Source organism: Microtus oregoni, unplaced genomic scaffold, assembly GCF_018167655.1.
Source record: "Microtus oregoni isolate MIOR12 unplaced genomic scaffold, Mior012 000016F_ref0000370, whole genome shotgun sequence".
In the NCBI taxonomy this organism is placed as follows: Eukaryota; Metazoa; Chordata; class Mammalia; order Rodentia; family Cricetidae; genus Microtus; species Microtus oregoni.
Genome location: NW_024543075.1, coordinates 39,285,631 through 39,357,719, shown reverse-complemented (window position 1 = coordinate 39,357,719; position 72,089 = coordinate 39,285,631). Strand labels below are relative to the sequence as shown.

Here is a 72,089-nt window from a genome sequence, read left to right as displayed (position 1 = left end):
GGCATTGAAGAAAGAAATTGAAGAGGATACCAAAAAATGGATGGATCTCCCTTGCTCTTGGATTGGGAGGATCAACATAGTAAAAATGGCAATTCTACCTAAGGCAATTTATAGATTCAATGCAATCCCCATCAAGATCCCATCAAAATTCTTCACAGATCTGGAGAGGACAATAACCAACTTTATATGGAAAAACAAAAAAACCAGGATAGCCAAAACAATCCTATACAATAAAGGATCTTCTGGAGGCATTACCATCCCTGACATCAAACTCTATTACAGAGCTACAGTAATGAAAACAGTGTGGTACTGGCATAAAAACAGAGAAGTCGACCAATGGAATCGAATAGAAGACCCAGATTTTAACCCACAAACCTATGAACACCTCATTTTTGATAAAGGAGCTAAAAGTATACAATGGAAGAAAGAAAGCGTCTTCAACAAATGGTGCTGGCACAACTGGATGTCAACCTGTAGAAGAATGAAAATAGACCCACATCTTTCACCGTGCACAAAACTCAAGTCCAAATGGATTAAAGACCTCAATATCAGCCCGAACACACTGAACCTGATAGAAGAGAAAGTGGGAAATACCCTACAACAGATGGGCACAGGAGATCGCTTCCTATGTATAACCCCAGAAGCACAGACATTAAGAGCAACATTGAATAAATGGTACCTACTAAAACTGAGAAGCTTCTGCAAAGCAAAGGACACTGTCACTAAGACAAAAAGGCAACCTACTGACTGGGAGAAGATCTTCACCAACCCCTCAACAGACAAAGGTCTGATCTCCAAAATATATAGAGAACTCATGAAACTAGACTTGAAAATGCTAATTAACCCAATTAAAAAATGGGGCACTGATCTGAACAGAGAATTCTCAACAGAAGAAGTTCAAATGGCCAAAAGACACTTAAGGTCATGCTCAACCTCCTTAGCAATCAGGGAAATGCAAATCAACACAACTTTGAGATATCATCTTACACCTGTCAGAATGGCTAAAATAAAAAACTCCAATGATAGCCTTTGCTGGAGAGGCTGTGGAGGAAGGGGTACCCTCATCCATTGCTGGTGGGAATGCAATTTGTGCAACCACAATGGAAGTCAGTGTTTTGGTTTCTTAGGAAATTCGGGATCAACCTACCCCTGGACCCAGCAATACCACTCCTGGGAATATACCCAAGAGATGCCCTATCATATGACAAAAGCATTTGTTCAACTATGTTCATAGCAGTATTATTTGTAATAGCCAGAACCTGGAAACAACCTAGAAGCCCTTCAATGGAAGAATGGATGAAGAAAGAATGGAATATCTACACATTAGAGTACTACTCAGCGGTAAAAAACAATGACTTCTCGAATTTTGTATGCAAATGGATGGAAATAGGAAACACTATCCTGAGTTAGGTGTTGTTTGGGCCACTCTGTTGATATATGGAGCGGTGGGCTGTGTCCTGCCACCCGGCTAGCTTTACCCGAAATAATTACACGGAAACTGTATTCTTTTAAACACTGCCTGACCCATTAGTTTCAGTTTCTTATTGGCTAGCTTTTACATATTGATCTAACCCATTTCTATTAATCTGTATAGCCCACGAGCTGGCTTACCAGGAATGATCTTAACCTGCGTCTATCTGGAGTGGGAGAATCATGGCGACTCCCTGACTCAGCTTCTTTCTCCCAGCATTCCCTTCTGTTTACTCCGCCTACCTAAGGGTTGGCCTATCAAATGGGTCTAGGCAGTTTCTCTATTAATAAGAAATCACTCCCACATCAGTGAGGTATCCCAGACTCTAAAAGATGAACATGGGATGTACTCCCTCATAATTGGTTTCTAGCCATAAATAAGGGTCACGGAATCTACAATAGGTGAATCTAAAGAAGCTAAGTAAGAAGGGGAACCCACGGAAAAACATAGTTATCCTCTTGGCTAAGGGAAGTAGACAAAATTGCCGGGGAGAAAATTGGGATCTTGGGGTGGGGTGGGTTGGGGGTAAGGGGAGATGGGGAGAGAAAAGTTAGAAGGGAAGGAGGTCGGACCTTGGGAAAGCAGGAGGATTGGGATAAAGGAAGGTTGGACAGGGGAGCACGGAACCACAATTCTTAGTTAAGGGAACCACTTTAGGGTTGGCAAGAGACCTGACCCTAGAGGGGCTCCCAGGTGCCCAAGCTGAGGTCCCCAGTTAGTTCCTTGGGCAGTTGAGAATAGGGAACCTGAAATGACCCTATCCTTGAGCAATACTGACGAATATCTTGCATATCATCATAGAACCTTCATCTGGTGATGGATGGAGATAGAGACAGAGACCCACACTGGAGCACTGGACTGAGCTCCCAAAGTCCCAATGAGGAGCAGAAGGAGGGAGAACATGAGCAAAGAAGTCGGGACCACGAGGGATGCACCCACCCACTGAGACAGTGGAGCTGATCTATTGAGAGCTCACCAAGACCAGCTGGACTGTGACTGAAAAAGCATGGGATAAAACTGGACTCTCTGAACATGGCGAACTATGAGGGCTGATGAGACGCAAAGGACAATGGCACGGGGGTTTGATCCTATGTAATGTGATGGCTTTGTGGGAGCCCAGCCAGTTTGGATGTTCACCTTCCTAGATATGGACGGAGGTGGGAGGTCCTAGGTCTTACCACAGGGCAGAAAACCCTGACTGCTCTTTGGACTGGAGAGGGAGGGGGAAAGGAGTGGGGGGAGGGGGAGAAGGGTGGGAGGAGGGGGCGTAGGGTGGGAGGAGGGGGAGGGAAATGGGAGGCTGGGAGGAGGTGGAAACTTGTTTTTTTTTCTCCTTTTCTCAATAAAAAAAGAAAAAAATATTATTAAATGATAAAGACAAATCAATTCCTATTATTTGCTGTAGAGTGAAGGAACCAACAGACATAATGTTGAATTAAGCATAACACATGTTTTTCTATTGAACATAGGTTTCTTTCATGCAGAGTATTAGGATTACAGGTTTTTCTCCCCCTACTTTGTCCAGGCCATCCCCACCTCCCCTCACATCCAAATTCACACCCTTTTTCTTTCTCATTAGAACAAGTACGCATCTAAAATATTAAACTAAAATATTGAAATAAACTAAAAGAAACCAGGAAAAGGACAAAAACCCGAACAAATAGAACAAAAAGATCCAAAGACAAATCACAAGAAATACATAAAGACTGAGGAACACACATGTTTGCACACACAAAAATCTCATAAAAACACAAAACCAGAAACCGTAATGTATATACTATAATACATGATGCATATACTTTAATGGTAAAAATAAAAAGGCCCTAGCACAGCATTATGACACAAAGCAAAGCATCTCTGTAAAAGCCATTGACTTTTTTTGCATTGGCCATCTACTGTAGGGCATGGGGCCTGACTTTGTTCTTTACACTCAGTGGGACTTCAGTGTAGAAAATTAAATCTTCATTTGCAAGTGGTTTGCAACTGGAGATAGTTTCTGGGTTAGGGATAGCGTTCATCAGAAATTTAAATTGTTCATGCAGGCAAATAGCCCTAAAAAAATGTGATTAATGAGAGAACACGACATCATTGAAATTTTAAACTTCATTAATGCCAAGATTAGCATTATATTATCATTCAGGAATACACTGAGAGAAATAATTTGTATCTATATTTAAAAGATACATGATAACAAAAAAGATTTAAGAAATACATTGTAGAATGTTTAGTTACTTGTACTCCATAGTCGCTATAGTGTGAGATGGGTAGCACTTAGTGCTTCAGATATAAAATAGCACGCTTTGATTGTAAAGACACAGAGCTAAATTTGATATTTATAGAGTTTTGAGAGCCTGAGGAAGCACCAAGAAGTTGACTTTAAAATGAATCTTCTCTCTTTAGTTTAAATTGGACTATATCAGAACTTGAAAAAACCTTGATTTTGATTGTTACTATTTGCTGGTATTTAATGTCTTGAAATTCAATTCAGACCATGAAAAGGAATGTTGACACCAAGTTTATGTTATGTATGTCTTACAAACTTGTCAAATCCTTTTTAAATTCATCATTTATATATTAGGAATATTTATGAAAAATAAATCTTTAACAATTTGATGACTAAGGGTTTTTTATTTTATTTTTTTGATTTCTGAGACTGCGTTTCTCTTTGTAACAGCCCTAGTTGTCCTGGAACTCAATCTGTAGACCATCCTGGTCTTGAACTAACAGAAAACTGCCTGCCTCTGCCTCCTTAGTGCTGGGATTAAATGTGTGCACCACCAACACCTGGTGATGAATAAATATTTTAAGACATATTTCTTAAAGTTTTTTTTTTTTTTTTAGTTTTTCGAGATAGGGTTTCTCTGTAGCTTTGGAGCCTGTCCTGGCACTAGCTCTTGTAGACCAGGCTGGCCTCGAACTCACAGAGATCCGCCTGCCTCTGCCTCCTGAGTGCTGGGATTAAAGGCGTGCGCCACCACCTCCCGGCTTCTTAAAGTTTTTGATTAGTATTTTATATTGATTAGTTCTTTTCCTGCAGAATTGCTTTAATAAGCTATCTTATTAAAGTATATATATATATATATATATTTAGATAGATAAAGATAATCAGTGCATTTCATAACTAACTTAATCAAACTTTTATCTTATTCTCTTAATGTATTGTTTTGTATAAACAAATAGCATTTTAAGCTTTTATATAGCATTTTTTAGACACAAATATATGATTTTAACAAATTTTGAGAAGGTTAGATTACCCAAGTCTATATAACACAAATGTATTTATTTGGTCTTTCATACACTAACCAGACACTCACATTTATAGTCATGCATTTTAACTGATATAGCAATCTTTTTCCAGAGAGTGGTGAGGGGAAATTATTTCTCTACCCTCACAATAATTGTCAGTTGGCACTGGATACTAGAAAAAGCTTCAAAGATCATAGGACAGCTCTCACACCCTCAAAGAGACTTTATACAGCAGCCTTCAAGGTCAGGAGGACCTTGAGACTACCAGGCTCAAACAGGACCAGGAAAACCATTTAATGCTGGCAGTAGCCTTATGCTGGGGTTCAATGCTGAGTAACTTGAACAGGAAGTGATACCTTCACTACTCAGGTCTGGTCCACCGGATACCTTCTTAAATTGTGGCTAAATAGACCCCTGAGCAAAGCCTGTCCCAGTCCATGGCTGCAGACTAACTACTTGTCCCTGTGCAGGAAAGATGACATCAGGAATAATACTGTATTCAGAAATACAGCTGTTCCCATGGACTTCTTGTATCCATGTCAGATCCCAATCAATCAATCTTGCTGAACTTGCTGAGACTGAAAACTGCCAAAGACTGATGGGCTCAGGGGTCACTGCTCCCATACCTACCACCCTCACCAAACTCTGGTAATGTTGTCAATTTCTGGTAAGTGTTTCTCATGCCTGTTATATGAGAATGATTTTTACTCTCTCTATTTTGGGACTGGATGTAATTCCTACTCAGTTCAAAAAGGCTGATCTGTTACTGTGCCATCTGTTTGGACTTTTATTTTTTTCTGTTCTTTTCTAGTCATTTCTGGATGTTGACATCCCCCCACTCCTGGGATGTGACATTTTAGAAAATTCCATGACTTTATTATTTGTCAATCATAAAGCTCCCATGGCTCAAATTCCTTCTTCCAGATTCACAGATTTCCAGGAACTCTCTTACCTCTCACCTATCAATAATTCGTCCCCAGGTTCCTTTTCCCTCACTGGTGTTCTTCACCATTCTCCAATACTAATCAATAGCAGATCCCAAACTCCTCTGTGTGTCAGACTATTGACTGCGGTTTTCTGTCCAGCCCGATCCTGCATTCGTTAAGTCCCAAAGAAATCACACAGAGGTTTACATTATTTATAAACTGATTGGCCAGTTAACTCAGGCTTCTTATTAGCTGATTCTTATAACTTATATTACCTGTAATTCTTGTCTGAGTTATCCACATGACTTGGTACTTTTTTGGGGTGAGGCAGTCACACCTTGCTTCCTCTGAGGCTGGGTCACAACTGTGGGCTGTGCTTCCCTCTTCCCAGAATACTCATCACCCTGCTTATAGTTTCTGCCTGGCTACTTTCCGATCAGCATTTATTTAAAATATAAGTGACAGGGTACAGACCATTGTCCCACAGCATCAGACTCATTATTCAGTAATTCCTGAGGACCACAAGACACTTAAATTTATAATTATCACACTTCAAATCCTATGTTTTAGGCTCTACAAATTCTCTCCACAATAGTCTATTATGACAGTCTAAAATCGAGATGACTTTACCACTGAGTCTAAGACTTATGTCTAAATAAGAAAGTTATAATTTCTACCTACTTGGTAGTCCTCAACCTTTATCCCCCTAGTCCTCTTTATTTCACCAATCTTTTACCAGTCCTAGATCTAAAAGATGTTTTCTTTATCATTCCTATTAAATCACATTGTCAAAATCTCTATTTTGACCTGAGCAGAAACTCATATCCAAAAGTCAACTCATCTGACCTTGACAGTCCTTCTGTTACCAAATTTGGAGTTTATAACTTGTGCCCAAGCCAAGTCTATACACCCATAATCAATAAATTGATTAAAAGAGTCATATTGATAGAAGAAATAAAAAAGGAAAGAAATGTATTCAATTTGGCCCATTTGGTAAGAAGGACAAAGAAATCCAACAAATCCTTCAACTCCATCTTCAGGATCCTGAAATAAGATCAAAGTAAAATCAGGGGTCAAGGATCAGAACATCTAGGCAGTCCTTATCAATGTATGATCCTACCTACCATTGACCTATCATATGTACTATCCTACCTACCACTGACCTATCATATGTACTATCCTACCTACCACTGACCTATCATATGTACTATCCTACCTACCACTGACCTATCATATGTACTATCCTACCTACCACTGACCTATCATATGTACTATCCTACCTACCACTGACCTATCATTGTCTGGGTATCAGTCTCATCTCCAAGGTGGCTTGACAAATTCTTTGAATTGAGAGAAATCTCTTTCAAAGAGGCAAGTTCTCCTTCTGGCTGATACCCTTTTCTTCTCCCAGCATGAGTTTCTACATGAAAGTGTCATTTCTTTGAAGAACATTGTTTCTACAGTCTTATATTCAGATTGAAGAAGTGTCCCTTTAGAACATCTTCATTTCTTGCAGTCAGGTACACTTCCAAAGGGATTTTGTTGTGGACCTCATTTCTTTGGCCAGGCACTTATTCATAACATGTTAATAATCAATATTACTCCAAGAACTTTCATGTATAGATAAATCTTTTCTAAAGCCTCACTTATGAGCTACCTCTACAAAACCATATCTTTAATTTTATGACTGATCAGGGATATCAGTGATATTAGTCAAAAACAGAACCTATGATATAAATGTTTATTGAATGAGAATTTGTTGTATTAGCTTACATGATAACTCAAATGGATAATTCAAATGCCTCTCTCATACCAAAGCGGCCAAGAATCTGATAGTTTCTTACTCCATAAAGCTGAATATCTCAATAGTCTCAATCTACCCCTGAAGGTTTAGATGATTCTTCAGTCTATACTGGATGCTTGAACAAGCTGTTTGTAATATTCAGAAATGTAGTAGTGGCAGTATGTATGTATATATATATATATATATATATATATATATATATATATATGATCTATGCTTAAAGTGGTCCTGTGTCCTCTTCTATTTTAGAAGGACTGCATCTAACTAAAGGGTATTTCATGTCACAGATAACACCATCATCACTGCTACTTCACAATAGGCAGAATTTACTTACCTTCCACAAGCCTAAAATCAAAATGATAATGCACATACTGGCTATGAATATCCAAGCCACATTCTTCAATATCATGACTTAATTTAGGAAAAGTAAGGTTTTCTCATCTCACAGCAGACTCCTCTAATTAAAAGCAAGCTAACTTGGCAATATTACCAAAAACAATCTACAGATTAAACACAATGCCCAGCAAAATTCTTCAAAGACCTCAAAAGAATAGTACTCAGCTTCATATGGAAAAACAAAAAACTCAGGATAGCCAAAACAATCCTGTACAATAAAAGAACTTCTGGATGCATCACAATCCCTGACTTCAAACTATACTGAAGAGCTACTGTACTGAAAACATCCTGGTATTGGCATAAGAACAGACAGGAGGACCAATGGAACTGAATAGAATACCTGCATATCAATCCACACATCTTCAAACAAATGATCTTTGACAAGGAAGTAAAAAATATCAAATGGAAAAAAAGAAAGCATATTTAGCAAGTGGTGCTGGCATAACTGGATATCAACATGTAGAAGAATGAAAATAGACCCATATCTATCACCATGCACAAAACTCAATTCCAAATGGATCAAAGAACTCAACATAAAGCCACTCACACTAAACCTTTTAGAAGAGAAAGTGGGAAGTACACTTGAATGCATTGGCACAGGGAACCACTTCCTAAATATGACCCCAGCAGCATAGACACTGAGAGAAACAATTAATAAATGGGACCTCTTGAAACTGAAAAGCTTCTGTAAAGCAAAGGACATGGTCAACAAGACAAAATGACAGCCTACAGAATGGGAAAAGATCTTCACTAACCCCACACCAGACAGAGGTCTGATCTCCAAAATATACAAAGAACTCAAGAAATTGGACAACAAAAGATCACATAATCCAATAAAAAAATGAAGTACAGACGTAAACAGAGAACTCTCAACAGAGGAATCTAAAATGGCTCAAAGAACTTAAGAAAATGTTCACCATCCTTAGTCATCAGAGAAATGCAAATCAAAACAACTCTGAGATTCCATCTTACACCTGTAAGAATGGCCAAAATAAAGAACACCGATGACAACTTATGCTGAAGAGTTTGTGGGGAAAAGGGAATACTTCTGCATTGCTGGTGGGAATGCAAGCTAGTACAATCCCTTTGGATGTCAATGTGGTGATTTCTCAGAAAATTTGGAAATAACCTTCCTCAAGACCCAGTAATATCACTTTTGGGTATTTATCCAAAGAATGCTCAATTGTTCCACAAAATCATGAGCGCAACTATATTTGTCGAAGCTTTGTTTGTCATAGCTAGAACCTGGAAATGACCTAAATGCCCATCAACCAAAGAATGGACAAGTAAAATGTGGTACATTTACACATTGGAGTACTATATAGCAGAAAAAATAATGACAGCTTGAATTTTGCAGGAAAATGGATGGAGCTAGAAAACATTATATTGAGTGAGGTAACCCAGACAAAGAAAGACAATTATCAGATGTACTCACTCCTAGGTGGTTTCTAAACATTAAGCATAGAAAGTCAGCCTATAAACTACAATCCCAGAGAATTTAGACAACAATGAGGACACTAAGAGAGACTTATACATATCTAATCTACATGGGAAGTAGAAAGTGGAAAAAGGCAAGATCTCCTGAGTAAATTGGGAGCATGAGGGTCTTGGGGAAGGATTGAAGTGGAGAGGGGAGAGGCAGGGACAGGAGCAGAGAAAAATGTATAGTTCAATAAATATCAATATAAAATGTAAAAAAATAAAAGAAAACTAATTAACAAACACTTATAATTTACTTTGTCCACTAAAGTAGAGGCCACCAAGACATTTCTGAGCAGATAGCAGAGCTATCCAAAGTCAGCTATGGAGTTAATGCAAATGCTAAATTGGAAGCCCTGGCTTCTACTTCATATCCGTCCAACTCTCTGAACCCAACATATCCTCAGTCTGCCTCATTTTCTATTAATGAACTTACCCTTCTATTCCTTGTCTTTTTTTAGTCTATTTAACTTCATGAGGAGGATCTTCAACTAGACAAAAGGGGAAGTAATCTTCAAAGACACCTGGTATATTTGCAGTAACTATCTTATTCCTCTTCTGCTGAAGACCAGTCACCCCTTCAGCCTCGTATGAAAAGCTCCATGTGAGATAGCAATGTATTCCCAGCTTACTCAAAACTTAACTCTATTCCATTACCTTGTAACAGGCTGCCTATCTCACCAAACTTCAATGTAGTATCTTCTCTCAAGCAGTCTCCCAAGGAATTCTCAGATCATCTCTCTTCCCCACTACTGTGCCTGAGATCATCTTCCACAAGACTGGATAATTCCCTTCTACCTTTGTAGTGACTCTGCTATCTTCTCACACTTGTAGACATATTCTCAGATTGTCTAATAACTAATAAAAGCTAATAAAATTGATAATACCATGTCTGAGAGAGCACAAAAAAGAGGTTGTTCACAGCTTCTCATTTTGACCTACCTCTAGCTATCTACAATCTGATAGCAGACCCAATTTTGTTTCTAAGAAAACCCAACATCTCTCTCCTGCTTCATGTTCTAAGTGTTCTTTACACATTCCCTCTAAGTCCCAGTCTTCAGAAAAGTTAGAATACCAAGTCTTCAGGAAAGGAAGGATACACTAACACTTAGCTGAAATAATGCATTAAGTCAAAGTGTTCTAACCAGCTGTTCTCTCCACTGTTCTCCTGCACATGAGGTCTTGAGAATCCCCTTAGCCTCAGTCCCTTCATACCCATTGTGGGGCAGCTCCACCACACAAGCCTCTTTCTAGAACCTACCTTATTACTTGATTTATGGTCTCCTTGTATATGACTAGATGCAGTTACAATCTTTTTTTCACAAGCACCTTCCTAAACTTTATCACCATCCTGCAGTCTCCTGAGATCCACTTGTGTGACTGGGTCTCCTTTTCCAATTTTTTCCAACTTTACAGCCCAAATGACAGTGTTCTCAATAGGTAATCTTGACTACTCCAACAAAAGTAAAAGTAAGGCATATTTCTCATTGGATATAGGACTTTAAGCCCAACAGATACCAAAGATCAATAGGGCTGAAAATTCTGATTCTAAAATTTCTAAACCTTCTGATGGTTTTTGTGGTAGTTTAAAAAAAAATGTCCCTCAAAGGGAGTGGCATGACCTTGTTGGAGTAGATATGACCTCATTGGGAGCAAGGAAGTCAAGACTGCGAGGGGGTGCACCCACCCACTGTGACAGTGGGGCTGATCGATTGGGAGCTCACCAAGGCCAGCTGGACTGGGACTGAAAAAGCATGGGTTAAAACTGGACTCTCTGAACATGGCAGACAATGAGGGCTGAGGAGAAACCAAAGACAATGGCACTGGGTTTTGATCCTACTGCATGAACTGGCTTTGTGGGAGCCTAGCCTGTTTGGATGCTAACCTTCCTAGACCTGGATGGAGTGGGGAGGACCTTGGACTTCCCACAGGGCAGGGAACCCTAACTGCTCTTCAGACTGGAGAGGGAGGGAGAAAGGAGTGGGGGGAGAGGGGGAGAGGTGAAGGGGGAAGAGGAGAGGAGTGGGGGAGGGGGAGGGAAATGGGAGGCAGGGAGGAGGTGGAATTTTTTTCAATTAAAAAAAAGAAAAACACTACTGAGTCTGGAAAAAAAAGAAGTGTGTAACTGTGGAGGCAGGCTTTAGGCCTAATTTATGCTCAAGATAACCACAGAATGAGACAGACACTTCCTGTTGCCTGTAACATATAGAACCCTCAGCTACTTCTCCAGTACCAGGTCTTCTGTCATGTCCCACCATGATGATAATGAACTGACCCTCTGAACTGTAAGTGAGCCATTCCAATTAAATGTTTTGCTTTAGAACAGTTACTGTGGTCTTTGAATCTCTTCACAGCAATAGAAAATCTGAAACAGAAGTTGGGACTAGGAGTGGGGTATTGCTGTAATAGCCCTACGCATGTTTTTGTTCGGAGTAATTTGGATTTTGGTACTTTGATTTAGGAAAGCAGTGGAATGCTTTAAGCACTGTTTAATGGGCTATAGTAGTAGGAACAGGGAAGTCAGCGGCACCAAGAGTTATTTGAACTGTGGGAAGGGGGCTAGCTCAAGACATTTCAGAGGAGAAGACGTTTAGCATGCTGCCTAGAGATCATTCTTGTGATATTTTGGTAAAGAATGCAGCTGCTTTGTTCCCTTGCCCAAAGAATCTGCCTGAGGCTAAATTGAAGAGTTTTGATTAATTCCACTGGGAGAGGAAATCTCAAAACAGCCTAGTATAGACTCTGTTATGTGGTTGCTCATGTTTACTCTAATGAAGATTTATAATGAAAAGGAGCAAGCTGAGCAAATAAAAGCACAAAGTGCTGAGATTGAGAAAAGGGACAGACACTGGGAAGTGGAATAGAGTTAATTCTGGTAATAAAGGAGAGAAATGGAGTCAGAAGTGAAATAAAGGGAATGGTGACCTCAGGGTAAGAGTCCACCCAGCTAAGTGTCTACCTTGTGAAAAGCAATTAAAGAGAAACTTATAGTCATGTGTGGTCGTACAAACCTTTATTCCCAGCATTCAGAAGCTAGAATCTGGTAAATCTCTGAGTTTGAGGTCAGTCTGGTGTACAATACAAGCCCTAGGCCAGCCAGGCTTAAGCAGTGAAGTTAACAGCCATAAAAGAAAGTTGGTGAAAATATATTTGAACAAGGAGGCCATGTTCCAACCACAGAAATCTGCAAAACTTGGCAGCTTCAGCTACACGGTTCTGAAGTTAAGGATAGAAGAACACGGCAGACCCAGAGACTAAGGAAAGCAACTGAGCCCAGACATATTTCCATCTCTAAATGGAGACCTAGAGAGGCTATTTTACAAAGCTATGAATTTGAAATCTGAATTGCCTTGGAAAACCCAAGCTATTAGAGATGCCAGAGTCACGGGATACCTGCTTAGGGGAGCTGTTAATAAGTAGTGGAATCAGCCCATAATAAAAAAATAAAAAGTTTGTTGCATTCAACAGAGCTGAAAGCAAATGGAAATCCAAAGAACGTTTTGACATCAGACATGGAGATGCAGAGTTTCAAGTTTTCCCACCTGGTTTCCAGTCTTGTTTTCATCCAGTATTTTCTCATTATGCTCTCTTGCCTATGTTTTGGAATGCTAATGTATATCCTGTGCCATTGTGTGCTGAAAGCATGTGATCTGCTTTTTATTTTGATTTTAAAAGTGATTATAATTAAGAGATTGCATGAACCTCAGAAGAGACTTTGAATGTTAGACTTTCAAACATTGTTGTGACTGTGATAGACTGTGGGAACTTTTGAAGTTGGATTGAATGCATTTTTGCATTATGATGTGCTTATTTCTTCATCTCTTGACCTCTGCAAATCAAAAAAAAAAAACTTAGGCCTTTCAATTTCCCATCTATTCACACTGCAGTGAAAAACATGAGATACTATATGAAAAAATTACTGTTTTCAAGATGTCCCACCCAATATTCTCAAAAGTCATTGTATCAGACATTTAAAGCAGTCTATTACCCTGTCTGTGAACTGTATGTACTTTGATATTAAACTCCAGGGAAACACGCATGAAAAAAAAAAAAACAAAGACAGACAGACAGACTGAGTCAGATAGAGACAGAATCAGACAGAAAGAGAGAGGGACTGAAAAAAACAGTAAGTATGCAATTAAAAAAGAAAATAGAACATGTAATATTGTAAATAATATTAAGCCCAAGGATTATTGCTCTTCTATGATTTTCCCCACCCTGTGTATGTATACACATTTGCTTATTAATGTATATACTAGCTTTTAAGATCTTTACTCTCCCCAGATAATTCCAGTGAACCGTTGAACCTTCAATGAGTAAAGGTGAAATTGCCCTTGTTTTCCCTAGCTCCTGAATTGTTCATCTTTTTTATTTTCTGTTAAGTCTTGAATTAATGCTGTTGTGCTATTTACGTGCTGTTATTCAAGAAGAGTTAGGATCTGTTTTATTACAGATTACAGAGAGTGAGGCAGCACTGACTATAGACAGAGGGACCACAATATTGTGATTTATGAATTAGACAAAGATTTCTTTCCACAGTACAGCTCTGTTGATACAAAACAAACAAGCAAAGAAACAAACAAAAACATAACTAAAGAGAAAGCAAAACAAATTCTCTTACCTCAGTGGAAATAAGATAATTTATTCTGTAGCATGTGAATGATCATGGCCCAGGAAGGATTGAGCTTCCTGCAAATATTATGTTCCAAAGTGGTAGCAGTTTGGTAAGAACAATGAAAATCATAAATCAATTCACTTTTCAACACATTGGCAGAAACATGGGTGAAACAGTGATCATTGGAGTGAAGGAATCTCTGTTTTGGTCCTCAGATATTGTCTGATGACATTTTTTACCTTTGATTTAGCAGAAACTAGGGTTTTTTTTTTTTTTTGTATTTTCTGAAATACTGCTCTTATAGTTACACAGGTGTTAGGACAAATACAAAAGCAGACAAAAATATATTCTTTAAGGGCTCAGATAACCCAAGATAACTTATGACATACAGAATTCCAACTTTCCAAATTATTTGGAATTCTATTAAGTCAGCTTTTCAGGAAATTTAGTGTAGATTCAGCCTCCACCCACACCAAAACATCAGTTAAAAGTTTCCTCTTATAGTTTTGGCCAGCCCTGCATCACTACTGAGCAGAGACTTTCAGTTTCATTTCTCAGTTCATTACTCAGAAATGCTTATTTATATTCAGGGGTGAAAGGAGAGTTGTAAGTCAACTGTGTGTCTGTTGATTAACCAGTGTTTTTTGCAAGCTTTTTTTTTATGTTTTCCTTCTTCTTTCTTTCTTTTTTTTTTCTTTTTTGTGCTGTCATTTCCCAATGTGCTCCATTGAAATTTGAAGTAAGAAGACTTGGTAGCACAGTTCTATTTTCTGTTATGTTCAGGGTCTTGGGAATGCTTCCCCAGTCCTTAATAATGTTGATTGTGGAGAGTGGCATGCTGTGTACAGTGGAGCCATGACAGAAGGCAAAAGCTGCTTTACTCCAGCTATCCTGGAGTGTGTTGAGTCCCCAAGGCCACTTTAAACAAGAGGTGGACAGTACGTTCAAAACTGAATAGATAACACAAAATAGAAATTGATGGGAGGTTAAAGGAGTCATCAGAAACCTGGTGATTATGACATGCTGATACTACAAAAATAATATGGTCTTGAATCTAAAGTTCACTTTGCCAACTGCTCCCCCGAAAACATGAAATGAAGCCAACCCCAAGGAAAACAGACTTTACTGTCTATGACGTCCATCTTCAAGTGTTAGTGATGTAGAGGACATTTTAATGTAACCCCAGGACAAAAAAGAAAACTTCTCACTGGGCAGTATTCCTCTGTGAGCAAAGTTTCTTGCATTCTCACGAGTTTTAGTTGGACCTAAGACCTTCTCCTCTGGAGCCAGTAGATGCATTTTCTTTTCAGAAAAGCACATTACATGTCTTCAAGTGACAAGGCAATCTGAAGTGAAGGGAGAGGACACATGTGCCACTCTTAGCCCTTAGCATACTGTGCAAAAGAGAAGGGTCACTGAAAGGTGAAGGAAATAACTTGAGCAAGAGGAAAAACAGTAGTTTCTGCTCGATCTGTCACAGCACGAGAAAAGCAGACCTACAGTGAAACCTAGCCATTTGGAGGAGGGAGTAAGAATTTCCTCATTTTCACAAAGTGAAAAATTGTCATCTAAGACGTAATTAGTTTATTCTTCTGAGTTTTCCTCTTCTGAGATTCAACACCGCTCAAGAGGAAATGTTAAGGACAATAACTTACCTCTGTGACTTCAGGCCAAGTACAGACACACAATGAAGGCAGAGATGTCAGTCTTATCCTGTTTCAGTTACTGTGGGCAAAACTAGAGTCAGTGTTTTCTTAAAAGCTGTTTCTGTGTCCACCAGCGCCACCAACTGGAACATAACTGTACAAATACAGGAGTTCATTAAAAACATTTCAGATTCAAGGATACAATAGGTATCTTATTTACCTACACCTTAGTTAGCAAATATGATAAAGCTTCAAAGCCACCTGTAGGCAGATGTTTCTGTGAACATTACTTTGCAGCTCCTTTGTGAAAATACCAAGGGATATGATTGCATCATTCAATGACAGATGTTTAGTTTTACAGAACCCCAAATAGTCTTCATAAATGGTGTTAGCCTACTTGAATTCGCATTTCTTGCTCTACTTTCTTCATAAGCATGGAGTATTGTCAGGAACACAGATGTTACTCAATATAATAATAGTAAAATAATATTTCTTGATTACTTTCATTTACGTTTCCAAACTGATTCATCATGTAACAAAAAAGAAATGTTTCCTAAACCTATAAGCAATCTTTGTGATGTCTTACTAGAGTCTTTGACCCAGTCTTTAAGTGTGCTGTTCGATTTCATTCTATTGGTTTTTAAAGGTTGCTTGTGTTTTGAATGACACTACTTTATTACATATTTTATATTTTCTCCAAGCCAACAAATCAGCTTCCTGTTCTCTTCATTTTGCCTTTTAAAGAGTAATGTGCTGGCTTTGTGGGAGCCTAACCAGTTTGGATGTTCACCTTCCTAGAAATGGACGGAGGGGGGAGGACCTAGGACTTACCACATGGCAGGGAAATCTGACTGCTCTTTGGACTGGAGAGGGAGGGGGAGAGGAGTGGGGGGAAGGGGAAAAGTGTGGGAGGAGGGGGAGAAGGGTGGGAGGAGGGGGAGAAGGGTGGGAGGAGGGGGAGGGAAATAGGAGGCTGGGAGGAGGAGGAAATTTGTTTTTTTTTCTTTTCTCAATTAAAAAAAAGGAAAAAAAAGAGCAGAGATTTTTACATTGAGAGAAATGGTATTAGTCAGTTTCCTATCACTGTAATTAAATATCTGAGAAAATCAGCTTAATGGAGGAAAACTTGATGATGTTTAGAGTATCTGAGAATTCAGTCCATGATTAGTTGGTTCCATCTCCCAGTAGGAGCAACCAATTGGTAATAAGCCCTTTAGCATGTCACTTTGGGCGACAGTTTAGAAACAAACTATAACATTATCAAATCAATGCTTTGATTTGGTTTTTATCTAAAATGCTATAATCATTCCAGGATTTCATCTAGGATTTCTTCTACTTTGCTTTTGAAGAGACAGAAGTTTTATGTTTGCATTTAATTTCATAGTCCATTTAAACTTTTTTTTCATGTTGTTTTTATAAATATTTGTAAGATGGTTTCTAGAGAATTTCATACAATATATTTTGATCCTATTTATCTAATTCTGCCAACTCTTCCTGTCACATCTCCCTACCCTATTGACTGAACTTTGTATCCCTTTTTACATTTATTTTTATTTTTTCCAAACCCTCCAGGTCCAATCTGTGCTGCCCATATATTCTTGCATTGTGGCCATTCACTACAGCCATAACAACTTGACAAAGGAAACACTTTTTTAAAAAAAAGCTAACCCCCACTCTCCCAGTATCTGTCAAATACTAATAACACGTCACCTAAGGAGTAGTAGGTCTTCATACATGCTTCTGTCCTCCATGTTCAGATTTTTGTCAGGCTCAGGTTTGTGCAGATTTAGTACATGCTGTCACAACTGTGTTAGTTCACATATTCATCTTTCCCTTTCTGTTGAGAAAACACTGTTTCCTAGTAATTATCTACCATTTTTGGCTCTTACAATCTTTTTGCAAATATCCTGCAAGAATTAAGAGCCATGGAAGGTGGAGGTATGAGATAGATGTTCCAAATAGGGCTGAGAACTCCACAGTCTCTTGTTTTCTGAACCTTGGCAAGCTGTGAATCTCTTTTTAAATTGCTGCTTGCAAAATAAGCTTCTCTGATGAGACTTAAGTAATGCACTAACCTATGGATGTAAGGATAAGTCAGCAAGAATCAGTTTAATAGTGTCGATTTAGCAGAATAGTAGGGGTAGGCTCTTGACATATGAACTGCGTAGACATCATTTGCAGAAATATAAAAGGTGTGGGTATCTACTTGAAAAGTCTTTATATCTTAACAGAAAGTGATTTATTACCTCTGTTATATTCACATCACTAATGCAACAGAAGCCTGACTTGCTATGATGACAGACAGGTCATTATTGTGGGTTACAAGTTCTCAGATAGGGAATATTGATTAGTTTTTTGTGTGGAGCAGACAAAGCCCTGACTGGATGTTGAGGGAGCCAATGATGATCTGAGTGGATGCATGTTGTTGACATGGCACTACTGTGAGTCAAGGACACTAATACCCTAGACCCGCAGAAGCATCAACCTTCTGCCACTGAAGCTCAGAGGGCAATTGCAAAACTTTCCACTGGTTTGAGTGAAAAGATTAACAATATAAACAGGAACTACCAACCTGAGCATTTTTCTCCTGGGTGACTGAAACCTGAGACTGCTCTCCTACAAAGACCTGCTACCAAATTAGCTAACCCTGCCTCCTCCTTCAGAAGTATAAAATGAACACAATGAGTATCTGGACTGCACTTAGTATCTTTCATCAGAGTGTGCATAGCTTACCTGATCTCAACTTTTCTGTATGTGTGTCTGTCCTTTCTTTTTTCACTGGTCAGCTTATTTAAGTCAGTACCTGAAGCCATGCAGATGACAGAATCCAGCAGTGTACTTAGCAACTTCCACCACTGTGAAAGCTAACCAGTAAGGATAGAGACTCCCAAGCAAGTACCAGCTTGATTTACCAGTGTTCTAGGACTCAAGTATGCAGTGTCTTCAACAATAAGGTCTTACCATCAAGTTCTAGGATGAGAATAGAAGAACTGACCACAACTTGTGATGCTTGGGGGTCTGTAAGACCACATTGGCCAACACTTCTAAAAAGGATAATGCAGTTTTTTTCACTGTTCATTTTTTTTTGTTAACCTGTGATGGTCTAGTAAGAGAATGATCACCCATTTATAGAGTAACTCCATTTTAAATCTCTTTAAATATGTGCACATATACATTTTAGAAAGCATCTCCAGTAGTAGGTTTCCTAATGTCATTTTTGAAGGGTTTTCAGTGTTAGTTATCCTTCCGTATTTTCTCTTCTTTTTCCTGCCCTCTCATCTTCCCCCATACTTATACCACACACATAAACTCCCTTATTATTTTTGAACAATTTTATTTTTTTTCAACTTTATATTTTTATTAATTTATTTATTTATTAAAGATTTCTGCCTACTCTCTGCCACCGCCTCCCATTTCCCTTCCCCTCCCCCGATCAAGTCCCCCTCCCTCATCAGCTCGAAGAGCAATCAGGGTTCCCTGACCTGTGGGAAGTCCAAGGACCACCCACCTCCATCCAGGTCTAGTAAAGTGAGCATCCAGACTGCCTAGGCTCCCTCAAAGCCAGTACGTGCAGTAGGATCAAAAACCCATTGCCATTGTTCTTGAGTTCTCAGTAGTCCTCATTGTCTGCTATGTTCAGCAAGTCCGGTTTTATCCCATGCTTTTTCAGACCCAGGCCAGCTGGCCTTAGTGGGTTCCCGATAGAACATCCCCATTGTCTCAGTGTGTGGGTGCACCCCTTGCAGTCCTGAGTTCCTTGCTAGTGCTCTCTCTCCTTCTGCTCCTAATATGGACCTTGAGACTTCAGTCCGGTGCTCCAATGTGGGTCTCTGTCTCTGTCTCCTTTCATCACCTGATGAAGGTTAATATTCAGGAGGATGCATATATGTTTGTCTTTGGATTCATCTTCTTATTTAGCTTCTCTAGGATCACGAATTATAGGCTCAATTTCCTTTATTTATGGCTAGAAACCAAATATGAGTGAGTACATCCCATGTTCCTCTTTTTGGGTCTGGCTTACTTCACTCAGGATAGTGTTTTCTATTTCCATCCATTTGCATGCAAAATTCAAGAAGTCCTTGTTTTTTACTGCTGAGTAGTACTCTAATATGTATATATTCCATACTTTCTTCATCCATTTCTCCATTGAAGGGCATCTAGGTTGTTTCCAGGTTCTGGCTATTACAAACAATGCTGCTATGAACATCGTAGAGCATATACTTTTGTTGTATGATAAGGCCATTCTTGGGTATATTCCCAAGAGTGGTATTGCTGGGTCCAGGGGTAGGTTGTTCCCGAATTTCCTGAAAAACCGCCACACTGCTTTCCAGAGTGGTTGCACAAGTTTGCATTCCCACCAGCAATGGATGAGTGTACCCCTTTCTTCACAACCTCTCCAGCAAAGGCTAACATTGGTGTTTTTGATTTTAGCCATTCTGACAGGTGTAAGATGACCAGGTGAATTATCTAAATAAACCTATTAGTCGCAAAGAACTAGAAGTTGTTATCAAAAATCTCCCTTCCAAAAAAAGCCCAGGACCAGGTGGTTTCAATGCAGAATTCTCCAGAACTTCCAAAAAGAGCTAATACCTATACTCCTTAATGTATTTCACAATATAGAAACAGAAGAGTTATTGCCAAATTCCTTTTATGAAGCTAAAGTTACCCTGATACGAAAACCACACAAAGACCCAACCAAGAAAGAGAATTACAGGCCTATCTCACTCATGAATATTAATGCAAAAATTCTCAATAAAATACTGACAAATCGAATCCAAGAACACATTAGAAAAATTATCCATTATGATCAAGTAGGCTTCCTCCCAGAGATGCAGGGCTGGTTCAACATACGCAAATCTATCAATGTAATCCACCATATAAATAAACTGAAAGAAGAAAACCATATGATCATTTCATTAGATGCTTAAAAAGCATTCAACAAAATTCAACACCCCTTTATGATAAAGGTCTTGGAGAGATTAGGGATAAAAGGGTCATATCTAAATATAATAAAAGCTATTTGAACAATTTTGAATCAATGTGTTGTATCTCCCCTTCCTTTTAATGTCACCCATGTCCTCTTACTAATTCCCTAAAATTTACACTTATGCATTATAGATAGTAATAAATTATATATATATATATATATATATATATTTCCCCTTTCCACTTCCTATCACCTTGTCCCCTTTGTTCTCCACAAAATTTTGTTGAGATGTATTTATTTTTATTTATATGTATGAGTGTTTTGCTGCGTGTGTACATGGGCATTGCATGTATGCCTACTTCTTATGGAATTCTGAAGTAGTAAGAGGATTGTTCTTCTTCCCCTGGCTGCCAGACTACTTTGGTTGCCTGTGGTCTTCGGACCCAGGGGAGGACAGAAACAAGGATATAGGTGGCTGTGAGTATACAGGAGAAAAGAAAAGCTTGGAAGTCTGTGACCAGGACAGCTTGTTTATTGGGGTAACAGGCCAGTTTATATAGAACTTGAAGACAAAGAAACAGGAGAAATATATCTAATTTGCATAATGTGACCTTTTGTCACTATGAAGTAGATGCAGGTTTTTCAACCCAAGTTGGGAATGAGCACCTGAGCCATACTGTAAACCTCTGAGAGATTTCTAAGGTGCAGGCATGTTTCATGGATTCATTGGATTCTGCAGTTCCACAGAGAATCCTGTACAACTGGAGCTACTGATGGTTGTGTGCTGCCCGTGGGTGCAAGGAAGTGGACCCAGGTCCTCTGCAAGAGCAGCCAGTGCTCTTAAGCTCTCAGCCCCTCCATACAATTTATTTCTATTATTATATCATATTAATTATATATTAAAATATAAATTATTTCATTTATCTATGTAAAATCTTGACCACATAAAATAAAGAAAATATAGGTTTTTGTCTTTGTTGAACACATTTTATTGAGTTTTGTGATTTCCTCCTTCTTTATCCATTTTCCAAAAAAAAAGATAATTTTATTCTTTAGTACTAAATAAAACTATATTTTATGTGTGTATATATAATATTTTTGTCATCCATTCATTTTTTTATTCTGCTCAACTCATTATTAGTATTTAGAAAGGTACTGGTATTTTTAATGTTCATCTAGTACCCTAATACTCTGCTGAAAGTGTTTGTCACTGATATATACGGTGATCATATCATCTGCAGATAACAAAACATTGTTTCCTTCCTTTCTTTATTGTATACCTTAATTATTTCTCTTCCCATATAGAAAATGGGCATGCTTGTCTCAATTCTGATTTTAAAGGAAATACTATTATTTTGTCTTCATTTATAAATGGGGTTCTTTGGGGTACCAGCCCCTCAGACCACTTCAAAATCGAGCTAAGTTACAGCTGGCAAGAGAAATATAACAAAGGGAATCTGAGGGGAAAAATGTCTACTCACAACATGTGTCTCTTTATCCTTTTCCTTGATCTATATTTTACTTCTTGTGTACTGTCTATAATTTATTAGCTCTAATTCTCTCTCTCATTCCAATTCTTTTTTTTTTATTAAGAAAAGAAGAAAAAAAACATAAACAAAAAACAAGTTTCCACCAACTCCCAGCCTCCCATTTCCCTCCCCCTCCTCCCACCCTTCTCCCCCTCCTCCCACCCTTCTACCCCTCCCCCCACTCCTCTCCCCCTCCCTCTCCAGTCCACAGAGCAGTCCGGGTTCCCTGCCCTGTGGTAAGTCCTAGGTCCTCCCCCCTCCGTCCATATCTAGGAAGGTGAACTTCCAAACTGGCTAGGCTTCCACAAAGCCAGCACATTAAGTAGGATCAAAACCCCGTGCCATTGTCCTTGGCGTCTCATCAGCCCTCATTGTTCGCCATGTTCAGAGAGTCCGGTTTTATCCCATGCTTTTTCGGTCACAGTCCAGCTGGCCTTGGTGAGCTCCCAGTAGATCAGCTCCACTGTCTCAGTGGGTGGGTGCACGCCTCGTGGTCCCACTTCTTTGCTCATGTTCTCCCTCCTTCTGCTCCTCATTGGGACCTTGGGAGCTCAGTCCAGTGCTCCAGTGTGGGTCTCTGTCTCTGTCTCCATCCATCACCAGATGAAGGTTCTATGATGATATGCAAGATATTCGTCAGTATTGCTCTAGGATAGGGTCATTTCAGGTTCCCAATCCTCAGCTGCCCAAGGAACTAACTGGGAACCTCATGTTGGGCACTTGGGAGCCCCTCTAGGGTCAAATCTCTTGCTCACCCTAAAGTGGTTCCCTTAACTAAGAATTGTGGTTCCGTGCTCCCCTGTCCACCTTTCCTTTATCCCAATTCTCCTGATTCCCCAAGTCCCCCCTCCTTCCCTTCTACCTTTTCTCTCCCCATCTCCCCTTACCCCCATCCCACCCCACCCCCAAGATCCTGATTTTCTCACCGGCAATTTGGTCTACTTCCCTTAGCCAAGAGGATAACTATATGTTTTTCCTTGGGTTCACCTTCTTACTTAGCTTCTTTAGGTTCACCTATTGTAGACTGCGTTACAATCTTTTTCTTCTTTGCTTTTTTTTTTCCCCCGTTTTCTTATCTGTTAATTGCTGGGATGCATCTGCTCCAACTTCTGCTTTAGCTTCTGTTCCCACTTCTGTTAACTCTCTTTATTATTACCCAGCTCTATAGCCCCACAAAATCTTGCAGGCATAGAGAGTAACCAGAAAACCCATGTACACAGACAAGGGAAGTTTATGGCACTGGTCCATTAGCATTTTTTCCAAATGTTAGCGAGCTCTAAAGGCATTTTAGATCTTAACCTTACACCTTTACTCTAAGCAGTTGAAACAAAGAGGAGACTCCAGCCTCTAAATTATCAGATCTGGTGTTTGATGCCTATCAGAAGTGCTAGTGGTTTATCTTTCTCTGGTCTGTGAGTAGAAGGTTATTTATTTTTTTTCTATGAGTAAGACACAGCAGTAAATCTCCTTTACTAAAATTATCAGCAAAATGAGGTGAAGGTGAGTGTTAGGGGTTAAGAATCTTTTGATGCCAGGTTAGTTTTAGGTCATTGATTTTCATATCTATAAGTAAGGTAAAACCAGGTCATGCTTTTCTTTCCCATCTGAGCAACTAGGAATCAACAGCTTTGTGCATGCAGTAATTATATGTCCTTGGATATTTGAAAATGTCTTAAATGGAATAATTTTGTCTGGACCCTAAACATTGACCAAATGCCTGCCAATAAAGATAATTGCAGGAAGGCAAGTCTCTACATTTACATCAAAGAAAGGAACAAAAATCTTGTAGTGGGAAGCAGGTTTCTTGACTATGTGACTGTTTTCACACATAGCTAGGGGATGTAATTAGTACACCCCAAATGCATAGGGTAAATTGTGCCCAGTAAATTAACAAATAGTGCTGAACTGTGGTAGATAAATCCCAAATTTATGGCAGATGTGATAAGCTTCAGCGAGAAATTTACAGCAAGAAACAGCCACTTTATTCACAAGGCAATTAATTCCAACTTGTCTCACATCCTGGCTTATTACTCCAATACAGAGTCCTTAATTCTGATGGGTTGACCCTGTGATATGAGACTGATTAATTATGAAATAATTCAGCTCTTAGCAATTTACTCTCAGTTGGCTATTTTTCTCTGATGTCGCCTTTAATATGTTCATGTCTGTTGTAAACTTTCCACCTTCTATCTTCTCTACAAGCCTTGGTATACTATTTTGTCATTCAACAATTTTTTTGGTTTCCCACTAAATTTTTTTTTAAAAATTGACTTTTCATTACTAATATTTTAATTTTTTTATTCATCCTGTTTCGTCACTAAATTCCTGTTTTATATCCTGTATTAATATCCTTCTTTTGATTATCTGATTCTATTACCTTACAATTCAATCAATTCATGTCCTCTGTGATTTTGATGCATATTCTTATACTAGGTCTTTTGAACTCTTTGCCTAAGTCTTCTGTTGAATTGATCATTTTTAAGCATGTCTCTAGAGTTGACAGTTTTTTGTGCTATCTTGTATTTTCATGTTTCTTGTCTTTCTGCATTGGACTTCCATTTCTGAAATTAGTACCTTGCGTTTTAAATATTATCGATATGCTTCTACTTCAATTATTTACAATATTCAAGAATGACTAGATTGTAGAATTGCAGTTTTCTCCACTGAAATGGGAATGTAGCCCACTATCTCAAACATCAGTCTGCATGTTCAAAACAATTGGTATGATGTACAGCACATATCTGAGAGTGATGTGTTAATGGAATAAACAACCACAATTGATATAAAGAACCAATAAGAAAGTATTAATTTAGAAATAATCACTCCTTCAGTTCCAATAACTTCTGAAGAACAAAAAAAACCAAGATTGCATTATACCTTGAATGAATAATGAACAAATGTGCATAAACATGGTTATTAAAAAGGGAGACTTTTACCATTCTTCTCCATAGTAGTAATTCTAGCTGAATAGATTAGGAGAGGAAAGTATTCAGAGAAATAAAGTAGTGAAACTTGGAACCAAAGCAACAGCTGGTACAAAAGGTACACATAGAAACATCATGAGAATAGTCCCTAGTCTGAAACTCACTCTTTGGCATAGGTTAAATAATGGTCATTTATATCACCCTACACTAAAACAAGATATATCTGGGAAGATAAATCTTGAAATTAAAAGTTATTGTATGCTTGTGTTTGTGATATTAAATAACATTTTATGTAGCTGGAATGGGACTCAGTGTATGTGCATATTACTTCTTTAATAAAAATTTTCAGTTTTCATTGCAAAATAATACTAGAAAACAGACTAAAAGATCACTTTTACCCATCACTCTACTGAAGTTAAAATCTCCTTGAATGATTAAAAAAAGAAATTAGGCAGCATTATATGTACTAAGCTATTAAGATATTAGTTGTGAAGGAAAGGCATTTGTTATTGGACAACACTGGAAGAAAACACTGGGAAGGAAAAGTAAATAGAGCTAAACCGAGAGAGTTGAAATAACACAAGTTCCAGTTAAATTAAGAATGAAGAAAAAAACTGACAAGGAAACAACTGACAATTCAAAAATAAAGGCAGGATAATTTCAAACTCAGATCAACACATGTGTTGTGGAGGAGGAGCCTGTTTCCAAAGAGCAAGGGATGGTTATTGGCAGAAGGGAGAAAAGAGCAGGACAAAGTTAACCCAAAAACATTTAATACTTACTTTTAAATAAGGGAAATATAAAATTCAAAGATATTGAGCAGGTTGCAGCCTCCATACTGTCACTCATCTGGACACAAATGCCCAGGTATCTTAAGGCGGTCACCTGCCTAAACAGGAAGAGTAGAATCTGTCTCCTTACCATAACTCATGTGGGCACAGGTACAGAGCCTGTCTGTAATCTGTCTTGCTTTCTTTCTTTGGCTGTATGTCTTGATTTCTGGCTTAGTTATTTTTATTGCAGTAATAAAACACTATGACCAAGGAAACACAATGAGTCTAGTGTTGATGGTGGCTCTCTCTCTCTCTCTCTCTCTCTCTCTCTCTCTCTCTCCTTCCCTCTTCTTTTTTATTGACTCTGAAAGTGCAATGAAAACATTGTAGGGACTCTGTCTTTTTTCATTAATAAATGTTAAAATTGCCATACAAATTAATGGGGCCTCATTATGTTTCCATATTGTAACATGAACAGGGGCCTGCTTGTTTGTTGGGTCTCCCACACCACATATAGTGTCAGGGTACTGTGTTCTGATTCTCTGCCAACTCTGTATGCATCCTTGCTTCCAATCCTGTACACAAGCACTACTCTGTACTTGGAATGACAAATTCTCTGCTTGAGGTGTAACCTTATGGAAAGAACTCTGGTCCTCTCCTTCAAGTGAGTTCTGAACTGTTCCATTCTCTCTCTGCTACTGATGTCATTGTTTCCTCTCCTCACTCATATCACAGCATAACTGCTCTCCAACTATCGCAACCTTGTTCCCACAGATTCTAGCATAGCATAACTGGATGTTATTTGCCATCAGTCAAAATTATGTTCCAATTTAAGTTACAATTTTAAAGACAGGGTTTTATGCTAAATTTTTGTATGTGTCTTTCCACTACCATGAGCTGAAGAAATTTTCTGTCATTTCTCAACAATATTGCCTTTGACTTTTTGTCAGTGATTCACTGATTCTATATCGTGATTATCTTTCTGGACACTTGTTTGCCATTTATTCCTTAAAATCTTTCTGTCAATACTAAATATCAATGATTGGTATATCTTTGCATTATGTCTTGAAGTATTAGTACTGTTTTCCTTCAGTGTTGTAGTGATACGTCTGTGTATTCCATGTGAACATCAGAGTCAGTTTGTAGATATTAAAAAGGACTTGAGGGGGGTTAGTAGAAGATTCATTGATTCTATGGATCAAGTAGGGGACACTTGGTATGATAGTTATTCTAATTTGTCAATACAACTGAATCAGAAGATGCCTCACCTGGGGGCATGCATATATACAGTGTCTGAAAACAGTTTCAGACAGGAATGACATGCTGTTTGGTGACTGCAAAGAGAGCTCTGAGTAGGGTTGGGCTTCTCGGTGTGGTAAACATGGCACGTGAGAAGATTAAATGGAATGAATGTAGCTGATAAGTTAGCATGTCCATTTCTTTTATGAGTAACTGTGTCACATCTATCGGAAGACATCAGATTCCAGTTTATTCAGATTTTCTGAAAGTACTCAATGCCAGAAACAGTTCAAGGGACTTGCAGGCTTTCAGCATGGATTTGCCTGCTAAAGCACCCATCTTATAGATCAGGAACCAGGGTCTCTGCCTCTCCAGTATGCATTGGACCATGCTTGAACTACCCAGCTACTGTCACATAACCAATCTAACAAGTTCATTTTTATAATAAACTTATACATAGACTATATGGATTCATTCTTTCGTGCATTCTGCCAAGTGCAAATGCAATTTTTAACAACATGAAACAGAAAGTTAGGAATTTCACATGTTGTCATGCTGTCCTCCACCTCTGGTTCCTACAATCCTTCCTCCCCTTTCACTCATGGGTTCCCAAAGCTCCATCAAATACTTGGCTGTGGCTCTCTGCTTGTGCTCCCATCAGTGACTGGATGGAGCCTCTCTGGTGATGATTGGGCTAGGAACCATTCTATGAATATGGGAGTGTTTCATTAGGAGTCATTTCATTGATATTTTTTGGCATCTGTGTTTGTCCTATCTTAGATCTCTGGGCTAATCCTGGTAATCCAGATATTGATAGGTATGAACCCCCTATTGTGATCTGGGTCTCAAGTTTGACCAATAATTGGTTGTCCACTCCCACAAGTTATGTGCCACCATTACCCCAACACATCTTGTAGGAAGGAAAGATTGTAGGCTGGAAGTCATATGGCTGGGTTGATGTCCTTGTTCCACTGCTGGAAGCCTTGCCTGATTACAGACGATGGCCAGTTCAGGGTCCATATCCCCATTACTAGGAGTCCTTACAAGGGTTACTCTCATAGATTCCAGTTAGCTTCTTCTGCGCTAGGCTACCCTGTCACCCCCTAAATGCCTTCATGTTCTAATCATCTGTCCTAGTACTCTCTCGCTCCATACCTCCCCCCATAACGTCCCTCATGATCCCACATGATCCCATCCCCACATGCCCTCAGTCCACACACAGAATCTATTTTACTTCCCTTCCAAAGGAAAGTATATTAGTCCTTCCTTGAACCTTCTTTGTGTCTATAGATTGTAGCTTGGTCACTCTTTACTAAAAAGCTAATATCCTCCATGGTCCTACCACATGTGAAATCTATATTGATTTCTATGACCCCCCAAGATACTGCCAAAATCCACATGAAGCCGGGCTCTGGCTGCATCCTTTGGCCTTGTTTGTGTCCAGGGGCTATGCTGCCATCAGAGCCATCCTGATCTGAGTGCCCAAAGATAACCAATAGGAGAAAGGATGTTGATCATGCTGAGTTGTTACCTGAGGTCCAGCTGCAGCTGTGGTCTGTGTTGAACTTTGTGGCACAGGTTTCCACTAGGGCCAATACAGAGTCTCTAGATCTGGACCAGAGCCTGTGTCTTGGGTATACTCAGGACCAATGCCACAACAGGAGCCATACATATATGGGTGGCCTATGCTACTACCTGGGACCAGGGTATCATCTGATCCTAGGCTGTTGTTCAAGGTCATGCCTGGTCCCTGTAGTGGGCAGGGTCAGGATTGACATATTTGACTCCTGTTGCAATGGAGAACCATAAAAATGTCCAGGTGAACCCAGCCACCTGGTCTAGGTTGGAGTTTGAGGACCAGCAAGCATCCAGATCTGAGTGGCCTGCACTGGTACTCAATGACATGTCTGTTAGTATTGTCAGGGATTTCTTTCCTGCCTGGTTCCTGCAATCGTTAAATCCCAAAGAAATCACACAGAGGTCTGCATTAGTTATAATCTGATTGGCCTATTAGCTCAGGCTTCATATTAACTCTTATAACCTATATTAGGCCATTATTCTTATCTGTGTTAGCCACGTAGCTCAGAACCTTATTCAGTGGGGTAGTCACATCTTGCTTCTTTTGTGGCTGGGACAACGACTGCAGAAGGAACTTCCTTCTTCCTAGAACTCTCCTTTTCTCATTGACCCACCTCTACTTCCAGTCTGGCTGTCCCACCTATACTTCCTGCCTGGCTACTGACCAATCAGCATTTATTTAAAATATAATTGACAGAATACAGACCATTGCCCCACCACGTGTTAGGGTATGAGGACCAACTGTAGCCAGGGTCTATGCTGATGTTTGTCTGATGCTCCTGTTATCATTGAAGGCCAGGCAGACACCCAAAATCAAGGGCCAAGTTAGTGTCAAAGCCATACTGCCACTGGGAGCAGTGGAGACATCCAGATCCAATTGCTGCCAAGAACCATGTTAAGGTCCATTGTTCTACCGTGGCTGAGGTCTGAGCTGAAGTCCGGATCCTGCACTGACATCAATGGTCACATAGAGTTCCAGGGTTAGGGCTGCAACGTGAGGCCTTGGTGGTGTCTGGCAGCTAGGAACCATTCTCACCTCAGTGGCCATTCCTTCCACCCAGAACCAACTAGGATGTCTTTCGGGTCCAGGCTGCTACCAAGAACCATGTCTGTGTCTGTGGTCCAGTAGCCCTGGGGTCTATGTTGATGACTATGGCCAATGTCACCTCATAAGGCCATAGGAACTATGCAAGATTAAATCAGAGGGCTATGCCCCACCGTTCACTGCCCTGGGAAAGCTGGCCTTGCCTCTCTCTGGCCACTACAGTTAGAAAGTTGGCCCCTGTGCTCAAAGAAAGAGGGTCCCCACCTCTTCCCACCAACAGCCAATGATGATTCTACCCTGACGACAGGCATGTAGAGGAGCTGATTCTGCTCTTGCACCTGAGCTGGGGGGCTCCAGTGACTCGATCTCACCTGCCTAGCTAATACCCAGGCCCACAACTGGGCCATCAGTTGATCTACCCTAACATCTACCCTCATCTGGGACCTGAGGGATTCATGAAGAAAATGTCCTATGGAATGATACCTGCAAGATTCCAAGACTTAATGAGGCCACAGGGTACTCCAGAGGAATTCTAGTGAGGACCCAGTGAAAATGGTATACAAAAACAAGAGACCTTGAACTAGACCATTGACTCAGTGTAATGAACATTGGCCAGTCATGATGATAGGACAATGGGGTATACTATATGACACATGGAGGCCTCAAATGCCACTAGTACTGATGATAAAGTGATGGACAGGCAGGAGAGAAGGAGAAGCAGAGAGGTTTTTGTTCCTGGTGTAGTTTTTGTTCCGTTTTGGTTTACTGGGGGCTTTTATTCCTGCTTTTGTTAGTTACATACTTACTTATTTTGTTTTCTTACACAGGAGCAATGAGGAGGGATATGGGGAGACCAAAAAGTGAAAAGAATTGGGGTGCAAAATGTGAAAGCCCCAAAGATTCAATAAAGTTTTAAAAGGCTTATATCCACTTATAAATAAGTACATATTATGTTTGTCTTCCTTGGTCTGGCTTACTTCACTCAGGATTATTTTTTTTTCTAGTTCCACCCTCTTGCCTGCAAATTTAATGATGTCTCTTTTAAAATATTCCACTGTATAGAGAACCACATTTTCTTTACCCGTTCTTCCATTTAGGGACACCTAGTTTGTTTCTAGTTTCTGAGTATCATGAGTAAAACTGATACAAGCTGAGTTGAACAAGTGTCCTTGAGGTAGGATGGAGAAGTCTTTGGTGTAAAGATTGAAATAGCTGGGTTTTGAGGTAGATTGACTCCTAATTTTTTGAGGAACCACCATGGTAATTTCCATAGTGGATGTATAAGCTTTCACTCCCACCAGCAATAGAGGAGTGTTTACATTGTTCTACATCCTTACCAGTATATACTGTCACCTGTGCTTTTCATCTTAGCCATTCACACAGGAGTAAAATGGAATCTCAAAGTAGTTTCAATTTTCCTGATGACTAAGGCTGTTGAATGATCCTTTAAGTGTTTCTCTGCCACGTGAGATTCTTCTGTTCAGAATTCTATGTTTAGACCTGTATCCCATTATTAATTTGATTTTTTGATATCAAGTTTCTTGAGTTCTTTACATATTTTGGATGTTAGTTCTTTGTCAGATGTGGAGCTGGTGAAAATCTTTTCCATTATGTTGGCTGCTCTTTTGTCCTATTGGCAGTGTACTTTGTCTTACAGGAGATTCTTCAGTTTCTCTAGGTCCCATTTATCGAGTGTTTATCTTAGTGCCTGCACTATCAGTACTGTGTTCTCAAAGTTGAATTCTGTGCCAATGAGTTAAAGGCTATTCCCCACTTTCTTTTTTTATCAGGTTCAGTGTATCTGTGTTTATTATGCACAGGTCTTTGACCCACGTGGACTTGTATTTTGTGCATGGTGATAGATAAGGAATTCTTTCCATTCTTCTACATGCATACATCCAGGTAGACCAGCACCATCTGTGGAAGATGTTTTCTTTTTTTTAACTGTGTATTTCTGGATTCATATTAAAAATCAGGTGCCTATAGGTAGGCAGAATTTTTGCTGCATCTTCAATTCAATAACTTTAGGCAGTATGTCTATTCTTATGTCAGTACCATGCAGTTTTTATTACGATAGCTCTATAAGTAGAGCTTGAAATCAAGGATGATCATATCTCCAGAAGTTATTTTATTTTCCAGTATTGCTTTAGCTGGTTTTCTTTTTCCATGGGGTTGAGTATTGTGGTTTAAATGTATGTAATGAGTTGTTTTAGAATTTTGATGGGAAGTGAGTTCAATATGTAGATTGTTTTTGGTAAGATGGTCATTTTTACTATGTTAATCCTACTGATACATGAGCATGGGAGATATTTTTATCTTTTTTTTATTGAAAAAAATTCTGCCTCCTCCCAGCCTTCTATTTCCCTTCCCCTCCATCCGCCCCTCTCCCCTCTCCCCACTCCTCTCCCCCTCCCTCTCCAGTCCAAAGAGCAGTCAGGGTTCCCTGCCCTGTGGAAAGTCCAAGGTCCTCCCCCCCTTCATCCAGGTCTAGGAAGGTAAACATCCAAACTGGCTAGGCTCCCACAAAGCCAGAACATGAAGTAGGATCAAGACCCAGTGCCATTGTCCTTGGCTTCTCAGCAGCCCTCATTGTCTGCCATATTCAGAGAGTTCGGTTTTATCCCATGCTTTTTCAGTCACAGTCCAGCTGGCCTTGGTGAGCTCCCAATAGATCAGCCCCACTGTCTCAGTGGGTGGGTGCACCTCTCGTGGTCCTGACTTCCTTGCTCATGTTCTCCCTCCTTCTGCGCCTCATTGGAACTTTGGGAGCTTAGTCCGATGCTCCAGTGTGGGTCTCTGTCTCTATCACCATCCATCGCTAGAGGAAGTTTCTATGGTGATATGCAAGATATTCATCAGTATGGCTATAGGATAGGGTCATTTCAGTTTCCCTATCCTCAGCTGCCCAAGGAACCAACTGGGGATATTGGCCTGGGCACGTGGGAGCCACTCTAGGTTCAAGTCTCTTACCAACCCTAAGGTGGTTCCCTTAATTAAGTTATGTGATTCCCTGCTTCTCTACCCAACCTAGTTTTATCCCCAATCATCTCGTTTCCCCAAGTTCCCCCCATCCTCCCCATCTCACTTTTCTCTCCCCTTCCCCCCATACCCCCATCCCACCCCACGCCCAAGATACCAATTTTTTGCCCAGAAATCTTGTCTATTTCCCATAGCAGGGATAATAACTATATGTTTTACTTTGGGTTCACCTTATTATTTAGCTTCTTTAGGATCACAAATTATAGACACAGAGACCTTTATTTATGGCTAGAAACCAATTATGAGGGAGTACATCCCATGATCCTCTTTTTGGGCCTGGGTTACCTCACTCAGGATAGTGTTTTCTATTTCAATCCATTTGCATGCAAATTCGAGTAGTCATTGATTTTTACCACAGCATAGTGCTCTAATGTGTATATATTCCACACTTTCTTCATCCATTCTTCCATTGAAAGACATCTAGGTTGTTTCCAGGTTCTGGTTATTACAAATAATGCTGCTAAGATCATAGTTGAACAAATGTCCTTGTAATATGATCAGGCATCTCTTAGGTATATTCCCAAGAGTGGTATTGCTGGGTCCAGGGGTAGGTTGATCCCGAATTTCCTGAGAAACCGCCACACTGCTTTCCAAAGTGGTTGCACAAGTTCGCATTCCCACCAGCAATGGATGAGGGTACCGCTTCCTCCACAGCCTCTCCAGCAAAGGCTATCAATTGTGTTTTTGATTTTAGCCATTCTGACAGGTGTAAGATGATATCTCAAAGTTGTGTTGATTTGCATTTCCCTGATCACTAAGGAGGTTGAGCATGACCTTAAGTGTCTTTTGGCCATTTGAATTTCTTCTGTTGAGAAATCTCTGTTCTGTTCAGTGCCCCATTTTTTAGTTGGGTTAATTAGCATTTTAAAGTCTAGTTTCTTGAGTTCTTTATATATTTTGGAGATCAGCCCTTTGTCTGTTGCGGGGTTGGTGAAGATCTTCTCCCAGTCAGTAGGTTGCCTTTTTGTCTTAGTGACAGTGTCCTTTGCTTTACAGAAGCTTCTCTGTTTTAGTAGGTCCCATTTATTCAATGTTGCCCTTAATGTCTGTCCTGCTGGGGTTATACATAGGAAGTGATCTCCTGTGCCCATCTGTTGCAGGGTACTTCCCACTTTCTCTTCTATCAGGTTCAGTGTATTCAGATTGATATTGAGGTCTTTGATCCATTTGGACTTGAGTTTTGTGCATGGAGATAGATATGGGTCTATTTTCATTCTTCTACAGGTTGACATCCAGTTGTGCCAGAACCATTTGTTGAAGATGCTTTCTTTCTTCCATTGTATACTTTTAGCTCCTTTATCGAAAATGAGGTGTTCATAGGTTTGTGGGTTAAAATCCGGGTCTTCTATACGATTCCATTGGTCGACTTCTCTGTTTTTATGCCGGTACCACACTGTTTTCATCACTGTAGCTCTGTAATAGAGTTTGAAGTCAGGGATGGTAATGCCTCCAGAAGTTCCTTTATTGTATAAGATTGTTTTGGCTATTCTGGGTTTTTTGTTTTTCCATATAAAGTTGTCCTTTCAAGATCTGTAAAGAATTTTGATGGGACCTTGATGGGGATTGCATTGAATCTATAAATTGCCTTCGGTAGAATTGTCATTTTTACTATGTTGATCCTCCCAATCCAAGAGCAAGGGAGATCCTTCCATTTTCTGGTATCCTCTTCAATTTCTTTCTTGAATGCCTTAAAGTTCTTGTTAAATAGATCTTTCACTTCCTTGGTTAGAGTTACCCCAAGATATTTTATGCTGTTTGTGGCTATCGTGAAAGGTGATGATTCTCTGATTTCCCTCTCTGCTTCCATATCATTTGTGTATAAGATGGAGACTGATTATCCTGCCACATTACTAAAGCTGTTTTTCAGCTGTAGGATTTCTTTGGTGGAGTTTTTGGGGTCTCTTATGTACACGATCATACCATCTGCAAATAACGAAAGTTTAACTTCTTCCTTTCCGATTCAAATCCCCTTGATCCCCTTATGCTGTCTTATTGATATTGCTAAAACTTCAAGAACTATATTGAAGAGGTATGGCGAGAGTGGACAGCCTTGTCGTGTTCCTGAATTTAGGTGGATGGCTTTGAGTTTCTCTCCGTTTAATTTGATGTTAGCTGTCTGCTTGCTGTATATAGCTTTTATTATATTTAGGTATGACCCTTGTATCCCTAATCTCTCCAAGACTTTTAACATAAATGGATGTTGAATTTTGTCAAATGCTTTTTCAGCATCTAATGAAATGATCATATGGTTTTTTTCTTTCAGTTTATTTATGTGCTGGATTACATTGATAGATTTTCGTATGTTGAACCAGCCCTGCATCTCAGGAATGAAGCCTACTTGATCATAATGGATAATTTTTCGGATGTGTTCTTGGATTCGATTTGCCAGTATTTTGTTGAGGATTTTTGCGTCGATATTCATGAGTGAGATTGGCCTGTAGTTCTCTTTCCTGGTTGAGTCTTTGAGTGGTTTTGGTATCAGAGTAATTGTGGCTTCATAAAAGGAGTTTGGTAATGACCCTTCTGTTTCTATCTTGTGGAATACATTAAGGAGTATAGGTATTAGATCTTCTTGGAAGATCTGGTAGAATTCCGCATTGAAACCATCTGGTCCTGGGCTCTTTTTGGTAGGGAGTTTTTTGATAACAGCTTCTAATTCTTCACGAGTAACAGGTCTATTTAGATTGTTCACCTGGTCCTGGTTTAACTTTGGTATATTGTATTTATCTAAGAAAGTGTCCATTTCTTTAACATTTTCCAGTTTTGTGGCATACAGGCTTTTGTAGTAAGATCTAATGATTCTCTGAATTTCCTCTGTGTCTGTGGTTATGTCCCCCTTTTCATTTCTGATCTTATTAATTTGCAAATTCTCTCTCTGCCGTTTGATTAGTTTGGATAGGGGTTTGTCAATCTTGTTGATTTTCTCCAGGAACCAGCTTTTTGTTTCATTGATTCTTTGGATTGTTTTCTGTGTTTCTATTTTGTTGATTTCAGCCCTCAGTTTGATTATTTCTAGTCTTTTACTCCTCCTAGGTGAGTCTGTTTCTTTTTTTTTCTAGAGCTTTCAGGTGGGCTGTTAAGTCTCCAATATGTGCTTTCTCTGTTTTCTTTAAGTGGGCAATTAGTGCTATTAACTTTCCTCTTGGGACTGCTTTCGTAGTGTCCCATAAGTTTGACTATGTTGTTTCATATGGAATTTCATTGAATTCCAGGAAGACTTTAATTTCTTTCTTTATTTCTTCCTTGATCTAGGTGTGGTTCAGTAGTTGACTGTTCAGTTTCCATGAGTTTGTAGGCTTTCTGGGGGTAGCATTGTTGTTGAATTCTAACTTTAATCCATGGTGATCTGATAAGACACAGGTGGTTACTAATATTTTTTTGTAACTGTGGATGTTTGCTTTGTTTCCGACTATGTGGTCGATTTTTGAGAAGGTTCCATGAGCTGCAGAGAAGAAGGTATATTCTTTCCTATTTGGGTGGAATGTTCTATAGATGTCTGTTAAGTCCATTTGCTTCGTGACCTCCATTAATTCTCTTATTTCTCTGTTAGTTTTCTGTCTGATTGATCTGTCCATTGGTGAGAGAGGAGTGTTGAAGTCTCCTACTATTAGTGTGTGTGGTTTGATGGCTGCCTTGAGTTTTAGCAATGTTTCTTTTATACGTGGGTGCTTTTATATTAGGGGCATAGATATTCAGGATTGAGACTTCATCCTGATGTACTGTTCCTGTTATGAGTATAAAATGTCCCTCTCCATCTCTTCTGATTGATTTAAGTTTGAACTCAACTTTGTTAGAAATTAGCGTTGCCACACCTGCTTGTTTCTTAGGTCCATTTGCTTGATAAGCCGTTTCCCAGCCCTTTACTCTGAGTAGGTGCCTGTCTTTGTGGTTGACGTATGTTTCTTGTAAACAGCAGAATGTTGGATCCTGTTTTCGTATCCAGTCTCTTAGCCTGTGCCTTTTTATAGGTGAGTTGAGTCCATTGACATTAAGTGAAATTAATTACCAGTGGTTGTTAACTCCAGCCACTTTTTTTAGTCATAGAGTTTGTGTGTTTCCCTTCTTTGAGTTGTTTTGGTGAAGGGTCTCTAGATTTCTGAGTTATTGTGGTCATTGTTGGACTCCTTGGTTAGTGATTTACCTTCTATTACTTTCTATAAGGCTGGATTTGTGGCTACGTATTGTTTAAATTTGTTTTTATCCTGGAAAATTTTATTTTCTCCATTTGTATTGAACGAAATCTTGGCTGGGTATAGTAGTCTGGGCTTGCATCCATGGTCTCTTAGTTTTTGCAGTACATCTATCCAGAACCTTCTGGCTTTCATGGTTTCCATAGAGAAGTCAGGTGTAAGTCTGATAGGTTTATCTTTGTAAGTAACTTGGCCTTTTTCCTTTGCAGCTCTTAATATTCTTTCTTTAATCTGTATGCTTTGTGTTTTGATTATTACATGGCGAGGTTTTTTTTTTTCCAGCCTATTTGGTGTTCTGTATGCTTCTTGAACCTTCCTAGGTATATCTTTCTTTAGATTGGGAAAGTTTTCTTCTATAATTTTATTAAATATATTTTCTGAACCGTTGAGCTGCACTTCTTCTCCTTCTTCTATTCCTCTTATTCTTTGGTTTGGTCTTTTTTATTATGTCCCAGATTTCCTGAATGGTTTGTTATGAGAGTTTGTTGGATTTGCTGTTTTCTTTGATCAGTGTGTTTATTTTCTCTATGGTTTCTTCAGAATCTGAGATTCTTTCTTCTATCTCTCCTATTTGGTTAGTTATGCTTGTTTCTGTAGTCTCTGTTTGTTTACTTAAATTTTCCATGTCCAGCCGGCCCTCTGTTTGTGTTTTCTTCTTTGCCTCCATTTCAGTTTTCAAGTCTTGAACTGTTTCCATTATCTGTTTGATTGTTTTTCCTTGGTTTTCTAGGGTATCATTCACTGATTTATTCAATTCTTCAAACTTTCTGTTATATTTCTCATCCATTTCTATAAGGGTGTTCTTTACATGCTGTTTAAGGGCATCAACCACTTTCATAAAATTAATTTTTTCTACTTCTTCTTAAGGTGTTCATGTCCTCCTGTTGTGAGGTCGCTGGTTTCTGTTGGTTTCATGTTGCTTTTCAGATTGTTGGGTAAATTCTTGTATTGGCGCCTGCCCATCTCTTCCTCCAAATGCTCCCCTATGGATCTTCTTTTACAGGATCAGGTCTCCTTGACTACTGATGTACCTTCCCAATGATGGCTCTCCCCAATGCTGGCTCTCCTGGCGCCAAGATCAGGTCTCCGTGCTGGTTGGGTAGCTTGTAAACAAAGTGCCTACCTTGCTTGGTGCAGGCAGGCTATTGAAACAAAGAAACTCCTGCCCACCTGATTGCCCTGAGGATTTCTACCCAGCGCCCAGACAGGCTGAGATGGGTGATGTTATGTGCCCAAAGAGGGCAGGGGGGCAGAGTGGGGAGGGTTCTGGATGCAAGCTGGGTGGGATAGGAAGAAAGAGGCAGTATGCAGGGAGTAGAGGCCCTGCAGAGAGCCCAAGAAGGATAGGGGGTTGAGGAACTTCTGAGTTTCCTGTTTCGGGCTGCTGCCGCAGGGTCAGAAACTTACCCCAATGCTGGCTCTCCTCGAGATATTTTTATCTTCTAATATCTTTCCTCAAAGACTTGAAGTTTGATCATACAAGTTTTTCATTTGGTTGGTTAGAATTACCACAAGTTATTTTATATAATTTGAGGCTATCAGGAAGATTGTTGTTTTCCTGATTTTTTTAGGGCTAATGATTGTTTGTTTTTTAGTTAATCTTGTGCCCAGTCACTTAGTTGAAGAAGATGTTTATAAGCTATAGGAGTTCCTTGATAAAATTTTTGAGTCTCTTTCATATACCTGGTGTAGGAGGTCCTTCTGTTTATGTGTTGCCTCCATTGGCTAATGACTAAAGAACCTGCTTTGTCCTGATAGAGCAGAACTTAGGTAGGCAGAGAACACAGAATGGAATTCTGGGAGGAAGAAAACAGAGTCAGAGAGAAGTCATGGATCCCCTGCCTGAGATGGACGCCAGTTAGAATCTCTGGTAAGCCACTGCCACGTGATGATACACAGATCAATGGAGATGGGTTAAACTAATATGTAAGAGTTATCCAATAAGTAGTTAGAGCTAATGGCCAAGCAGTGTTTTAATGAATATAATTTCTGTGTGGTTATTTTAGGTGTAAGCTAGCCAGGCAACTGGGACAAACAAGGGGCCCTCTCATACAACATATACTATTATATCATTGCAAATTAGCTATAATTTGACTTCTTTCTTTCCAATTCATATCCCTTTGATTTCCTCCAGTTGTCTTCTTGCTCTAGTTTAAATTTCAATTACTATATTGAATCGATATGGAGAGAGAGGACAGGTTTTTTTAAATTTTGGCTTTGGTAGAATTGTTTTGAGTTTCTCTTCATTAAGTTTGATGTTGGCTGTCAGCTTGCTGTAAATTGCTTTCAATATGCTTAGTTATGTCCCTTGTATATCTGATCTCTCCAAGACTTTCTTCATGAGGACGTATTGGATTTTGTCAAAGACCTTCTCAGTACTTAATGAGATGATCATATGGTTTTCTTTTTTTTTCAGTTTGAACAGAAAATGGATTACATTGACTAATTTTTATATGTAGAATCATAATCTATACACCTCTGGGATGAATCTATTTGATATGTATGATCTTTGATGTAGTCTTAGTTTAGGTATGTGAATATTTTATTGATTATTTTTTTATCTATGGTCAAAAGGTACTAAATTTTCTTTCTCTGTTGATTCTTTGTGTGGTTTGCACAGTTTGGGTATCAAGATGACTGAGGCTTGTGGGCTCATAAAATGAATTTGGCTAAGTTCCTTCAATTTCTATTTTAAAAACAATTTAAGGAGTGCTTGTATTAGTTCTTCTTTAAAGGTCTAGCAGAATTCTGCACTAAAAGCATCTGGCCCTGGGCTTTTTTTGGTGGTGTGGGAGATTTTAATGACTGCTTCTATTCCCTTAGGAATTATAGATCTATTTAAATGATTAATCTGATTCTAATTTAACTTTGGTAATTGATATCAACCAAGAAATTTATCCATTTCTTTTAGATTTTCTGATTTAGTGGACTGAATGTTTCTAAAGTACAACTTAATGATTCTTTGGATCTACTCAGTGTCTGTTATGTCCCCCTATTCTTTTCTGATTTTGATAATTTTGATATTCTCTCTCTGCATTTACTCCGTTTGGATAAGGGTGTGTCTATCTTGTTGATTTTTTTTCAAAGAATCAACTCTCTGTTTTATTAATTTGAGAGGGGGTATTGTTTTTTGTTTCTATTTTATTGATATTAACCCTCAATTTATTTGCTTCCATCTACTCCTCTTGGGTGTGCTTTCTTTTTTCTTTACCTAAACTTTCAGTTGTGATGCTATATTGCTAGTATCTCTCTCTAATTTTATTATGTAGACACTTGTGCTATGAGTTTCCTTTTAGAACTGCTTTCACTGTATCTCATATAAGTTTGAATACATTGTTCATCCACTTTCATTGAATTCTATGAAATCTTTAATTTCTTTCCTTATTCTACCTTGATTCAGTAGACAGTTTTTGAATTCCCATGAGTTTATAGGCTTTGTGCTGTTTCTGTTGTTGATGATATCCAGCTTTAATATGTGGTGGTCTAATCATCAAAGTCAGAAGGTTGGAGCCATCTACAGCCTTTGACATATGACAGAGAGCATTATGGAATTTAGAGTTTGTGGTTCTTGATTCTGGTCTCGCCCTAGTTTTTGCCCTCTGGAATAGTAATTCACATTCTGTTCCATTGTATGTAGGAAATATGCAATTTGGTTTCTGATTTTATGGGGAGTTACAATTCAGAAATTGTCTTTGGTCTCAGAAGAAACTTTGAGTTTTTCAATTGTATTGATATTTATTGAGCCTACATTTTTCACTGTTCCTCTCCCTGCCTCTCCTTTCCCCACTTCAATCCTCCCCCAAGGTCCTCATGCTCCCAGTTTACTCAGGAGAGCTTGTCTTTTTCCACTTTCTAATGCCCATGTAGATTAGATCTCTGTAAGTCTCTCTTAGTGTCCTCATTGTTGTCTAAGTTCTCTGGTTTGTAGGCTGCCTTTCTTTGCTTTATGTTTAAAAACCACCTTTGAGTGAGTATACATGATAACTGTCTTTCTGTGTCTGGGTTACCTCACTCAAAATAATGTTTTCTAGCTCCATCCATTTTTCTGCAAAATTCAAGCTAGCATTACTTTTTTCTGCTGTGTAGTACTCCATTGTGTAAATGTACCACATTTTTATTATCCATTCTTCAGTTGAGGGACATTTAGGTTGTTTCCAGGTTCTGGCTATGTCAAACAAAGCTGCTATGAACATAGTTAAGCACATGTCTTTGTGGCACAATTGAGCATCTTTTGGATATATACCCAAAAGTGGTATTACTGGGTCTTGAGGAAGGTTGTTTTTTAATTTTCTGAAAAATTGCCATGTTGACATCCAAAGGGGTTGTACCAGGGTTCATTCCCACAAGCAATACAGAAGTGTTCCCCTTTTCCCACAAACTCTCCAGCATAAGATGTCATCAGTTTTTTTTGATCTTGGCTATTCTTTCAAGTGTAAGATGGAATCTCAGAGCTGTTTTGATTTGCATTTCTCTGATGACAAAGGATGGTGAACCTTTCCTTAAGTGTCTTTCAGCCATTTTAGATTCTTCTGTTGAGAGTTCTCTATTAAGGCCTGTACTCCATTTTTTATTGGATTATGTGATCTTTTGGTGTCCAATTTTTTGAGTTCTTTGTATATTTTGGAGTTTAGACCTCTGTCTGATGTGGGGTTAGTGAAGATTTTTTTTTTCCCAATCTGAAGGCTGTCATTTTGTCTTGTTGACCGTGTCCTTTGCTTTACAGAAGTTTTTCAGTTTCAGGAGGTCCCATTTATTAATTGTTTCTCTTAGTGTCTGTGCTGCTGGGCTTATATTTAAAAAGTGGTCTCTTAGCCGGGCGGTGGTGGCGCACGCCTTTAATCCCAGCACTCTGGAGGCAGAGGCAGGCAGATCTCTGTGAGTTCGAGACCAGCCTGGTCTACAAGAGCTAGTTCCAGGACAGGCTCCAAAACCACAGAGAAACCCTGTCTCGAAAAACCAAAAAAAATAAAATAAAATAAAAAAATAAAAAAAAAAATAAAAAGTGGTCTCTTGTCCCAATGCATTCAAGTGTACTTTTCACTTCCTCTTCTATAAGGTTCAGTGTGGCTGGCTTTATGTTGAGGTCTTTGATCTATTTCGACTTGAATTTTGTACATGATGATAGTTATGGGTCTATTTCATTTTTCTACATGTTGACATGCAGTTATCCAAGCACTACTTTGTTAAATAAGCTCTCTTTTATCCATTTGATATGTTTTTGCTTCTTTATCAAAGATCAGGTGTTTGAAGATGTGTGGATTGATCTCCGGGTCTTCTATTTGGTTCCATTGGTCCTCCTGTCTGTTCTTATGCCAATAACAGGCTGTTTTCAGTACTGTGGCTAAAACTTTAAATTTTAAACAGTGCTGAGACTGAAAGAATATGAGGGCTTTTGAAATTGAATTAAATGTATTTTGCATTATGGAATAGCCATGGGTTTGGGGGTGCTGAGAGAAGTATGTGGTGGTGATATGGGATGTCTTTCTGTATGTGTTGTTTTTATTGGTTGATGAATTAATCAGTTTGGGCCAATGGCATTCCATTTGCCTTCAATTGACAAGACTAGTCATTTCGGCAAGAAACTGCTCTTGCCTGGACTGCTTGATGGTATGTTCTGTAAAACAGACATGCAGGGACCACATAAAAATGACTACTGAATTGCCTAAAGAAGGTAAGACTGTTCTTCGGTACTTCTGCAGACATTCTTCAGGACACAGGAAAAAGCAACTGATGAACTTTGCCTTTATAAGACAGAACAGATCTTGAAATTTCCTGCTTCATGCAAAAGCCTATTGTATACTATGGGTCTGTCGGCTGAAATAGAAGTCCCAACACTACAAAAAACTTTGGGTAACTGTCCAGGCAGCAAGATGTTTTTGTCAATTCTAAAATTTGGAAGTTGCTTACAATGCACTTTCTGTTTACTTAGGTACTATTATATCCTTCTGGTGTTTTTACAGAGCTGAAGATATGTAGTTATAATTCTCCTTAGTTATGATAAAGGATAAATTATATATAAAACTTTAGACTCACACAAATAAGATATATGATAGAGAATTTTTCTTAATTTGCCTAATATAAATGGATAAAATATTGTAACTATAATTCTTGCTTATTAACTGTTTTGCATATATAATTTTATTAAGCTAAAGTTAAAATCTTTTTACTTAGACATAAAGGGGAGATGATATGGGATGTCTTTATGTATATGTGTTGCTTTTATTGGTTGATGAACAAAGCTGTTTAAGCCAATGGTTAGCAGAGTAAAGCCAGATGGGAAACCAGAACAGAGATATATAGAGAAAGTAAGTTGAGTCAATGAGATGCCATGCAGCAGTCAAAAGAGAAAAATGACCTGGAACCTTGCCAGTAGGCCACACCTTCTTGGTGATACATTGATTAATGAAAATGGGTTGATTTAAGATATAAGAGCTAGTTAATAAGAAGCCTGAGTAATATGCCAGCAGTGATGTAATTAATATAGCTTCTGTGTGATTATTTGGGTGTGGGCAGTGGGAAACTAACAAACAGTCTCTGCTTACATGGTGGTTTGAATGAGAACAGCAATAGGCTCATATCTATGAATGCTTAATTCCCAGTTGGTGGAATTCCTTGTGAAGGATTAGGAGGTATGGCTGAGTTGGAGGAGGTATGTCACTAGAGGTGGGCTTTAAGGTTTCAAAAGATTCAAGACATTCCCAGTCTCTCTCTTTTTTTCTTTCTCTCTCTTTTTCTCTATCTCTTTCTAATCTCTCCCTCCATTCCCTCAATTTCCCTTCCTCCACTTTCTCCAATTTCTCTGTCTTTCTGTTTCTCTGTCTCTCTGTCTTTGTCTTCCTTTAGCTCTCTCTCACACACACAGACATACTAACCCTTTTGCTTTCCATCTGTATTGTTCTTGTGTTTCAAAATGTGAGCTATCAGTTACTGCTCTAGTACCATGCCTACCTGACTGTTGCCGAGCCCCCTAACATGATGATCATAGACTCTAACCATCTAAAATCATAAGCTCCAAATTAAACAAATTCATTTACAAGTTGCCTTAGTCACAATGTTTTATTTCAATAGAAAATACTCTAAGACAGTAAACTAGAACAAAATGAAAAATTAGAAGTAAGCAACCAGTAAAGTAGAAATTTATTTATGACAGCAGGTCAAATTAATACTACATAACTTACAATGTATTCAGGGAGAATTCATTGGAAATAGTAAACATACGTTTCACAGAAACAAATATAGAAAAGTTAATTAGCATATAGAAATTGCTCTTGTTGTAAGATAAAAAATTGGTTGTCACCTAATTATGTATTAAAATTTAATTATTAACATAATGGTTCTGATGTTGAGTCAATGTAGGAGGAAATGTATAAAACAAGTCTACTACATTAAAGTTCTTAATGATAGCTAGATACATAAATTATATTCAGTAAACAGAAAATAATACAGCAAAGATTTTAAATGAATGTAAATAAGACAATTAGATGAAGGCATCAAAAACTTTGGAGACTAGTCTCCTAAGAACACTTACATATTGGATAATGGGATAAGATTTCTTACAGTTGGGACACAGAATAAATAAATATCTATTTTTCACAGAGCAATGGAAACAGCAAAGTACTTCCCTCATAAGCCCCAGCCTAGAAGGCAAGATATCCAGGAGATGCTGACAGAAGTGGGGTTGTCTGTTGACTACTGGCTGCCTAAGCTTCAGGAAGACCTGGGTGTGACCTGTGCCCAGGCCTTACAACACTTAGAAGAACAAGAGCTCCAGAAGCTGAAGTCCCAGACACAATACACATGGGAAGAAAAGGCTCTGGAGAAGTTGCTTGACCTCTCACAGCCAAACAGTGTTGCAGAGTTCCAGGAGACTCTTGGGGAGATGATAAGGAACAGGCAGCAGCAGGCAGAAAAGGCACTGCAGGAACTGAGGGCCTTGCAGTCAGAAGGGAAACACAGACAGGAAAAGGAAGTGAAGAGGAAAGAAGCAGAGCTGAGGCAAGCAATGGAGATCCCAGAAGAGCGCTGGCCAGGGCATGAAGTACCCCTCAAAGATATCACTGAAACAATGGAGAAACATCTTTGTCACATAAAAGCGACAATGATAAAAACTCAAAACTTCTCAGAGAGAGATCTGTTAAGATTCACATCCGGTGGATCTATTTTCATTCTTCTACAGATTGACATCCAGTTTTGCCAGCACCATTTGTTGAAGATGCTCTCTTTTTTCCATTGTATACTTTTAGCTCCTTTATCGAAGATCAGGTGTTCATAGGTTTGTGGGTTAATGTCAGGGTCTTCTATTCGATTCCATTGGTCGACTTCTCTGTTTTTATGCCAATACCAAGCTGTTTTCAATACTGTAGCTCTGTAATAGAGTTTGAAGTCAGGGATGGTAATGCCTCCAGACAAACCTTTATTGTATAAGATTGTTTTGGCTATCCTGGGTTTTTTGTTTTTCCATATAAAGTTGATTATTGTCTTCTCCAGATCTGTGAAGAATTTTGATGGGATTTTGATGGGGATTGCATTGAATCTATAGATTGCTTTTGGTAGAATTGCCATTTTTACTATGTTGGTCCTCCCAATCCAAGAGCAAGGGAGGTCTTTCCATTTTCTGGTGTCTTCTTCAATTTCTTTCTTCAAAGACTTATAGTTCTTGTCAAGTAGATCTTTCACTTCCTTGGTCAGGGTTACCCCAAGGTATTTTATGCTATTTGTGGCTATCGTGAAAGGTGATGCTTCTCTGATTTCCCTCTCTGCTTCCTTATCCTTGGTGTATAGGAAGGCCACTGATTTTTTGGAGTTGATCTTGTATCCTGCCACGTTACTAAAGCTGTTTATCAGCTGTAGGAGTTCTTTGGTAGAATTTTTGGGGTCGCTTATGTACACTATCATATCATCTGCAAATAACGAAAGCTTAACTTCTTCCATATCTATCACCATGCACAAAACTCAAATCCAAATGGATTAAAGACCTCAATATCAGTCCGAACACACTGAACCTGATAGAAGAGAAAGTGGGAAGTACTCTACAGCACATGGGCACAGGAGACCACTTCCTATGTATAACCCCAGCAGCACAGACACTAAGGGCATCATTGAATAAATGGGACTTCCTGAGGCTGAGAAGCTTCTGTAAAACAAAGGACACTGTCACTAAGACAAAAAGACAACCCACTGACTGGGAGAAGATCTTCACCAACCCTGCAACTGACAAAGGTTTGATCTCCAAAATATATAAAGAACTCAAGAAACTAGACCGTAAAAGGCTAATCAACCCAATTATAAAATGGGGCACTGATCTGAACAGAGAATTCTCAACAGAAGAACTTCAAATGGCCAAAAGACACTTAAGGTCATGCTCAACTTCCTTAGCGATCAGGGAAATGCAAATCAAGACAACTTTAAGATACCACCTTACACCTGTCAGAATGGCTAAAATAAAAAACACCAATGATAGCCTTTGCTGGAGAAGTTGTGGAGAAAGGGGTACACTCACCCATTGCTGGTGGGAATGCAAACTTGTGCAACCACTCTGGAAAGCAGTGTTTCAGTTTCTCAGGAAATTCGGGATCATCCTACCCCTGGATCCAGCAATACCACTCTTGGGAATATACCCAAGAGAGGCCTTATCATACAACAAAAGTATATGCTCAACTGTGTTCATGGCAGCATTGTTTGTAATAGCCAGAACCTGGAAACAACCTAGATGCCCTTCAACGGAAGAATGGATGAAGAAAGTATGGAATATATACATATTAGAGTATTACTCAGCAGTAAAAAACAAGGACTTCTTGAATTTTGCATACAAATGGATGGAAATAGAAAACACTATCCTGAGTGAGGTAAGCCAGACCCAAAAAGAGGAACATGGGATGTACTCACTCATATTTGGTTTCTAGCCATAAATAAAGGACATTGAGCCTATAATTCATGTTCCTAGAGAAGCTAAATAAGGTGAATCCAAAGACAAACACATAGGCATCCTCAGGAATATTAACCTTCATCAGGCGATGAAAGGAGACAGAGACAGAGACCCACACGGGAGCACCGGACAGAAATCTCAAGGTCCAAATCAGGAGCAGAAGGAGACGGAGCACGAGCAAGGAACTCAGGACCACGAGGGGTGCACCCACACACTAAGACAAGGGGGATGTTCTATTGGGATCTCACCAAGGCCAGCTGGCCTAGGTCTGAAAAAGCATGGGATAAATCCAGACTAGCTGAACATAGCGGACAATGAGGAATACTGAGAATTCAAGAACAATTGCAGTGGGTTTTTGATCCTACTGCACGTACTGGCTTTGTGGGAGCCTAGGCAGTTTGAATGTTCACCTTACGAGACCTGGATAGAGGTGGGCAGTCCTTGGGCTTCCCACAGGTCAGGGAACCCTGATTGCTCTTCGAGCAGATGAGGGGGGGGGGACTTGATCGGGGGAGGGGGAGGGAAATGGGAAGCGGTTGTGGGGACGAGGCAGAAATCCTTAATAAATAAATAAATTAAAAAAAATAAAATAAAAAAAAAAGATTCACATCCGGTGGACTGGTCCTGCAGGGAATTTATAAGACCAGCCACCAAAAGGACTTGGCAACAAGGAGAGAAGAACTACTCAGGGTCCCCAAGGAACTGTTCTTCTTTGGGTCTGAGCAAGGAAAACGGATGGAAACAAAAGAATTCACATCTTCTAAAGAAGAATCCCTGTTCACTGAAACTGTGGAGAAGTTTGGTTTCCAGTTCACACTTTTAGCCAAGGGTGGAGGCTGGGGATTTAATTTGGAAGGTGGAATGGATACAGTCAAGCATTTAGAATCCAAAGACATCCAGCAATCACATTCTAAGCACACTTATTTCTGCTCATCAATGTTCAAATACAACCCACTAGTCTCCTTCCACTTTTGCAAAGATCAGCTTCAGCTCTCCACTGCTCCTCTCAAGGAACTGAAAATCATTGAAGAACAACTGGAACACACTGATGGACGAGACAGATTCCTTGTAGTTAGGAACAGGACAGACAATTTCTTCAACAGATTTGGCTCTCATGCTAATCAAGGCCCTCTGCACCTTGGGGGAATCTACTGGTGGAAGGCCTTTTCAGATGGTTTCAAAAGTGACCAGCTGGATCTTGTGAAGCAGCAGACAGAAGAGGCCTTGGATAGTTACATAAGAGAGAGCTACAATGGCTTCGGAGTTGAAGTTGGGGGAGGGATGACAACATCAGACATACAATCAGCAAGATCCTATAAAAATTCAGCTGATGAACAGCTCCAAATCAAAATCCAATTGTCTGTGGCCCAGATAGGTGGACCACCAGAAGCAAATGGAATTGTTCAGTGGACAACTGGCCTTCTTGCTAGCAACAAAACCTGGCGTGTCATTGACCAAGAACTTCAGCTGGTACCCATTTGGGACATTATCCTATCAAACCACAGAAACAATTTTAAGGACCCCTTTCTGGTGGCTAACTGTCTGGCAGAAAACTATACTGCTCTGACAGGTCTTGCTGCCCACATCCAGCCTGGAGAACATATGCCAAGTACCATAAAGGAAGCAGGACTTTTCCTGAATGATGTGAAATCCTGGGAGGTGTCAGATCCTGAAAAACAGCTTAACTGCCTGATGTATTTTATGCAAACATTGGCTCACAAAACAAAATGTTATGATGTTTGGATTAATACATGCTTCACAAATTGTAATCTACAAAATTTTCTTATAAACACTGTCAACTTTTGCAAAAAAATCTTCCACTAAAAAAAATCAATTTATTAAATCTCAATTCCGCAGCCTTCTAGAACCTCATGTACACAAAGTGAAAAACTTTCCTCAGGTGAAGTTGATCATGCTGTGGATCAACCAGACAGAGTCAGAGGAACACCAAATCAAAATCACTGAATTGTCTGAATTCTTGAAAAATTTAAAAGAAATCAAAATGTCTCTCACAGAAGCAACCATGACATCCGAGTCCCCCAAAATAATGGAAGAGGCTCAAAGAAAGGCTACAGGTGATGTCACCACAGTTCTTGGGGACTTCTTGAACTATCTCAGAGAAGCAGAGCAGCCAGACACGCAGCTGCTACTACTCTCCATTGCAGCTGGTGCAGGCTATCAGCCGGAAAGCAATGTTTTCCAGCCTCTCCTGGGGTGCGCTGAGTTAAATTTTCTCCTGGAAGAAATACAATCTGTCCAAAACAGATATCAGGAGCTAAAAACTATCTGCACTGACAGTGCACAGGCATTCTTAGTTCTCAAAGCTCTGAAAGCCACAGTTGGAATCTCACCCATTTCTCCAGAAGAAAAAGCACAACGCTTGACATTAACAAGGCAGCATATGGAACACTTTCTTTGTACTAAAGTTGCACACCTCCTCACAAAATTTGGAACCAATCATGATTGGGAGAATCTAGAGAATAATTTGAGATTACTCATTGATGGGAACTGTGAAGATACCATATCTTCTTTGCAAATGGATGAAGTAAAAAAGCAATTGCAAAGTCTCCTGAATAAAAAGGAAGAAACTTATGAACAACAAAATGATGATAACAATAAAAAAGAGGTAATAGAAAAAGGACCTTTTCTAGATTTACTCCAATGTCTGGGTCTAGAACATAACTACCCAAAAAGGATGAGCAGAGCTGACTTCCATCTGATCTATAAGACTTCTGTGTACAACACACGGCCAAGATCTGAACAGGAACTTCCTTTCTATTTCCTACAAAAGCTATTGATGCTAGATTATGGGTTCAGATATCTTGTCTTCAAAAATGATGTAAATGCAGATGCCCAAGACTCTGTTGGTCCCTCCAACCAGAAAAATGATGTTATTGATCCATACGAAGAGCAGCTGATTGATGACAGTAATGAAGTCACTAATATTTCACCCACTGAGTCCCGGCCCCACATTCACCCAATGGACATCCAGATGGCCATTTTTCACTGTGCAGATGATCTGGCCAGACAATACATTTTGTGAAACTTTCCATTTGTCAGTTTGCACTCCCCCTTGTGGTACCAGTTCCCAACACATCTCAGATGGAATTCTCTCTTTGGTCTCTCAGACAAATCAGGAAAAGTTGGAAAGAGTCAAGTAAATCAGCACAGGACAAGAGCTACAGTCACAGGAATCAGCAGATGTGCTGTGTCTCTACCCCCATAGTGTCCTTCATTAGAGTTGGAAATTACTTCTATGCTTCCAAATCTCAGATCATGAACTCTCTCCTTAATAGACATAAACACGATGTGTTTTTTCACAGGCACTGCAGAGGAAGCAGCAAATATTGTCTCCTGATGGAGGGAGTGGTGGAGATCTCCTGGTTCTGTCCTGGGGGTCAAGGTGAGGACACATTTGACAAGTGTGTGGCCTTCACCAATCTTCATGGAGATGCCAAGGACCATAGGCAACAACTCAGCTTCCTGCAGGATGTCTCTTCCCTCATTGTGATCCTCATGTCAGCTTCTAATAACAATAAAGAAAACCAAAACCTTGTCAGAAACCTGTGGCAGTCATCAAAACCTGTGATCTGCCTGATAGATGACAAAGAATAAATCATGACTAATTATTCAGACAGAAGGGTGAGGATTGGCATTAGGAATAGAAATGAAGCAGAATTAACAGAAGAACTCACGACTGCCATTGAACATTTACTAGAAGTCTCTGGCACTGCTCTCAGTATAGAAGACTGTTCACAGATGGCTCAGAAACAAGGATTCATGATTGATGAAGATCAAAGAGCATTGAAGGAGGCCAAAGAAAAAGCACAGACAAATAGGAAACTCCTAGAGCAATCCAAGGTATCTCAGATTAAAGAAAACTTGCTCCCCCTTTAGGGACAACTGTGGCACCATTGGTGTAAGAAAGACAAAGAACTCTATCATCTGCAAGAAAAAGGGCATCGGAGCATTGAACAACACAAGAGTGACATTCAGAAAGAAAAACAAAAAATACGACGGCAGCAGTTTGAAAAGGCCTTCCCTCTCAATGATTTCATGCAATCTGTCCTACACATTCTCAAAGAAGAGTCAGAAAATGATCTCAAATTCTACTTCTTATACTGGTTAAGTGTGGTTTTGGAAAATCTAACTATAGAACACTTGGAAATTTTACATGGAAAACAACAATATTTGTGGTCACAAGTACAGGCAGAAAAACAGAAAGCACAGAAGAGCAGGTCCCTGAAACTCTGGCAGAAGCAGATAGAAGCCATTTCTACCAAGATTCTTAACTGTACTTTAGGAATTGCGCACCTTCTCCGAGAAGTTGGCCAGATCTATGAAGCTCTGGAAGAAATTTCTTCCTCTAGAGATAGCCTTTTTTTCTGCCTCCCCCAGATTGCTGCAGATTTGATGGTAGCTGGGGTTTCCATTGAGCTGATGGATGGAGATGCTTCATATGTGCCTCTAAAGTGGGTGGCAGCTGTTTTGGACAAGATCTCCGAGAAAGTTGGAGACAAAAGACTGTTTGTTCTCTCTATCCTTGGCCTACAGAGCTCAGGAAAATCCACCCTACTGAATTCACTGTTTGGGCTGCAGTTCACAGCCGGTGCAGGCAGGTGCACCAAGGGGGCCTACATGCAGCTCCTGAAGGTGGAAGAGACATTCACAGAAGAACTTGGCTTTGATTTTGTGCTTGTTGTAGACACAGAAGGACTTCGGGCTCCAGAACTCAACAACAAATCCAGGAATTGGGACAATAAGTTAGCAACATTCGTCATTGGCCTTGCAAACTTGACTCTGATCAATATTTTCGGGGAGAATCCTTCAGAGATGCAGGATATCCTGCAAATTGTTGTCCAGGCCTTTCTGAGAATGAAACAAGTGAAAATCTCCCCCAGTTGCATCTTTGTTCATCAGAATGTGGGAGACATTACAGCTAAAGACCAAACTGTGGAAGGACGAAGGAGACTGGAGCAGAGACTGGATGAGATGACCGCATTAGCTGCTGAACAGGAAGAGTGCTCAGACATAACCCGCTTCAGTGATGTAATTAAATTTGATGTCAATAGTCATGTCTACTACTTTGCTCACCTCTGGGATGGTAATCCCCCAATGGCCCCTCCCAATCCTCACTATAGCCACAACGTCCAGGAGTTGAAAACTGGGATTCTTAGGAATGCCCAGCGGGAATTTAGAGGAAGGATCTTGAAGATCTCAGATGTGAAATTCCGAGTTCAGGATTTGTGGAAAGCACTGGTCAGCGAGAACTTCATTTTCAGTTTCAGGAACACTCAAGAGGTCATAGTCATGAGCAAACTGGAAACCATTTATAGCAACTGGACCTGGGAGCTGAGGAATTATGTGCTGGAGTTACAGAATCAGCTGAACAATCAGATTCAGAATGGAAAAATCCCGACTCTCACAATGAATACACTAGAGGGTCCAGTGAGTACAAATTATGAAATCATCAAGCAAAAATTTGACAAGTATTTTCAAGAAGACCCAGATAGTGAAACATTGGTTCAATGGAAAGCAAATTTTGAAAATAAGTTATTAATGCTTAAAGATGCACTTATTTCAGACACCAGATGGAAATGCAATGAACTCATCAGTCTTAAACAAAGCCAAGAAAGACTAGATAATCAAAAGTCACAATATGAAAAGGAACTGTTAGAGATGAGCCAAAAGTTGGCTTTGAGTGTGAACGGTAAAGAATTAAGTGATGAAGAGTTATGTGAGAAATTCAATGAAGTTTGGACAGTTGGATCTACAATGTGTCTTCTACTGTACCCCTTGTCACAGAGCCTGACATTGATTCAGAAGCTGAAAACATTTTCCTACTGTGTTTCAGAAAGGACAAAAATATTACAGAAAGACTAAAGAAAAAAAAGGAGAAATGTTTGACATCATTTATGACAGTCATGTACAAATGAAAACAAGATATTATATAATTTCAAAAAGTTTAGAACCTTGCCACAAAGAGTCAATTAATGCAACTACCAACAACATTTATTTAAGATTTGATGATATAATTAAAAACATTTGGCAGCAAAAGCATGATTACAGTCAGCATGATTTTCATAAAATACCGATGATAATAGAAAATGAACTGAAATCTGTTTCCCCTATGGAAAACTACACATTTACCAGAGACTACACCATTGACTTATCCTTGTGCTTATTCCAAAGGGCATCTAAGAGTTTCAAAGAAATTCATGATGCATTTAAAAGAGCAAATGATCCTGTGAACTATCTGGAGAGCAAGAAAGACAATTTCTTCATGAGTTTTAAGATCTCCTGTCAAGGTGCCACATCCATTACATCCTTTGTGGACTTCCTGTGGCTCGAGCTCACTCCTGCTATCTCTGCCACTATATGGGAAATGATGGGTCCTAAAGTAGCTGGGGACATGAGAGTCACTTGCCCTGCATTCAGTGGAAACAAGGCTAACCTGGAGAAACATGTTATCATTTCTCTGGCAGAAAAAGAAAACTTTGATAACTATTGGCAGTACATTCATCATCCAGAATCCTTTTTCAGGGATTACATTAGAGACCACATTAGAAGATACTGTTCAGAAAAAGAAAGTGAAAAAATAAAGACTTTTTTAAAAATAAGTCTAGAAGACATAAAGAATGCCATCCTCTCTGCCATTCATAAGACCATAGAAGTAGCAAATGAAAGCAGCACTGCTTCTCGCTGGTTGGATTTGTTCTGTGATCACCTAGGGAGCAACCTGATCTTTCCAAGAAGAGACCTCATAAGCATCGAGCACCAGGAGATAAAGGACACTGAGTTTCTCAAAGAAGCCATGAGTGCAGCTTTGGATCCTGCACTAAGGAAAGTCGAAGAGGACTGCTCAAGTAAGCCCATAGATGAAATGGTTCCTGACATTGAGAAAATTCTCTGTGAACATCTCTGTGGCTGCTGGAAGCAGTGTCCTTTTTGTAAAGCAATTTGTACCAACACCATTCCCGAACATGATGGACACCACAGTGTGCCATTCCACCGTCCTCAGGCTGTCAATGGATGGCATTATCATAAAACAGATTACTTTATCATTAACTGCTGTACTACTTCTGTAGCAAGTGATTGTTCATTTATTTTAGATGACCTCCAGAGGTTCCCATATAAGAAATATCGAGCAGCAGGAGGTGATTTTGCCACATGGAGCATCACCCCAGGCTCATCTGCCCAGCCATATTGGAAATGGTTTGTCTGTCACTTCAGATCAGAGCTAGAAGAGAAGTATGGGAAAAAATTTACAGACTTAGGTACTATTCCAGATTCATGGACCAGAATCACAAAGGAAGAAGTACTTGATGACTTGAAAAATTAGTAATTGCCACAAACAGAACACTAGCACTGCCCCACACATTTCACATTAGCCTAGGATACCTAATAGCAATTTAGTTATCATCTTCAAGGTTCTACCTTTAAAATGAAATAAGTTAATATTTTAATATTTGAAGATTTTCTTTAAAAAAAACCTTTTTCTCCTTTGATTTCTTCTGCTTAAACATAATGTGCTAAACATGAGAATGTATGATAAAATCAGTAACCATTCAAAAGCCTCTTTCATACTTGATTATATATAATATGCATTTAAATGTTTAGTGACTCAGAAAAAGTTGTCTTATTAGAAGGAGATGCTAGTAATTTTGGCTGTGACAGATTCCTTTAGAATAACTGAGTGGGAAACTCAGCCAGCAAATACATCTGGGGAAATGCTACAATCTGCCTTAAATTAGTTTAAATAAATGTTTTCATCCATTCCAGTTATCAGAAAACCTTTCTGATTTTCATTGTATCAACCTTCATTAATTATTAAGGATGCCAAAGTAGAGCAATTTAAATAGCCTCTGTTCTGGGAGGAAAAAGTCATATTTGCTCATAATAAAGTCATGGATTCAGAAAGGATTTTCACACAAATAAGGGGAAAATAAAAAAAAGTACCTAATTTTTCATATTATATTATTACTCTTTTTCCATTATATCTTTGTGTATTTCTGTTCATCATTGAAAAACAAATACAAATCACTAAATTGAAACCTGTAGTACATAGCTACAAACTCTATAACCTGTAACAGTGACATGCCTGCAAGTTATACAGCTGCAATAGTATCACAAATGTTGTAGGATTAACCAAATACTTCATGATTAAGTTTAAGACCCTTTTCATTAGAGGATCCATATTTGACACTGATAAGAACAGCCCAAGAATCTGTTATTAGATAGGCCATAGGCCTATTGGAATACCTATTACCATTATTGTGATAAAGTAACATGACAATAAAATGATTGCTATTCACATAGATCAGTGCTTTGCTCAACCTGTCTCAGAGAAGCTTCTTATAGTACAAGGGAATTAACAGAGACCTACAAGTGGACAATGTGCAGAGAGAGAGAGACCTAAGAGCATTCAGTCCTAAATGGCACATGTTCATCAAATCTTTCTCATTGAGACTCAGAGCTATGCTAAAGAGGAGGCCGAGAGATTGTAAAATCTAGAGCTGAAACATAACTCCAAGAAAGAGTACCTGAGAAACTTAACAGGGCTGATGCTCATGTGAACTCACAGAGACTGTAGCTGTACACAAGATCTGTTCAGCTTCAAGCCTGACATGTTCCTAGCCCGGAGAGGGAAACTGGACACAGTATCCCAAGCAAAACTAAGAAGCTGTCTACTAAAGAAAACCAACCTACAAATCACAATCCCAGAGAATTCAGACAACAATGAGACCCCTAAGAGAGACTTACATAGATCTAATCTACATGGGAAGCAGAAAAAGACAAGATCTCCTAAGTAAATTGGGAACATAGGGACCATAGGAGAGGGTTGAAGGGAAGGGGAGAGGCAGGGAGGGGAGCAGAGAAAAATGTAGAGCTCAACAAAAATCAATTAATATAAAAAAAAGAAGCTGTCTGCAACTGATACTTACTGTTCAAAGAAAATCACTTTTCTCCCTTGGAGTCCCACTGGGTGTATTACCTCCACTGCAGGCAGGCTCCATACCCAGAAGCATTTGATGAACACCAAACAAACTCAATGATATTTATGTGAACTTTTTGTCTTGTTTTGTTTTATGTGGGCATTTTTTGTCTTTTGGGGTTTTTACTTGTTTATATTGCTTTTCATTTGTTGTAGTATTTTTAGAGGTGTTTTCATGTATTATTTTTGTTGTTTTATTTTATTTGCTACTGTGTGTATTTTTTTGAAAGATACAAAAGATAATGACAAAGCTTTATACATATGAAGTTGATAAGGACCTGGAAGGAGCTGAAGAAGAAAAAAAATCATAAGCAGAATATAGTATTTGAAAACTTTCAATTAAATAAAAATAAAATAAACATGAAAATTAAAACCTGGTGCTGTATATGGATATGAGAAAGAATTATCCTGGAATTACACTTTGGTGATCACATAACAAAGGGTTATGAGGTTTAACAGTGATTGCCAATTTGACAGACTCTAGAACCACCTAGGAGATATGACTCCAGGGACACATCAGTGAAAGAGGTTTTTAGAGTAGATTAATCTATACCTATGAGATATGATAATGATTAGATTAATGGAGGTGGGAAGTACTTCTCTAACTGGGAGCACAGTTTCCTGGGCTGCAGTCCTAGATGCAAAAAGAGGAGAAAGTTACCTGGCCACAGAGCATTTACAGCTCTTTATTTGTTGACTAGAGATATAGAAAGACTATCTGGCTCAAGTTCTTGCCTCTGTAATTCCCTCTTGTCTGAAATCAAACCATGAACCATAACTCTTCTTCTTTCTCTCTGAATTCATCTCCTTTTTTCCTTCCTTTCTTTCTTTTTATTATTTTTTGAAGCTCTTATCTAGACAACTGAGTTTGGGAAGATTGTAATTCTAGGCATAGGTATCTGGTCTTAACCTTTGTTGGATTATTTTTCATTATATTTGAGTGTGTGTGTGTATTTGCTTGTTTGTTTTTGTTTGTTTTTACATCCTGATCACAGATTTACTCCTTTCCCTACTCCCAGCCCCCCACCTTCTATCTCCCTACCATATCCATTCCTCCTTTATTTCTATGCAGAAAAAGGAAGTTTTCCCATAGATATGAAACAGCCATGGTATACGAAGTTGTAGTGAGACTAGGCACCTTCTCTTCTTTTATGGCTGGATGAGGCAACCTGATTGGAAGAAAGGATCCCAAAAGCAATTTGAATTCCAGAGTTCTACATCTCTGGATCCCAACTGTCCCAACTATGTTAGTTCATATAATCACTTTCCCTACTGTACTAAGAAAACATTGTTTTCTTATAATTATCCACATCGTCTAGTTCTTTCACTCTTTCTGCCTTCTCTTCTGCAAGGATCCCAGAGCCTCAGAAGGTGTAGTCAGGGTATAGATATCCCAATTAAGGCTGGGAACTCCATAGTCTCTTATTCTCTGAGGTTTGAAAAGTTGTGAGTCATTTGATTAATTTTTGGCTAATGTAAAGGAGATCCTCTGATGAGATTTGAGACATGCACCAACTTATGTATATAATGGTAACTCACTAGAAGTAAATTTAATGCTATATCCATTTAGCAGAACAGTGGGTGTAAGTTTGCCTCTAAATCTCATGACTTGTTAAGCTACGGGTTCTAGAAATGGTACCAGGTCTCAGAATCCTATTTTAAAAAGGCCTAAAATTGGATAAGAAAGTGGTTAATTACTCATATTATATTCTTCTCACTGAAGCACCAGAAGACATATGCCTTTGGGTTTCCATGGCTGTGAGGGGACACCATAACTACAGCAACTCTGATAAAAGAAAACATTTAACTAGGGCTGATTTACAATTCAGAGGTTTTGCCCATTATTTTTATGGTAGGAAGTATGGTGGCATGTAGGCAGTCATGGTGCTGGAGAGGATGCTTAGAGTTTTACATCTGGATCAGTAGGCAACAGGAAGAGACAGTGACACCAGTCCTGGCTTCAGCTTCTGATATCACAAGGCCCACAGCCAGTGATACACTTCCTCCAACAAGACACCTATACCAACAAGGTCCCATTTCCAGTAATGCCATATGAGTCTCTGGGGGCCATTTTCATTCAAATCACTATATGCTACCAACTGGCTCCAGGAGACCTGTAGTCATATCACAATGAAAAACACATTTATAGTCCAATTTCAAAAGTTCCATCATCTATAACAATTTTTAAAAGTCCAGAGTCTCTTCTGTGACTCTTGGAAATCTCTTAATTGTAATCGCATATAAAATCAAATGCAAAAAGCAAGTCACGTACTTGCAACACATAATGACACAGACTATATATTACTATTCTAAAATAGAAGAAAGGGAGCATAATGAGAAAATACTAGATCAAATCAAGACCAAAAACAAGGTGGGAAAACACTAAACTGCATCTCCATGTCTGATGTCAAAATACCCTTCAGAACTCCAACTCCTTTCAGTTTTGTTGACTGCAGCACACTTCTCTCTCTTGGGTCTTACCACCCTGCCATCAGCTCTCCTTTACAGGTGCACCATGGCTCTGCTTCTCCAATGTTTTGGAGTTGCCAAGGCAATCAAGGTTTCACTTTCACAGCTTCACACAATAGCCTCTCTAGGCCTCCATGCAGGGATACCCTTGACATACACATAACCTAAGTGGTTTTTCTCAGCTGTGGAGAGATATTACATAAACCCTATCTTGTATCCTTGACGCAGAAGACAAAACTACAAATTATGCTGGTTCTGGGGTAGAACACAACATCCTCAATCAATTACTACTTCACCAGCTTTCGGTTTCGATGGTTTCCTTATTACATAAGCTTGGATGTCATTCAAACCACTACAACGTATCTTCCTAGGAGGTTAGCCAGGTATTTAATGTAAATTACAAGGTTCTCAGATAGCTAGGATTGATGAGTATGTTTTGTGTGGAGCAATTGAAGCATTTACTGAATATATAAGGAGCTGATGATGTCCTGAGTGAATGTGTGCTGTTGACATGGCGCTACTATGTCAGGGACCCTAATAACTCAGACTCTTCTGTTGCTGAGGCAAAGCATTCTGTAACATGAGGGCCTTCTTGTTGGGGTTTCTGTCCTGCCCAGTTCCCACAACCAGTAAGCCCCAAAGAAAAATCACACAGAGGGGTACATAAGTTATAAAACTGATTGGCCCATTAGCTCAGGCTTCTTATTAGCTCTCATAACTCATATTAACCCATTATTCTTATCCCTATCTATGTTAGCCACATGTCTTGGTACCTTTTTCAGTGAGACAGGTCACATTCTGCTTCTTTGGTGGTCTGGGCAGGACTGAGGAAAGAGCTTCCTTCTTCCCAGAATGCTTCTGTTCTCATTGCCCCACCTCTACTTCCTGTTTTGTTTTCTCACCTATACTTCCTACCTGGCTATCAGCATTTAATTAAAATATAATTGACAGAATATAGAACTGTCCAACACCAGCTTTCCTCTGGTTTGAGTGCAAATTTTACAGTGTCTACAGAAATTATCAACCTGAGTGCCCTCTACCTGAGTGACTGAAGCCTGAGACTGCTCCCCTACAAAGAATTCCGACAAAGTAGCTAAACCTGCATCCTCCTTCAGATGTGAAAAATAAACTTGATGTGTTTCTGGGATGCTATTGGTGCCTTCTGTGAAAGTGTTCGTAGCCTATCTGATCTCAGCTTTTCTGTATGTGTGTCTGTTTGTCTGTCCTTTCTTCATTCTAAGATCACCCTATTTAAGTTAATACCTGAAGCCATGCAGATCACAGAATCCAGTATCATGTTTAGGAACTTTTAGCACTGTGAAAGCTAGCCAGTATCAATGAAGCTTCAAAGCAAGTGCCATCTTGATCTACCCATGTTCTAAGACTCAAGTATGCAGTGTCATCAGCAATAAGATCTTATTTTGAAGTTCTACATTGGAAACAGGAGAATTGGCCACAGCACATAAGAGGTGTTCTATAAGACCACAATAGCCAGCACCTCCAAAACAGTAATGCAGTTTTCCAACTGTGCATTTATTTGTCAGCCCATAGTGTCTAGAAGGAGAATGTGTGCACATTTATATAACTCTTCTAAAATATGTGTACATATATGTTTCTTAGAGCTTCTACGGTAGTTGGTTTATTAATGATATTCATAAATGAAACTATCTCAATGATTGTGCATACTATTTCACTAATCAAAAATTTCAGTTTGCCTTGCAAAATAATACTAGAAAACAAAATAAAATGCCTTTTAATCCATTCCTCTACTGAATTTAAAAACCTCCTTGAATGAAAGAAAGGATAGTCTTGTACATACTGAGATACTTAGATATTAGTTGTGAAGGATAAAAATAGAAAGACTAGCAGTTAGTAGTAGAGTGCCACTGGGGAAAGGGAATAAAAAGTAACTAGAAAGAGGAAAAATAAACTGAGATTAGAAATAACAGACAGAGTTCCATCTAAAGTTAGGACTGGAAGAAAAAGAAGTAAGGAAATGCACCCTAAAAATCCAAAACTTAAAGCACAATCCTTTCTAAACCCGTGTCATATGTGTCCTCTGGAATAGCCTATTATCAAAAAGAGGGGTGATGTATAGGCAAGAGAATAGGGTAAGAGAAATCTAATCCAACAAAACAAAATTAGCTATTAAATAGTGGAAGCATAAAAGTCAGAGAAAATTGAGCAGGTGTGCAGAGTTTAACTCTATGCAGTCACTCATCTGGATACAAACTCACAGTCTATCTCTAGATAATCACTTTCCTAAATAGGAACTTCAGAAGTATCCACACTATCACTCATTTTAGGCACAGGTTCAGGCCTTGTCTATGGTGTCTTGTTTCTCTTTCTTAGGCTATTTGTTTTGTTGTGTGTCTTCGTTACCTTTCTATTACCATCATAAGCATCAAAACTAATAAAATTTGGTGAACAGTTCAGTTTTGGTTGCAGATTTCAGATTTTAATATTTTCTTCATCCTTGCTGCCAACTCTGCACACATACACTACTCTTTACTTGGAGTAAAGCAGTCTCTGCTTGAGGTTCAACCTTCTGGAACAGACTCTGGCCTCTCTCCTTTATTTTGCATTCTAACACGTTTTCATGATGTCTTTACTACTGAAATCAGTGTTTTCTTTCCTCACCCATATCATTGGATAACTTGTCTCCAACTATCCCTAGATTTTGCCTATACATTTTAGCATTACATGACTAGTATTATTTACCATCAGTCCAATCCAATGAATCATTATCAGTTAATTTTTTAAAGACAGATGTCCATGTCAAGATTTTTGGTATTATATGAATACTTAGAAGTATATTTCTACTAGCATGTGTTGAAAAAGTATATCATTTTTCAATGGCATTGCCTTTTATGCCAAATGTTAATTGATTCTATTTATGTGACCCTATTATGTACCATTCATCCTTTGCAATTCTATTAATAGTAAATACCAATGATTGGTTTAAGCAGAGACTGTCAGTTGACACAAGAGTCCAGTTTCTTTAGATTTTAATACTGCACTCAATGCCAGAAATAGTACAGAGGACTTCTAAGATTTCAGCATTGATTTGGCTGCTAAAGCTTAGACCAAGAACCAGGGTCTCTGCCTCTCCAGAATGCATATGAGCATGGTTGAACTACCCAGCTGCTGTCACATGAGCCAGTCTAACAAGTTCCCTTTCATAATATGCATATACATACAATGTATGGATACCTGCCTAGTACAAAAGAAATTTAACAATATAAAGCAGTAAGACTCCAGTAATTTACATCTTTACCCTGCCTTTTAAAAATTTTGTGGTTTTATTCATGCAAATGTTATATTATTTATGTTTAAATTATAAACTCATGTAAATACTACTGTGCTTTTAATTTCATATCACACAATTGACTGATATTAAAAGAAATTTTTTCTCATTTCTGATTCATGAAGCATGATTTTCTTCATTCATCTAGCTCCTTCCTCCTAAAAGCTACTAAGATATCTTGTTCTCTTGCCCCTATTGTTATTCTCTCAAGAGTCAATAAAATTGGATTTTTAATTTCTTTATGTAAAATTAGTTACTTATAAACTAGACTCTATTCCATGGTGACACAACACACAATATAAAGAGGAATAACACAAAACTTTTCCCAATAAGAAGGAGAACATGGATTGTTATTGTGCTGAGAGTAAATTCAGCCTCTGACCCCATATAAATAACCTGTCTGTGCTGTAACTGACATTCAGCAGCCTCGCCTCCTTCAGGAAGGATCACACTCTCCCTGCACTTCTGTCTGGAGCAGCCACCTGGCCTCAAGGAGACAAGTAAGTGGAAGAGTAGGTGGGAAGCAGGGTGAAAGAATAAGTACAAAAGAAAATAAATGGAATAGACATTGAAAAGTGGAAATTGATAGAAAAGGTAAGGGAGCCAATACAATTAAGGCATGCTGAAGCCAAAAGCATTGTTTAGCACTGAATCTAAAGTTCATCTTTATGCTCCACTGAAAATGGGGACAAAGTCAACCCTGAGGCAAACAGATATTACTATCTCCAATTTCCATCTTCAACAGTTAGTGATAGGAACGGCTTTTATGTCACCCAAAGGGAAATAGAACAACTTCTCACTGAGCAGTCTTCGTCTTCAATCATAGATGTTCTTGTTTTCTTACAAGGTTTAATTGGACGTCAGACCTTTACCTCTTGAACCCAGAAGCTGTATTTTCTTTCCAGACAAACACATTACTTTTTCACAAGTGACCATAGGTAAGCTGAAGTGAAGCAGGAAGACACATGTGCTTCTCTTTACACATTAGCATACATGCAAAAGAGATGAGTCAATAAAAGGTAGGGAAAATAACTGAGATGGAAGGCAAAGGAGTATAAGGCAAACCTGCTGTAAAATCTAGCCCTTTGGAGGAGGGGAAAAGAGAGAACTATCCCAAAATCTTCCTCATATTCACAAAGCTTGCAAACATTAAAAAAGACATCATAAACAAGGTAGTGATAGTTCATGCCTTTAATCCCAGCACTTGGGAGGTAGAGGCTGTTGGGTCTGTATGAGTTCAAAGCCAGCATGGTCTATAAGAGCTAGTTCCAGGACAGCTACGGCTGTTACACAGAAAAACTCTGTCTTTTTTTTTTTTTAATTGAGAAAAGGAGAAAAAAAAAAACAAGTTTCCACCTCCTCCCAGCCTCCCATTTCCCTCCCCCTCCTCCCTCCCTACGCCCCCTCCTCCCACCCTTCTCCCCCTCCCCCCACTCCTTTCCCCCTCCCTCTCCAGTCCAAAGAGCAGTCAGGGTTTTCTGCCCTGTGGTAAGACCTAGGACCTCCCACCTCCGTCCATATCTAGGAAGGTGAACATCCAAACTGGCTGGGCTCCCACAAAGCCATCACATTACGTAGGATCAAACCCCGTGCCATTGTCCTTTGCGTCTCATCAGCCCTCATTGTTCGCCATGTTCAGAGAGTCCAGTTTTATCCCATGCTTTTTCAGTCACAGTCCAGCTGGTCTTGGTGAGCTCTCAATAGATCAGCTCCACTGTCTCAGTGGGTGGGTGCATCCCTCGTGGTCCCGACTTCTTTGCTCATGTTCTCCCTCCTTCTGCTCCTCATTGGGACTTTGGGAGCTCAGTCCAGTGCTCCAGTGTGGGTCTCTGTCTCTATCTCCATCCATCACCAGATGAAGGTTCTATGATGATATGCAAGATATTCGTCAGTATTGCTCAAGGATAGGGTCATTTCAGGTTCCCTATTCTGAACTGCCCAAGGAACTAACTGGGGACCTCAGCTTGGGCACCTGGGAGCCCCTCTAGGGTCAGGTCTCTTGCCAACCCTAAAGTGGTTCCCTTAACTAAGAATTGTGGTTCCGTGCTCCCCTGTCCAACCTTCCTTTATCCCAATCCTCCTGCTTTCCCAAGGCCCGACCTCCTTCCCTTCTAACTTTTCTCTCCCCATCTCCCCTTACCCCCAACCCACCCCACCCCAAGATCCCAATTTTCTCCCCGGCAATTTGGTCTACTTCCCTTAGCCAAGAGGATAACTATATGTTTTTCCTTGGGTTCCCCTTCTTACTTAGCTTCTTTAGATTCACCTATTGTAGACTCCGTGACCCTTATTTATGGCTAGAAAACACTTATGAGTGAGTATATCCCATGTTCATCTTTTTGGGTCTGGGATACCTCACTCAGGATAGTGTTTTCTATTTCCATCCATTTGCATGCAAAATTCGAGAAGTCATTGTTTTTTACCGCTGAGTAGTACTCTAATGTGTAGATATTCCATACTTTCTTCATCCATTCTTCCATTGAAGGGCATCTAGGTTGTTTCCAGGTTCTGGCTATTACAAATAATACTGCTATGAACATAGTTGAACAAATGCTTTTGTCATATGATAGGGCATTTCTTGGGTATATTCCCAAGAGTGGTATTGCTGGGTCCAGGGGTAGGTTGATCCCGAATTTCCTGAGAAACCGAAACACTGACTTCCATAGTCAGATAGCATCCAGGAGATGTTAGAGAAAGAAAATTAGCTAAAGTTGTCAGACTTAATATTTGACTTTTAACAGATAAACAGATAAATAATTCCAACAATCCTTTATGAGACAATGAACAGGAATTTTGATGGGCTATATCTAGCCTGTCTGGAATAAAAATGGGGAGGAGCAGACATAGGTCTCATCTAAGCATTATACTGAAGTGTGATTCTTTATATGACATTTTATTACTTTAAATCACATAATAAGGGAGGTCATTCTATATGAATAATTCTTTGCATTAAGAACTTAACCAAAGGTTTTAATATGAACCCAGAGATCCAAAGTAACAAAGATCATGGCTTGTATAACAGTTAAAGACATGTATGGTAGTAAAATTAGAGAGGAGATTTGCTCCACATGGCCATAATTGGAAGAACAAATGGAGCCAGTGGTCCCTAATTCATCTTCAGGTTATTGGTATGAAAGTTTTAGATTTGAATAGAAAGTCAAAAGTATGCATAGTTAAGCAACCCTAGTCTAGTTATACTTCTGCATATCATGTATCCATGAATATCTCAACTATTAGAAGGAAGTCACTACTGCAAAGTGGTCCAATAAATTGTTAAATTGTTCATCTGTTCTTCCATCTCATATAATGAAGTCCAGTCCTTATGAAAAGATCTCATCTAAGAGATGTATTGTTGATCCATTTAGGTTTTCCTCTCCTGGGATTTAATATCCATTTAAAAGGAAATGTTAAGGACAATAACTTACCTCTGTGCCTTCAGCCAAATACAGACCAGGCACACAATGAAGACAGAGATGTCAGGCTTTCATCTTGCTTTAGTTACTGTGGACAAAAGTGAAGAGTCAACGTTTTTACACAAGTGCTCCATCAACTGGTGAACAGGAGTCAAACAGATGAGCTAGCTCATGAAGGGCTTTCCAGACTGAAGCCCTTAATAGACATCTTGGTTACCTCTGTCTAGATTAGCAAATATGAGTAAAGCTTCCATTCAGTCGCTATTCAGATGTTTGTGTTAACTTAAGCTTTCAATATTTGTGTGAGATTACAAGGAATAAGATGTCTTCATTCCATAATAAATGTACCATTTGGAAAGCTTAAACTATCTTCATTAATGATGTTAACTTATTTGAATTCACATGACACCCTCCACTTCATCAAAAGTATTGTGTATTGCAAGAAATGTAGATAGTGATCAATTTAATAATGGTGATATAACATGAGTGCATTCATTTGCATTTTCTAAACAACAAATTACGTTTAAAAATCATTTATAAACCTATAAATAATCTGTAAACCTTCTAGGTGAAGAGCTTGTTAGACCAAGTCTTTGACCAAGATTTTTACTGTATTGTTCATTTTTATGTTTTTGGTTTTTAAGGTTTACATGTGTATTAGATATTATATATTTTCTCCAAGATTATAGATTATATATTAGTTAGTCTTCAATTACTTTGAAAAGACACCATGATTTGGCAACATTTATTACAAAAATCATTTCTTTGAGACACAAAATTTCAGAGATTTTGTTCTATTTTATAATGATAAGAGAATATGCCAGCATGCAGGAAGACATAATAGCTAAGAATTCTATATCTGGATCAATAGGCAGCAGGAGGACAGAGACAAGGGGACTTCCTTCAGCCTTTGAAAGCCCAAATCTTATCCCAGTGACAAACTTCCTCTAACAAGGCCATAACTAATACATTCAGTTCATGCCATAACCTGGTGGTAAAGTATTCAGTTCTATATTGGACATTTTCTCATTTTCTTTCTTTTTTAAGATTTATTTTTTTTTATGTACACAATGCACATGCTTGCTTTTTTTGTTCCACACATCCCTGCCATCCCCAGGCCTGTCCTATTGTCTGCGAGGTCCTTGTCCCAGGAACTGTTTTTGCTCCTGCACTGAGGATATCCACCCAGAGGGGTGAGTGTGCACCACCCGGCTGGAGGGGAGTGCAGGGCACCTCCAGCTCCTGCTGCAGGGGCTTCTTGGTTCCAAATGACCTTCCACTCCCCCCAAGTTTGCCCTTTTGTCTGCGGGGTCCTTGGACCTCCAAGAGTCCTGTCCCTGTGCTGAAAACAACCATACAGACTGGTCCTTGGCTCAGGAACAGTTCCTGCTCCTGCACTGAGGAGATCCACCCAGAGTCAGTCACAGCATAGATTGGACTAAAACACCAAGACTCTCCTGGCTGCATTTGAAGGAAGACACTGAGCCTATAGTTTGTGATCCTAGAGAAGCTAAATAAGAAGGTGAACCCCCCCCCCAAAAAAAAACATATAGTTATCCTCCTGGATATTGAAAGTAGACTAGATCACTGGGCAAAAGTTGGGAGCAGGGGGGTGAGGGTGGGTTGGGCAGAAGGGGAGATGGGGAGAGAGAAGGGAGAAGGGGAGGACTGGGGAGAGCTTGGGGGAATAGGATGGTTGATATGGAGGAAGGGTTGATATGGGAGAAGGGAAGAAGATATCTTAACTAATGGAGCCATTTTTGGGTTGGCAAGAATCTTGGCTCTAGAGGGGTTCCCAGGTGTCCAAGGGGATTTCCCTAACTAGGTCCATGGGCAGCAGAGGAGAGGGCGCCTGAACTGGCCTTCTCCCATAGCCACACTGATGAATATTTTGCATATCACCATAGAACATTCATCTGGCGAGGGATGGAGACTGAGACAGAGACCCACATTGGAGCATTGGATTGAGCTCCCAAAACCCAGATGAAAAGCAGAAGGAGGGAGAACATGAGCAAGGAAGTCAGGACCATGCTGGGTGCATCTACCCACAGAGATGGTGGGACTAATCTAATGGGAGCTTACCAAGGCCAGCTGGACTGGGACTGAATAAGCATGTGATCAAACCGGACTCTCTGAATGTGGCTGACAATGATGACGGACTGAGAAGCCAATGATAATGACACCGGATTTTAACTCTACTGCATGTACTGGCTATTTGGGAGCCTAGTATGTTTGGATGCAGACTTGGATGGAGGGGGGGCTTTGGACTTCCCACAAGGCAGGGCACCCTGACTTCTCTTATGTCTGGAGGATGAGGGGGAGGGGGAGTGAGGAGTGGGGAAGGATTTGGGAGGATGGGAGGAGGTGGCAATTTTAAAATAATTAATTACTTAATTAATTTAAATAAAAAAAGGCCATAACTAATACATTCAGTCCATGCCATAACCTGGTAGTAAAGTATTCAGATCTATAGTGGACATTCTCTTTCTTTTTTAAAAAAGATTTATGTAGGGATAAGTCCCGCCCCATGTTGGGCGCCAAAATGTAACAGCGTAAACGAATGCAGACAGATTGTAAAAATATATATATCTATAGCTTTAATGTAGAAATAGACTTACAGAACCACCGTTCCCATGGAGACCAGGAAAGCAGAAGCTAAGGCTGGGAGCACGCTCGCCAAATTTATAGGCAGACATTAGCCCGAGGCGAACACGCCCCCCATGTATTCCCGCATGCCAGAAGAGGGCACCAGATCGCATTACAGATGGCTGTGAGCCACTATGTGGTTGCTGGAGATTGAACTCAGGACCTCTTGAAGAGCAGCCAGTGGCTCTTAACCTCTAAACCATCTCTCCAGCCCCCCTTATCTTTCTTTTTTATTTTATGTTTAAAGCAATTTTTATTTACATAACAATCCAAGTTCCCTCTCCCTACTTTTATCCCACTCCCTCACTTCCCTCCCACACCACTATCCATCCATTCTTCAGAGACGGTGAGGCTTTCCATGGGGAGTCAAGAAATTCTGTCATCTCACTTAAGGCAGGGCGAAGGCCCTCCTCTCGTCCTTATTCTCTCTGCACTCCTGGTATTTGCTGGAATCCTGGTTGTGTGAGTTTCTCATTTTTCCAATTATTAAACTAAATGTATTGTGTTGAGCTGGTATGGTTAATTCTAGCTTATCCATCTACCGCACCCATCACTTGGTGTCGAATTTGAAGCTTTTGGAGCCCTTTAAGGCTCTAGAGATGCCACATTATCGGTGCCACACTGTGCCTCGGGGATTCGGGCGCTTCCCTGTTCACTCGCCAGTGCTTCCCACCAGAGACAAGTGGCTGCTGCCTGCAGTGTGGCTTATTGGCCCAGCGCACCCAGCACCCGCTTCCCAGCGACCGCGAGGCTATCTTCCCAGTACCTGAGCTACCGCAGGCCGCTTGGCTGTAGTTAAGTAACCCACACAGCACCTCTGTATTTGAGTCTATATATTTCAGGATTTTTTTCCGGTTCTGAATCGTCTGCTACGTGGATTCAGGTGCACCCTGCCACCTACTGGCAGGCAACAGTCATTACAGGTAAGATTTCTTTTGATAAAAATACCTGCAGGTCTGTCGGACAATATAACCATTCAAGGCTTTCAAAGCCTTTTCACTTACACTATGGGTGAGATTTTACAAGATGCTCATGATATTCCCCTTGCTTGGTTATTTCTGGGGCTTACCATTTTTCTCATGTTTGGCAGTTTATTTACAGAAACCCTGTCTCGAAAAATCAAAAAAAAAAAAAAAACAAAAAACAAAAAACAAAAACAAAAACAAAAAAACATAATATGCTTTGACAATAGAAAAACGATGCAATCTTTACAGACTGAATCCAGCATTCTTAGAAAAGAGGTTGAAAACTTAAGGAAGGGCATGACCGTCTTGAATGATAAGTTTCAGTCAATTGAGGTAATTTCAAAAACAATTCAGACTGACAACAACCTCCTCAAGAAAGAGTTTGGAGTTCTCAAGGAGGAGACTAGATCTTTGTCTAATATGAGTTGGTCAACTGAGCAAAATTTAGAAAAGATACAGTCTAATATTAAAGAGAGATTCACTGTTGTGGAGGAAGAAATGGCTGATTTGGCTAATAAAATCCAGTCTGTGACTGTAGGAACTGAAACATTATTTGAGAGGATTCAAACTGCTGAATGTATTAATCAGACTTTATAAAAGAGGTATGATAGATTAATTGACAGAATTTCCATAGAAGAAGGCACACTGCATGCCATGAGGATTATATCCAAGGATGAGAATTTATCTCTAATGGACAGACTTCATACCTTTGAATCCTCAATGAAGGCATTAGAGCATAATACTGGACAGGAGATTCAGGCCTTGCAGAAGTCAATGGTAAACAGATTTGAAAAGATTGAGTAAATTATAGACTCTGATGAACAGGAGCAAAAGGAAGAAAGGCAAAATTTAATTCCGTAAGTAAGTAAAACTCTCCAGAATAGTTTCCCCAGAGTTCTAACTTCCTTTCCAGTAACAACATCAGAAAAGGTAGCTGGCTCCAAAAACCCTAAGGTCATCAAGTAACATACATGGGAGCCCGTACGTTTGAGTGATCTGAAAGAAATTAAATAAGCGATTGTGAATTATGGACTACATTTGTCCTTTGTTAGAGAAATGGTCAAAACCTGGGCTCTCAGTAACAAGGCCACATCTCACAATTGGGCTCAATTAACCTCAGATGTCCTAGAGAGAAGACCTCAATGGCATTGGAGATGCCTTTTCAAAGAAGAGGCTAGACTTTTACAACAGCAGAAAAGAGCAAAAGAAACTGAGATTTCCCTAGATCAAATTCTAGGTGACGGACTTTACTCTGATCCTCAGGACTAAGCTCTTTATGATGACCACATCTTATCCATATGTGCTACAGCAGCTTTAAAGGCTTGGGACAGGGTGCAGGACCCAGGACAGAGAGTGGAATCATATCTCAGGGTAAAACAGGGTCAGAGAGAACACTTTAGTGACTTTTTACAAAGACTAACTAAGGCTGTACAAATAAGGATAACTGACAAAGAAGCCAGACATATAATAATTGAATCTGTAGCTTATGAGAATGCCAATGTAGAGTGCAAAAGGATCCTGGGGCCTTTAAAGATCAGTTTAGTGCCCTTGGAAGAATGGGTCTTGCATACAATGAATGTTGATACATTTGACTATGGCAAAGAAGCATGGGTAGGAGAAGCAATTTCCAATGGTAAGAGAAGGCATCAAGATATCAAATTTTTTAATTATGGTAAAATGGGACATATGAAAAGGTATTGTAGACAATGGATTTCCAGGAATAATGCCTCTTCTAGGAATAACAAAAACAGGAGGACTCAGCCTTCAAGTTTATGCAGGATATGTAGAAAAGGTAGGCATTGGACAAATGAATGTAGATCAACAAGAGATAGACAAGACAACCCATTACCATTGGGAAACACATGGGGGCCTCTCACAGGCCCCCATGGCAAATGTGGCCCAGTCATTTCTGGTTACTGTAGAGAACTTGTCTCATCAGGAAAATTAGAAAGCCCCATGCCTGCTGTTAAAAGCAATAATGGCCTGAAGGATGAGTTAAATGTGGAGAATAAGTCAAGAAATCTGGTAGGACAGAGGAAACGTAAATTCTGGCAGACTTCTATAAATGAACAAAGACCATAGTTAAGAGTGTGTATAAATGGCATTTTTATTGAAGGCTTACTGGACACAGGTGTGGATGTAAGTATCATTACTCCAGAATCTTGGCATCCAAATTGGCCTCTTCAGGAGGTAGGTATTCAGTTCCTGGGAATTGGAACCCTATCTCGGGTAAGACAAAGCACAAGATGGGTTGAACGCATAGGGCCAGAAGGGCAAATAGGAAAAACTAAGGCCATATAGCCAATATTGCAGTGAATTTATGGGGTCGTGACCTCTTGCAGCAATGGAATACTCAGATTAACATTCCTGCTGCTTCTAGAGCCTATATTTCTGAGGAACATATTAAAAGATATTAAAGACGGTGGACACTGGCCATTCAGATTATGCAAGAACACAAAGCAATTGATGATCCTTCAGAGGTACCAACAGCCCTGCCTCTAAAATGGTTGACTGAGAAACCAATATGGATCAAGCAATGGCCTTGAGCTGAGGAAAAGTTACAGACTTTTGAACAGCTGGTATAAGAGCAATTAGATGCTCGACATATAGAAGAATCTACCAGCCCTTGGAATTCCCCTGTATTTGTTGCTAAGAAAAAAATCTGGTAAATGGAGAATGGTGACAGATCTTAGGGCTATCAACAAGGTTATTTAACCTATGGATGTTCTGCAATCTGGAATTCCTCTGCCCTCTCTGTTACCAAAGGGATGGCCTCTCATAGTTATTGATTTAAAGGATTGTTTCTTCACAATACCTTTACAAGAAAAAGATAGAGAAAAGTTTGCCTTCACAGTGCCTACTTATAATAACTCTCAGCCTACTAGGAGGTACCAGTGGACTGTCCTCCCATAAGGTATGTTAAATAGCCCCACCTTGTGTCAATATTTTGTAAGTAAACCATTGGAAATAATATGCAAGCAATTTCCTAAGTCTAAAATTTACCATTACATGGATGATATTTTGTTATCTGATTCAAACATAGATACCTTAGAGAGACTGTTTGAAGAAGTAAAGGTAGTTTTACCTAAATGGGGATTGCAGGTTGCTCCTGAAAAAAATACAGAGAGGAGATTCTTTCAATTATCTAGGTTAAAAATAGGTTTACAAAAAAATAAAACACAAAAAGCACAAATTAGGAGAGATCAGTTACAGACTCTTAATGACTTTCAAAGATTGTTAGGAGACATATCCAGCCTATGACCGGCTCTTGGGAAAACACCTGATCTAATAATTCATTTAAACAAAACGTTGGATGGTGATAAAGACTTAAACAGTCCCAGAGAAATAACAGCTGAAGCAGAAAAGGAACTGACAATGGTTGAAGAAACATTACAGGAGGCACATGTGAATAGGGTGAATCCAAAGCTTAGTTGTAATTCTAGTCATATTGCCTTCCAGAATTTCTCCTACAGGAATCTTAATGCACAGAGATGATATTATCTTAGAATGGATTTTTTTAACCACATAAACCAAGTAAAAAA

At 39.4% G+C, this 72,089-nt stretch overlaps 1 protein-coding gene across 1 annotated transcript; it reads left to right on the top strand.

Annotated features, from left to right (window-relative positions):
• Positions 1-44,427: 44,427 nt before the first annotated feature.
• LOC121457378 (interferon-induced very large GTPase 1-like) lies at positions 44,428-54,094 on the top strand. Its single transcript, XM_041666050.1, is given in 6 exon segments — positions 44,428-44,972; positions 47,361-48,558; positions 48,560-49,784; positions 49,787-52,513; positions 52,516-52,647; positions 52,650-54,094. Coding segments are annotated over 6 exon segments (7,272 nt in total).
• Positions 54,095-72,089: the final 17,995 nt, after the last annotated feature.